The 72,089-nt window shown below is 41.4% G+C and overlaps 2 protein-coding genes across 3 annotated transcripts; both read right to left on the reverse strand.

Annotated features, from left to right (window-relative positions):
- Positions 1-19,449: 19,449 nt before the first annotated feature.
- On the reverse strand, positions 19,450-33,178 carry LOC120536282 (mast cell protease 1A-like). Its single transcript, XM_039764604.1, has 5 exons — positions 33,002-33,178; positions 32,250-32,409; positions 26,370-26,505; positions 22,962-23,216; positions 19,450-19,824 (listed from the first exon to the last, which is right to left on the reverse strand). Exons 1-5 carry the CDS (start codon positions 33,072-33,074, stop codon positions 19,639-19,641), a joined length of 810 nt encoding a protein of 269 aa, XP_039620538.1. The 5' UTR covers positions 33,075-33,178; the 3' UTR covers positions 19,450-19,638.
- Positions 33,179-41,156: 7,978 nt separating this feature from the next.
- LOC120536283 (granzyme B(G,H)-like) lies at positions 41,157-59,210 on the reverse strand. Of its 2 annotated transcripts, none has more exons than XM_039764607.1 (5): positions 59,129-59,210; positions 58,718-58,877; positions 48,527-48,659; positions 41,613-41,840; positions 41,157-41,463 (listed from the first exon to the last, which is right to left on the reverse strand). In XM_039764607.1, exons 1-5 carry the CDS (start codon positions 59,178-59,180, stop codon positions 41,290-41,292), a joined length of 747 nt encoding a protein of 248 aa, XP_039620541.1. In that variant the 5' UTR covers positions 59,181-59,210; the 3' UTR covers positions 41,157-41,289. The 2 variants fall into 2 exon arrangements, with proteins under 2 accessions (XP_039620541.1, XP_039620540.1); XM_039764606.1 differs by having other exon boundaries at positions 58,718-58,880.
- Positions 59,211-72,089: the final 12,879 nt, after the last annotated feature.

Here is a 72,089-nt window from a genome sequence, read left to right on the forward strand (position 1 = left end):
ATAGATGGGTCAAACAATTCGTTCATCCATTCCATGAAGAAACACCCGGTGACCCAAGCTTTACAATTAGCCCTCCACATCACATGTAACTTGCTCTTTACCACGTTATTTTTCTTGAAGAATTTTGGGATTTCCCTGTGGTAGACTAGCAGAGGCTTAACTTTTAAATCCCCACTTGCATTCCCCCACAACAAAAGCATTAGCCTGTCATTCATTGGCCTATGTGCTGGTAAAGCCTTCTCCTCTTGAGTGATGAAGGTCCAGAACAAGTCTGTCTTATCACAAATGAACACTTTCTGGGGAATAAAACCCTGAGCATCTGCAAAGTGCTCAAACTTGTGAACAAATTCATTGGTTGCTTTGTTGTTCTCACTGTCTGCCTCTCTATGTCTAACCACACTATGTATGCCACATCGCTTTTTAAAGTTATCAAACCACCCATGAGTGGCTTTAAGACAAGACTAGAAAGAGCCCTCACCAAATATACCATGCTTTTTTGAAACCAAATTCTCACTTTTCACTCCTAAATTGTATCTAATGCCTTCTTTTGGTCTGAAACTACTTCTGCTAAGGAATGTTAGGAGAAACATTTGTGACAAAGTTGAATTTTGACTGAAGCCTAAATGAGAACCTCTTTCAAGTCCCATGAGCCTTCAAAGATTAAACTTTCAGCAGTAAAATTTTTCCTATGGGATAATTTCTCAGTTGAAATCCTCCACCTGTGTCTTTGACCCACTACCACCAAGCTTTTTTAAAGTCTCCGATGTCCTTATTGATAATGTACTTCACATAGTGAATTCATCATTAGATGTGGGGGTCTTCCCTGACTATCTAAAGACTGCAGTTGTTAAAACCCACTCAAGAAAACTAATCTCTACTCCTCTATCTTTGATTATTTTAGACCAATTTCTAACCCTCCTTTCTTAAGTAAAATTCTACAAAAGTTAGTTATTAACACTAGAATTACCATAGCCTACGAAAAAACTCGTAAACCCGGCCCACCTTAAATCCGTTCGCACCTGTCCGTCAGCGTCTTTTGTTTTGTTAATGTGTCGCTATGTGCAAGCAGCCTACAATCCCATCCTCTCACTGCTGCAGAAATGGCAAAAAGCTCTCTCAGCTCAAGCCGTGATTGTCTGGAAGTGAGGTACCGGAAGCTGTATAGTGCGGATAATATATGGTTATTTGGAACACATGCATTTCATGTGTGTTACATGTCTACAAAGATCTATGTAAGTGTAGAATGACAGAAATGTTGAACACATACCTAAAAGACAAACTTTTTTCATGTTTTAGTACTAATGACAAAATTTTGACATGAAGTGTATAATGTGTGAAGAATGAAATCCAAATATCAAATAAGCACTTTCACAAAAGGTACAAATATAACAGAACAAGTGAACTTTTATCCAAGACTATAACCAAAGAAAAAGAAATCAGGTTAGGGTACTTCAGTATCACGACTGCTTTGGTAGTACAGCAGTAAGAACTGCTGACTCATAATCAACAGGTCACGGATTCGAGTCTTGCGGCATCACAAAATAAGCGTTTTGAGTGGTGAGCTGCTCTTATTGTTACTATTATATTAACCAGTATATTAGTGAAACACAACCTCCTGTGTCTGGGACCATGCTGACTATTGACCACTACGCCTGTACTTCGCATCCTACTCGCTCTATTCTTTAACACTTTCTTCAGCTACATCACTTGTGTAATTGAACAATGTTTGCTGGTATCACACACATGTGCTTGGAGAACAACCTAATTTTTTAGGTGAGTGTAATTTATTGCCAAAATATGAAGGAGCACTGTCTAATAATGTTCTCTCTTCTCCTTCCCCTTCTGCAGAAATAAAGACTGACACCTCTACTTCTCTAACGTCACATTCAGGGTCAGAACACCTCGACCCACCTCTTCTCCCCAGAATCCAACATAAGAGGAAACAATGCAATCTTGGGGCTGACTGAATCTGAATTTAGTGAAGTCTCCATCTTGCGCTTTAACACACATTTTATTTTACACCTTTTGCATAACCTCAAGATACGGGATTTGCCTTTGGGTGCCCCAGACCCTTTATCTTGTGCCTTTGTTTCTTTACAGTGGCACAGTTGTAGGAGTTCTAAAAAAATTTGAATCATGAGCGAGGCATGAGACATTGTATAATTCATGCAGAGGATGATGGCAGAGCTCTAAGCATTAAAAATCCAAGTGAGGCATCAAAAGACCCAAATCGCCAAAGCGGAGGTACGTGGACAAGCTCACACGGCTCTCCAACAGGATTTAGGTATGGCACCATCTAAAGTACTACTACCATTACACTCTGATGATAATTTTGAAATTTATTTTTTAGCTTTCAATTGCACAGCCACATGCTATCACTGGGACTTCGTAGACTGGGCACACATATTAGTACCTTTCCTGCGGGGACCGGAACAGTGCGCCTTTTATGATGTCAACAAAGAGGTGTCCAGTGGTTATGAGAAACTCAAGGCCAAGGTACTATTGAGATATTGTTATATCTCAACACCAACAGGCTAGGGCTTCTCATGAGTGAACTTTCAACCCCCACAAAAACCTGCATGCGCTCAGGTCTACGAAATCTGGAGTAGTGTGGGTCGATAGTTAAAACCCGAGACCAATTCCTCAATAGACGGAGCTGGTTGCCTGTGATTTTTACATACAAGCTTTCACAGAGCATCTCACCCATCCCGTCTGGAGACAAAAATATAAATTGATGTATGCCCTGATCTCAGCCCTCGAGCGAAACCATGCTGCTCCTCAAATTTTACAGAGCAGAAAGACGCACTGAACAACACAAGTCTCAGCAGGGATGAGTTACTACATCGGAGCCCTCCCTGTGAGATAATGATCCTATGATGCATACAAATGAGAAGCAGTCCACATCACCCTACTGTTATAAGTTCGGACAGCTTGGCCACACCATTCCCAACTGTCCCAACTTTCAGTGAGCCCATGGACTGAAGTTGGGCCAAAGGCGAGAGGTATTGTTGTTTTATGCACCCTCTGTCTTTTCCAAGAGATAAGGTGGTAGTTGTGAATGGGTTTAAGGTGTTTAAAGCTTATTGATTCTGGCAGCAACGTTCCTAGCGTAGCTCACCTATACATACTTCCATAACAATGGGATACTGGGTCAACCAGCCTGACTTGTATCCATTGGGAAACTCGGTGGTATCGGTCCACCCAATGTATGTATTATCACTTATAAGGGATTCACACAAAAGATCTGGGTGGCTGTTACGTGCAGCCCTCCTGTCCCTGTAATTCTTGGACAGGACTGGTAGGACAACGTTAGCGGAAGTATCTTTTCCACTTCAAAGAAAGCACTGGGCCTTGTCATTGATGGGAAAAAATGTTCACACTGGAGTTCAGTATTTAAAAGTAATTTTTGAAAATAAACATTAAGGTAGATAGGTGAGCAGCAGGGTGGCGCAGTGGGTAGCACTGCTGCCTCGCAGTTAGGGGACCAGGGTTCGCTTCCTGGGTCCTCCCTACGTGGAGTTTGCATGTTCTCCCCGTGTCTGCGTGGATTTCCTCCGGGTACCGGTTTCCTCCCACAGTCCAAAGACACGCAGGTTAGGTGCATTAGCGATTCTAAATTGTCCCTAGTGTGTGTGTGTGTGTGTGCCCTGCAGTGGGCTGGCACTCTGCCCGGGGTTTGTTTCCTGCCTTGTGCCCTGTGCTGGCTGGGATTGGCTCCAGTAGACCCCTGTGACCCTGTAGTTAGGATATCGTGGGTTGGATGATGGATGGATGGTAGATAGGCATGGAATTACAATTACAGCCCTCTGGTCAATTACCAAAAAAAGAATGCCAGCATTGATATGACCTGCTGATGCTGACCACTAAAGTTTTAGTTTTATTTAGTGGAGAGTTCCTAAAAAACACCTCTGTTTATTGAACTATTTCTCTCAAATTACCTCTTAATAGTGCTAATGATTTTAGACGTTTATCTAAATTTGTGTTATCAACATTGGTGAAGGTTGGATCAGTGAAGCTTATTTGTTTGCTTTATTTCTTTCTGTTTCTATTTGCAATGTGTTAAATCTCAAACCATGCTTTACATCTAATTAACACACAATTATTCATAACCAGTAATGGTGCACTGCATGATAACATGCACTGAATGCACTTGACTTATAGTTTTCATCCTCTTTCTCTGTATGTTTAGCACTCGTTTATTTAGAGGTTAATGCGCTTGCTGCTTTCTGAGCAGCTCTTCTTTCCTCCACTCTACCGGCCCGCTTCTTCTCTTCTTCCGTCAGCATCTTTTCACATTAAAACTGAACAAGTCAGTTTACTTACTACGTTTTCCTTAATTTTTCACTTAAGCTGCTACTTAAGTGTTCAATCTACCTCAAGAATGATTTAAGATATGAAGAGGTAGAGGAAGTGATGGCAAAAATGGTAGGGATGAGAAAGACATTATATAAGATGTGTCATACATTTTTAATGGGGAATATAACTTTTCTTGCCACTGTGTGCCATCCATGAAAGATAGTGAACAAGAAGGGCTTTTGAGACATCAGCTGGCAGCAGACAAGACACAGACATAATAGTTGTCATCCTGTGGTCCAACGCCAATTAAAAGATGTGATTAGAGGGTCAATGCTCTGAGAAACCACTAGAGGTCAGTGTAATACTTTTTTTTTTGCTTATATTTCTAAACTCCGCAGTACTAGAGTGTTGTACCGTGTTAGCCATTATGGAGGTAGTGAGAAGTCAAGCAAAATAAGACACTTTATATTGGCTAACTAAAAAGATTAAAATATGCTAAAGAATGAATTTCCACAGGTTCCACGTTAAAAATGGCCTGCTTGTATGAATTGTTGTTTGATTCTAATAAAATTAATAAAATGTTAAAAAAAAAAGAATGGCAATAGGGATGTTCCTGCAGGAGCTCACTTAAAGGCCATGGGCACTTTGAGGAGTTTAAAGTCACAGTGCTTATGGGCAACTTCAAAACACAGCAAGAGAGAAAAGAATGGGAAGTCAAAGTCATACTGAAATTTAACACATTACAGTCCATGATTTAAATAGAGACAAGAGTTTTATGGCCGGATATGAGGATTGTTTACATCTCTCGGACTGCCCCAGAAAACCTGACCAGAGAGCCACATCCTATGGAAAAACTCATCAGAAACTTCAAAAGACTTTGTTGGATGGTTATCTTATCCAAAGATCTTGATCATACATTGTGCTCCTCTCTTGCTAAATGAATCTTAGCCTGAAGAAGTTTATTAATATTTTACATTTAAGATGTCTCACTTAAAAGTTTTCCAATGTTGTTATTTGTCCTAGTGTGTATATAAACACAGGGAACTCCAGTTTCTGTATTACATCTTGCCTGAAGAAGGGGCCGGAGTTGTCTTGAAAGTCTGCATATTATAATCTCTTTAGTTAGCCAATAAAAGGAGTCATTTTGCTTGACTTTTCATTGCATCCATAATGGCTAACACGCTACAGCACCCTAGTACTACTTATATTTCCAAGTATTCATTGACCATTTAGCCTGGTTTAGAGAACTCAAGAGCCATTTAATTTCTTTCCCTCCATTTTTACAGTTGTCCACACTTTAAAGCCACATTAATGAAATCAAACCTTCCAATTGGAGATTAATCTATTACTTAAAAATTCCTGTAGAATAATGCTATGGTGTTTCCCAGGTGCCTCACATAAGGTGTCAAATGTTTGTTCTTGTTTATGCATGGGGACTCGTCCAGAATTAGTTAGGACTGACCTCAACTGCAGTTAAAACACTGCTTTTGTCTTAATGGACACTAATTTAGCCTCCAAATCCCAACCAGGATCACAAAGTTAGTATCTGCTCAGTTTATTTTAGTTCATAAATGATGCAGTTTTAGCAGCCCCACAATCTGAGCCCTGCTGATAACGTATTTGATCAAATGACATCGCTGGTGCAGTCAGCGTCGAGCTTCAAAAGCTCACGTAAATGAAACATAAATAAGAATCTCTTTTATTCAAAAAGATTAACCTTTGAGCAGTAAAATTTTCCTACTGGGCCAGAATGCTTCTACTTTGTTAACTGAGGTCAGCCCAGTTTTAAGAAGGCAGATGGAATGATGGTTTTTAAATGATTGTAGGTACATTTCATATAGTCTGTAAACTAGTACTAAAAAGCATTCACTCCTTTGCATTGATGTTGTATTTTCTGGAGAATCGTCCTTACTTCTATTCACTGATGGATCTTTACAATCCATATGATTCATTTGCTTGTAGGCTCTGCAACTGTTCAAGCTCAGATAACTGAGTTCATCAGAATTATTAAATGAATCAGGATGGACAGATTGATAAATATCTAAATGTCTGTTATGTCCAGCAGTAAACACTATTGCATCTCAGTAATAGTAGTTATAATAGTAGGAAAAGCAGTACAACAACAACAGTTATTTATATAGCACATTTTCATACAAAAAGTAGCTCAATGTGCTTTACATACTGAAGAAAAGAAAAATAAAAGACAAAATAAAAAATTAAAATAAGACAACATTAGTTGACATAGGGCGGCACGGTGGCGCAGTGGTGGCACTGCTGCCTCGCAGTTAGGAGACCCGGGTTCGCTTCCCAGGTCCTCCCTGCATGGAGTTTGCATGTTCTCCCCGTGTCTGCGTGGGTTTCCTCCCACAATCCAATGACATGCAAGTTAGGTGGATTGGAGATTCTAAATTGGCCATAGTGTGTGCTTGGTTTGTGTGTGTCCTGCGGTGGGTTGGCACCCTGCCCAGGATTGGTTCCTGCCTTGTGCCCTGTGTTGGCTGGGATTGGCTCCAGCAGACCCCCGTGACCCTGTATTCGGATTCAGCGGGTTAGAAAATGGATGGATGGATAGTTGACATAGAAAAGGAGTAAGGTCCGATGGCCAGGGTGGACAGAAAAAACAAAAAGAAACTCCAGACGGCTGGAGAAAAAAATAAAATCTGCAGGGGTTCCAGGCCACGAGACCTCCCAGTCCCCTCTGGGCATTCTACCTAACATAAATGAAACAGTCCTCTTTGTAGTTAGGGTTCTCACGGAGTCACTTGATGTTGATGGTCATACAGACTTCTGGCTTTTAATCCATCCATCATTGTTGGAACATCACGGTGCTTTCAGTAGATGGTGGTAGCGCAAGCCACCACCAAAAGGACACTGGAAAAGGAAACAGAAGAGAGAATAGAGGTTAGTACAGATTTTAGAGCCAGCATGAATAGTTATTATAATAAGTTGGAGATACAGAGTATCAGGATTTTGATTAAAGTGAAATTATGAGAAAGCCATGTTAAAATAATGTGTTTTCAGCAGTGTTTTAAAGTGCTCCACCGTATCATCCTGGCAAATTCCTACTGGCAGGCTATTCCAGATTTTAGGTGCATAACAGCAGAAGGCCGCCTCACCACTTCTTTTAAGTTTTGTTCTTGGAATTCTAAGGAGACACTCATTTGAGGATCTAAGGTTACGATTTGGAATATAAGGTGTCAGACATTCTGATATATAAGTTGGAGTGAGATTATTTAAGGCTTTATAAACCATAAGCAGAATTTTAAAGTCAATCCTGAATGACACAGGTAACCAGTGTAGCGACATCAAAACTGGAGAAATGTGTTCAGATTTTCTTTTCCTAGTTAGGATTCTAGCAGCTGCATTTTGCACTCGTTGCAAGTGATTTATGTCTTTTTGGGTAGTCCTGAGAGGAGTGCATTACAGTAATCTAGTCTACTGAAAACAAAAGCGTGAACTAATTTCTCAGCATCTTTCAGTGATATAAGAGGTCTAACTTTACTTATGTTTCTTAAGTGAAAAAATGCTGTCCTAGTGATCTGATTAATATGCGATTTAAAATTCAGATTAGAGTCAACAGTTACCCCTAAGCTTTTTACCTCCATCTTGACTTTTAATCCTAATGTATCCAGTTTATTTCTAATAGCCTCATTGTACCCATTATTGCCAATCACTAAGATTTCAGTTTTCTCTTTATTCAACTTGAGAAAGTTACTATTCATCCATTCTGAGATACAAGTCAGACATTGTGTTAGTGAATCAAGAGAATCGGGGTCATCAGGTGCTATTGATAAGTACAGCTGTGTGTCATCAGCATAGCTGTGGTAGCTCACGTTGTGCTCTGAGATAATCTGACCCAACGGAAGCATGTAGATTGAGAAGAGCAGCGGACCCAGGATAGAGCCTTGTGGAACACCATATTGGATATCATGTGTCTTCGAGTTGTAATTCCCACAACTAACAAAGAATTTTCTCCCTGCCAGGTAGGATTCAAACCAATTTAAGACACTGCCAGAGAGGCCCACCCATTGACTAAGGCGATTTCTAAGAATATTAACAACAACATTTATTTATATAGCACATTTTCATACACAAAAATGTAGCTCAAAGTGCTTTACAAAATGAAGCATAGAAAAATAGAAGACACAATAAAAAATAAACATAAGTCAAAATTAATTAACATAGAATAAGTAAGGTCCGATGGCCAGGGTAGACAGAAAAAACAAAAAAAAAAAAACTCCAGAGGATGGAGAAAAAGAAAAAAAAATCTGTAGGGATTCCAGACCAAGAGACCACCCAGTCCCCTCTGGGCAATCTACCTAACATAAATCAAAAAGTCCTCTTTGTATTTAGGGTTTTCATGGAAGGACTTGATAATGATCAATGGTGTCAAATGCAGCACTCAGATCTAAGAGGATGAGAACAGATAAATGGCCTCTGTCTGCATTTACCCGCAAGTCATTTACTACTTTAACGAGTGCCATTTCTGTGCTGTGATTTGTTCTAAAACCCGACTGAAATTTATCAAGAATAGCATGTTTATTGAGGTGGTCATTTAACTGCATAATGGCTGCCTTCTCCAGAACTTTACTAAAGAAAGGCAGGTTAGAGATGGGTCTAAAATTTTCAAGAGCCGAGGGGTCAAGATTATGTTTCTTAAGAAGGGGTTTAACTATAGCAGTCTTAAGACAGTCTGGGAAGACCCCCGTATCTAATGACGAATTTACTATGTTAAGAACATTATCAATTAGCACGCCTGATACTACTTTCTTAGTTGTAGTAATGTCACATGTACAAAGTGCATTAAAATTCGTATTTCTATGTTGGACCAGCATGCAACATGTCACTGCTCTCCATCTCTGAGGCCATGATCAACTTTGCTTCTTTGAATAGCAACAATAGGAACCTGAATAAGGCCAAATAGCCAACAACCACAATAAAGATATGTCCATTGAGCCTCAAATAAACCCATAGAATGAACAGAGACAAAGAGTAAATCAAAGAACAAATGAATAGAATAACCAAACAAATGGACATGTGTCCAACTAGGCCTAAGGATTACACTCTGCTCATACGCACTGACTCACTGACTCCTTTCTGCTTCCTCACCAACACCAGCCTGGATAAACTGTCAATCATTGACAGAAGCCAATATGGAATCACCAATAGACCTAAAACACATCGCAACCAGAGAACCAGAGAGGAAAACTGAGACAGAAATAGGAAGAACATGCAAACCTCAAGTACAAATGACAAGATGCGGAACTTAAATTGAGGATGCTAGATCTCTGAGGCAGCAACACTAAACATTGAACTATTGTGCCTCCCATTATCATGATTATTAGTCCTAAAAAAGTAAGAGTGTCTACATACTGCCACCATTTAAATAATAACTTCAGCTTTTTACAAAGAACAAGGGCAATTGCATCTCTGAGGGGAGTTAATTTTCAAAATCTGCACACAGTTCTATCCACAGTTTAGAAAGAAAGGAAACCAGTAGCCACTTCAAAAAGCAAGTATATCAGCTGATTTGAATCCATCCTCTTGATTTCTCTTGTGATGTTCTGTGGTTTGTACCAACAGTGACAAGAAGTGACTGAGAAACGTTAGGTAGTGAGAAATCAGTTAGATGTAATGGGACAGGCTGGCAAGGAAGTGGCAGGAACAGAGGGCCTATAAGGCAGAAACACAACAAGAGGATGGCCTGGTAAGATGTGAATGAAGTAACTGGGTGACACCTCCAAGTAGTAGTGTTGGTAGTGTGGACCACCAGGGATTGTACAGACAGGCAGAGACACAAGTGCAGCACACAACACATTTTTATTTACACATGTGGCGCGTACAGTTCACAGTCCGTTTCTTCTCTTCATTTCTCTCTCTCTCTCTCTTTCTCTTCCTTTCCATCTTCATTCCTCTTCTAGCAAGCTTCATTCACCTCTTCCCAACTCTGGCTCCTCTCTGGCAGCTGTCTCCTTTTATAGGACACCCAGATGTCCTCCAAGTGTCCAACAATCTTCTTCCAGGTATGGTGGAAGTGCTGTCCAACAGGGCCCCGGTAAGGTTGACCTTCCATGCTACAAAGCCATGGATGGCCCCGCTGCAAACCATGGGGACTTCCCTCTAGCGTTCCGGGGGAGATAATGTCCTGGACAAGCTCTCTCACCCATATTATTTAAGGCTAACCAGTGTCCTGGAAGTAATCACTCCAAAGATGATAAGGTTAGAGAGAGTTCATAGTAGATGTCAGTAGACCAGGGAACTCCCCCAGACTGTTGGGTTACAGCTGAGGCACTGGTCACATTGCATGTGTTGAAGGATAGGGTGTAACTGTGGCACCAAGGGTGTCTGGTGCCTTGCCCTATGGATTGGCACTCAAAAATCTAAATATACCCAATGCTGCCAGTTCCTTTGTAGGACAGTCTTGACCCCAACCTTGTAACTCAGAGCCATTTGAGGGATAAAAGGAGCTTAAGACCAGGGTTGAGACCACTTTGCTGATTTAATGTAATGTAGCTGAAAGGGTTCTTTTATTACGAACAAAATGGCAAAACAGGAAGTAACATCAGAACAGAGCTAAGGTCAGTGCAACAGAAATTGTAGAAATCAGCAAGTAAATTATCAAAAAAAGATGGCCTTGAACTCCAAACCACAAGTTTTCTCAAACTAACCACGCTGGTTAAGCTTCATGGGAAACAAAGTGCAGATAATTAAAGCCATTAAACAATACGAGTCATCAATCCAAGCCTGAGCCTAGAATTATTATCTTTGTTTTCTGTTTAACATTTTGAGATACTAGACTCATTATTATTGTATTGAACTGAATTTATTTTATTACTTTTCATTTTGTTTTTATTGGTGATGCCTGTCATGATATGCATTAAAAATAGCAAAAAGGGTTATGAAGCCTCCAAAAGGCCCCAAAGCACCAGTTCAGTGTCAATGAGTCTCATTCCTTGAAAGTAAGATTTCCTCTGCTGGGATCCAACCAGGCAAGGATAAGAATGAATCAAATCAGAGCACAGAAAGACAGAAGAACAAAAATGGATTCAAAGAACACCCCAGTGACAATTAAAGAGCAGAAGCCCACTTGTTAATTTGGATGGAAGGAGCTCTCCTTTAGCCAAACTGGATAAAATACTGTTTACAGGAATCAGTTAGCCTGTCCACATGAAGACATGAAACAGAGAGGAATGTGGGTAAGTTTCCCCAGATCAGTCAAGGAAAACAGCTCATCTCATAAAACTGAGTGACATTAAAGAAATGCAGAAGAAAAGTCTGTGCTTGACATCTAGTTTGAAAAGTTTCATACTAATATCTTTGGTATCATTAAAATTATCTTAGATAACGATCAGAAGCCACTCTTAGGAGCTGCAACAAAAAAAGAAACAAGTCATTGTGATATGTATGCAGTGTCTAAGGATGACAATTGAGAACCATAATTTTGAGCTGCCAGATGTGCCAGAAGCACATATGTTTATTGCAGATGCATTGTCCATGTCTGCCTCCAGAGACACATAAGCCAATTTTGACACAGAAGAAGATGTGGTTCTCAAAGTTTCTGTGGTTGTTGCAGTGCTACCTGGCTCTCAGGAACAGATGTCTACTACAACTGAAGGGACGGCTAGGGGCTCAGTTTGGAGCAAAGGTGGGCAAAATTTCTGAGAAGGCCGACAAAAAGGGCCATGTATCCACTATTATTACATGCAGGATGAAGAAGTATTTATTCATTTTGCCTTACTTGTATTTCAACATCCAAAAAAATTTGAGCTATCACAGCCTCTACTAGCTACCTGCTGTTCTGGTGGAATATTTGACCCACATAGAGCATAAAGTTAAACAACTGATTGTTGCAATAGGAAATGTCACAGCGACTGTGCTGTAGTCTGTGGCTAAATTAGCATCCAAACATTCACTTCACCACACCCTCCAGTAAAAGTAATGTGATCTGAAAATTTAAGTTGCAGAGAAACTGTGAAACAAAGCCATGCTAGCTGTGTATTGGACTGGCAGATATATTGGGACATGGTGGGGTGAGAGGGGGGTAATGTCCAGGGCCGGATTTAGACTTGATAAGGCCCTAAGCCATTTGAGACATGGGGCCTTTTATAAGTCCAGATATTCTATGTAAGTGCCAAATATGATTTGTTTTGGGGGGCCCTAAGCTATAGCTTGTGTAGCTTATACGTAAATCCTGCACTGGTAATGTCCCTACTAAGGATCAGGTTGGCATGAGTAAAAATTTTCAGTTACATTACCTGGCCTGTGATTGATAATTTATATTTTGCAATTTAACTGCCAATTCATACAGAATGTACTGATTTGTATGCACTGAAAATCATTTTATTAAGTGACAAGTGTATTAACGTGTATTAAAACATATAATGAGTACATATAAATCATCAATTTTAAAAATATGCTTTTAATACACTTTTCTATAACAGTCATGTTGTATGCTGCTCATGAACAGAAGCTTAAAAAATTGTGTGAGAAACTTTACCATTTACGTATCTTTCTTAAATTAAAAAATCTTTCAAAGTTGAATTGATCTGATGCAAAGCACAACCCTATATTGACATCAGAGTCTCTCCATCAACTTATGATCCAACCCACCTAAATTCAACTGTACCCAACAGAATCAGGAGACAGACAGAAATCAAATTCACACACAAACAGTTACTTCTCAGGATAGACAACAATAATATGGCAGATGACATTTAATGTACAGTAAGTGCTGTAAGCCGGCTGGATCTGGGATTCCTTAATACAAGACACGCAATGAATGCCGCAAGGGCAGAGGGGCAGGCAATGACAATGATGCCAGTATTTATGGGTGCCCCATGGTTACAGAAGTTTACTGGGTTTGGAAGTGAAATTAAGTTGGAGGATTGGCAGTTGCAGATGGAAGTTCTTTTTAGGTTACAGGAGTTAATAGAATTTCAGAAAGTTTATGTGATGTTTAGTGGTTTAGATGGCGATGCAAAGAGGGAGATTCCTATCCTTCCATCTGAGGAGAGGGCATGTAGCCTACAGTTTTTAAAGTTTAACAAAACTTGTGTGATGATAGGGAGCTGGCAGCTATGTTAAGGGCAAAATTATTCAATTGTAGTCAACAGCAGGGGGAAAAGGTGGGCTCTTTTCCTCTTAGGCTCTGAGAGCTGGCACTTAGGTTACATCGCTAGGATGAAGCAGCAACAAATACAGAGGATTTTGTTTTAAGAGATCAGTTCCTCTGTGGCCTACTAGAAGGCTATATACATTAATAACTCCATAGACAGGTATGTTGAATAACAGAAATGTCATTTAGAGTCTTGTTTGAAGAGAGGAGGCATTTAGAGGAAAAACCATCCACCATTATAGGTCAAGAAGGCCTTTGTTGGTCTATAAAATCTAACCCCCAGCATTCAGGGAGCAATACTCTAGAGAAATGGAAACAAGATTTCCGTGCTGAGATCCTTCAAGAAATATGAAATCAGACAGGTTTGCTTACTACGACTCTTGTGGAAGAAATATGGAATCAATTTAATCTCTCTGGCTTATTTCAGGTGCCTAGCCAAGTACCATCAAGACCACCTGGCCCAGTTGCTTCTAAGTGAAAGTGGGATGGCCTAGGAAGACCAATCTGTTATCATTGTCAAGGGGCTGGCCACATAGGTAGACATTGTCCTCAGAATAGTAATCAGAAGCAGTCTTTAAACTATTAAACCCAGACACTACAGGGCGAGGGAATGGGAACTCTACCCAAGTTGGGCAACGATTATAGCCCACAATAGACGGAAGTTGCCCAACCATAAATGTTGTCTTTAATGGGCATGAAATACAATGTACTTTAGGTATTGAGTCCAAGTGACATTATCTAGTGAGAATCTCTTTAAGAAAATTTTGAGAATTATCAGATGGAAATTTCTGAACTTCAATGGTTGACCCTACATGTGATGTTAGAACAGCTCAACTCAACCAATGTTTGATTGACATGGGCATGGTGACAAAGTACATGTGCAATGCCACTCCTTATTCAGGGAAAGATCCCAGTCATCCCATGGGAGAAAGACTTTCCAAGACCAAGGTAATAAAGCTTATAGAGCCGTTTCTGGACAAAGGCAGGATCATAACAACAGTTGCCTAAACTGTTGCCAACCGGTTGTGTCAGTGTTATACCCTAACCCTATTTCTTTTTCTTCAGTTATATTCTTGAATAAAAGCACACTTGTTTTATTATATGTGTTGTCAGAGGTGGCTGGGGTGGCGACCCCGCCGGGACGCTCAGGAGGACCGAAGGAGGGCTTTGCGCCTTCCCCAGACCATCTGGGGGTGACCGCCCTGGTTCCTTTGGGGGCCAAGGGCACAGAGCTTTGAAGCTTTACCCTGTAGGGGCCCATGGTTGCCACCAGGGGGCGCCCCAATGCCTTTGGAGCCCTGGACCTCAGCACTTCCGCCACACCAGGAAGTGGTGGGGGGAAGAGAAGTAGGGACACCCGGAGTGCTTCCGGGAGTACAGCCGGCACTTCCGCCACACAGGGGCGTGTCGGCGGGTGATTGCCGGGGAGCACCTGGAGCATATCCGGGTGAGGATAAAAGGGGCCGCCTTCCTTCATTCGAGGCTAGAGTTGGGTGGAAGAAGGACAAGGTCAGGAACGAGAGAGAGTAGGAGGTGGCCCGAAGAAGAAGGCATTGTGTGGCCAGGACTTTGGGGGGTTTTGTGGTGCACTTAAACTTGTATATATTTGTAAATAAACATGTGGTGGTGGAAAACAACATGTCTGCCTGTCTGTGCCCGGGTAACGCTCACAGTGTATTTTTTGTGAAAGTGTTTATTTGATATTTGGACTTCAGTCTTCACACATTATACACTTGTCAAAATTTTGTCATTAGTACCATAAAATGAAAAATGTTTCTGTTTTAGCTATGCGTTCAACATCTCTTGCCTTGCATTTCCTGTCATCCTACATTTACATAGATGGTTGTAGACACAGTACACACATGAAATGCATGTGCTCCAAATAACAATATATTATTTACCCTCTACAATTTCAAGCACCTCACACCACGATTAACAAGACTTGAGCTGGGAGAACGTTTTGCCGGAGTTGAGCTCCGTTGGTGGTGGGGATGGGATAGCAGGCTGCTTGCTCCTTGCGTTGATCGACACATTTGCAAAACAAAAGAGGCTAATGAGGAGGTGCGAAGGAATTGAAGGTGGCCGGGAAAACAGGCACAGTGGTGTTCTACTCTCAATTTTGCTAGTGCATACTGGCAAGTGAAGGTTGCTCCAGATGATCGTGAAGACTGCAACTCCAGTTGGTTTGTATGAATTTAATCATATGCCATTTGGTTTGTGTAATGGTCCACCAACCTTCCAGCATTTGATGCAACAATGTTTAGGAGATAAGGTTTGTGAATCCTTACATGTGTATTTTGATAATATCATCGTCTGTTCACCAGATTTTGAGACCCATTTGATGCATTTGGAGGCAGTGTTCGAATGACTAGCTAAATATGGGTTAAAACTCCAGCAAGCTCAGTGTTGTTTCTTCTGGAGGCAAGTGAAATAGCTGGGACATGTTGTGAGTCAAGCAGGGGTGCCCCCAGATCCTGAAAAATTTGTTGCAATGAGAAAGTGGCCAATACCCACTACAGTCTGGGAAGTCTGTTCTTTTTTGGGGTTTGTGGGATATTATATACAATTTATCCCCACTTTTACAAAGATGGCTGTCCCGCTGTATGCCTTGCTTGTTGGCACAGCAGGGAAGAAAAAGATTGCATCCATAGAATGGACTCCAGATAGTCAAGCTGCTTTCAAGGCTATAAAATGTGCTTTGATTTCTCCTCCACATTTGGACTGAATTTTTGTAAACTTTTTAAGTTACATACTGATGCCATTATGAGGGTGCTATGTGCTGTTCTCTCCCAAGAACAAGAAGGGAAAGAAGGTGTTATTGCCTATGCCAGTCACAATTTATTTCCCATGGAATGAAATGATGAGAACTACTGTATAGCTCTTTAAAGCTGGAACTATTGGCACTCAAATGGGCTGTGATGGAGATGATTGGGTGCTGAGTTCATCGCTTTCACAGATAATAACCCCTTGGTGTACTTTAATACTACCCATTTGGAACTTGTAGAGCAATAATGGGTAGCCTAAATAGCTAAATATAATTTTGAGAGAAAGTATCACCCAGGATTGGTGAATAAGAACACTGATGTTTTGTCTCAGGAATTGTAAGCCACCTACCCGTGCTAGGGGGCAGTCCTTACAGGATACTGCAGTGAGAGTTGAATGGAGACAACACAGTCGGAAAGAATGGAGGACGAGGAAATGTGGCGGATGAAAGTACAGGTACAGGTGATGCAGTGAAGTTTGCATTCAGGGCCTGAGAGGAAAGCCAAGTCTGTTGGCCAGCAAAGACTATTGCGAGATTGGAAGAGGTTGCGTGTGGTGCAGGACATGCTGGTAAGAGACTGGCATGACCCTTTCACTGGGGAACTGCGCAGAGTTGCTTAGAGCCTATGGGTATGTAATGAAGTTTGGGGGGCAAAATAAAGAAAAGGACCAGAAACGGTATAATCGACATGTAAAGAGAAGTCCTTTATTACCAGGCTTACAGATATTGGTTCGGAAGGATAAATTGGCTCCTTTTTTTGCATAAAGAGCCTTGGATTGTGATTGCTGCATTGTGACCCTTGCATCCAGTTTATAACATCTGACCATAAGGTAGGGCCTGAGAGAATAATGAATCTGAATAATTTGAGAGAATGTACGTACCTAAGGAGTGAAGTGGGAACATAAGAAGATGGGGTTCTGGGTAGCAAGGCCTTGGAACCACAAATAGTAGTGCCAGTTGTACCTTGGCCTATAGTTCCAGCAGCCTCTGTAGACCCTACATAGGAGAATAGTGACCAAATGCTGCCTAGGGAAGAATATGAGCTGAGGAGGCCACATACAGTACAGGCCAAAAGTTTAGACCCACCTCCTCATTCAATGTGTTTTCTTTATTTTCATGACTGAAGGCATCAAAACTATGAATGAACACATGTGGAGTTATGTACTTAACAAAAAAAGGTGAAATAACTGAAAACATGTTTTATATTCTAGTTTCTTCAAAATAGCCACCCTTTGCTCTGATTACTGCTTTGCACACTCTTGGCATTCTCTCGATGAGCTTCAACAGGTAGTCTCACCTGAAATGGTTTTCACTTCACAGGTGTGCCTTACCAGGGTTATTTAGTGGAATATCTTGCTTTATCAATGGGGTTGGGACCAGCAGTTGTGTTGTGCAGATGTCAGGTTAGTTGGACGATCATTTATTTTTCAACAGGACAATGACCCCAAACACACCTCCAGGCTGTGTAAGGGCTATTTGACCAAGAAGGAGAGTGATGGAGTGCTGTAAATGGTCATGAAAATAAAGAAAACACGTTGAATGAGGAGGTGTGTCCAAACTTTTGGCCTGTACTGTAGACTAAATAGAGGAAAACACCCTTTGAGACATTATGAGGAATTTGAATAGTCAGTGGGGTGGAAATATCACAGTATTTTAATGCGTGGAGGGTTTCTTTTTTATTTTTAAAGTATGTTTCATTGTTGAGTAGGTAGATTTCACTTTGTGGTACATTTCTTTTTTTATTGAGTACTTGTTAATTGTATTTAATTGATTGTGTATTTTTCACGTGTGCTGAAGCTGTATTTAGTTGGGTGGAAACTGGATTGAAGGGTGTTAACAAAGGAAAAAAGGGGGACTCTTGAAGGCAGAAGGGTTACAGAAGGTTGCTGGATTTATAATGACGACGGGCATGAAAGGACAAGAATAGAAGTGGAAAAAAAGACAGAAAACGGTTCCAGGACATTTTAGAAGTGGCAGTGGCTACAGTGTGCCAGCAACGTATATTCATTTTCTGGAGGGTCGTGATAAAGTAGGGTGGGAGCTAAAACTGTTGTGGTTTTCCTTGAGTAAGCAAGAAACTGACGGCTATGAGTTAAGTACTAAAATCCCAGGGGCCAAGTCATAGATAGTGGCAAATCGGCACTGCATTTGATCGGGTACTGGCGGCCTTTATTCTTGGGAGGAGGAGGATTTTAAAGTGGATGAAATATCAGAGTGGGTCTTCTGGAAGATCAGGCTAAAGACTGTGGGGAGATTGGTCTCTGTGACTACTTTATTACCCAAAAGAGAAGGAAGAAAAGGTAGTTTTAATTAAGAGTTTTAATTATTTTAATCTCTTAAATAAATTTTGTAGAAGAGGGTTTGATTGTCCATTGAAGTGTTGTTGTGTGTGCCTGTCTTTGGATCCCAGCTTTCGAACTGAAAGAAGGGGAGATAAAAGGGTGGTCAAAACGTCCTTTGTTGCAGGGATGCTAGTGCCAGAAAACTACACTAGGTGGCATAGTTGGGATTTCCCTATTGGGTGATATAAGTAAATGTAAAGTATTACATGTAGGAAGTATAAATGTTAGGTATGAGTACACAATGGGAAGTCTGAAAATAAGTACACCTTACAAAAACGATTTAGGAGTCCTAGTGGACTTAGCACTATAAACTGCCAGACAGTGTTCAGAATCCATTAAGAAAGATAACAGAATGTTAGATTATATGGCACAATGTGTGGAGTACAAGTCACAGGAGGATATGCTGAAGCTTTATAACACACTGGTGAGGCCTCATCTGGAGTCCTGTGTGCAGTTTTGGTCTCCAGGCTACAAAAAGGACATAACAGCACTAGAAAAATACCAGAGAGGAGCAACTAGGCTGATTCCAGAGCTACAGGGGATGAATTATGAGGAAAGATTAAAAGAGCTGAGCCTATACAGTGGAGATTAATAGGAGATATGACTGAAGTGTTTAAAATTAAGAAGGGAATTAGTGCAGTGGATCGAAACAGTTATTTTAAAATGAGTTCAACAAGAGCGCGGGACACAGTTGGAAACTTGTTAAGGATAAATTTCACACAAACATGAGGAAGTTTTTCTTTACATAGAGAACCACAGACATATGGAGTAAGGTGTGGTAGACAGTAGGACTTTAGGGACTTTCACAACTAGACTTGATGTTATCTTAGAAGAATTAAGTCTAGAGGACTGGTGAGCTTTGTTGGCTGGATGGCCTGTTCTTGTCCAGAAACCGAGGCTGCATTCATAAATCAGAGGCTTGTCTGCTTAGACAAAAGCTTTATTCATATACGCAAGTGGTTACATTTGCAAGCAGGCAGACCTCAGTACGAGATCCTGACATTGTCATTCTGTGCCCTCCTTTTTGTTCTGCAGACTGGCTCATTTTTGATGTGAGTGACACGTTAGGACAAGTCTTCAGCTGTGGGACTCAGCAGGCTTAATGCAACAAAGTGGCTTCCTCAAGGCAGAGAGTTGGCCCTGATATTCTTTATAATCCAGCTCCAGTATGCAGACACTTTCACGTAGACATTATTGCGTTCAGGGTCTTCACACTGTTTATAGTTAGACAAGCGAAAAGAGACAATCCCCACAGCCTCTGGTCTTGCCCCATTGATGGGACAAACTAAAGGACCTCCAGAGTCACCCTGAAATAAAAATGGTGGACATCCTTTTAGAATATCAGACATAAATGACAGCCAAACCAAGCTGACCAAGCTTTTCTTTTCACCTTAGTTTTAAATCCTGGCTATTTGGCTCAGTCTGTCTCAGTTGTGGGCCATAGGGAAGTGTATCCCAGCAGGACTGGGCTCATTACATTGCAGGAACCAGTTCACTCCTGGCTCCACTTAAACACACTTTTGTAGTTTTACAATTCAGTTAACATTCAGGTGTTTGGAATGTGAGAGAAAAACCAAAGTACCCGGAGGAAAAAAAAACGATACAAGGAGGACATACATTGGCTGGGTCTACGATTTGGATTCAGTGCTATGTCACTATTCCACCCAGCGGCAGATGTGTGTTAAGGATTATGGTGATGTGTTGCATGCTGCTTAGTATGTGTGATCAAGAAATTCACTGTTCTCCTTGAAGGTGTAAATGAAGACCGGATAAATTATAAGTTTTTTGCTGGCTTTTACCTTGGTGGAAGTGGTGGTCTTTTCCAGAAATTTCTTTCACATAGATCTGTATTCTGATTGGTGGTCCCACCTTAGAACTATAGAGTTCAAATCGCAAAGCTGATTACTTGCTGTGTGCAGCTTATGTTGTATTATATTCTCTTTATATATGTATATATATAAACTGCTCAAAGAAATGAAAGAAATGCTTTGAAAACACATCAGATCTCAATGGGAAAAAAATCCTGCTGGATATCTCTACTGATATGGACTAACTAATGTGTTAGGAATGAAAGGATGCCAAATTGTTTGATGGAAATTAAAATGATCAGCCTACAGAGGGCTGAATTCAAAGACACTCCGAAAATCAAAGTGAAAAAATGATGCGGTAGACGAGTCTATTTTGCCAAAATTTCATTACAGCAACTCCAAATTGTACTCAATAGTTTGTATGCCTCAAAAAACCCCCATCACATGCTCCTAATGAGATGATGAATAGTGTCCTGGGGGATCACCTCCCAGATCTGGACCAGGGCATCACTGAGCACCTGGACAGTCTGAGGTGCAACCTGGTGGTGTCAGATGGACCGAAACATAATGTCCCAGAGGTGTTCGATTGGATTTAGGTCAGATGAGTGAACGTGGGGATCAGTCAATGGTATCTATTCCTTCATCCTCCAGGAACTGCTTGCATACTCTCGCCACATGAGGCTGGGCGTTATCGTGTACCAGGAGGAACCCAGGACCTACTGCACCAGCATAGGGTCTGACAATGGCTCCAAGGATTTCTTCCCGATACCTAATGGCAGTCAAGGTGCTGTTGTCTAGCCTATAGAGGTCTGTGCGTCCCTCCATGGATATGCCTCCCCAGACCATCACTGACCCACCACCAAACCGGTCAAGCTGAACGATGTTACAGGCAGCATAACATTCTCCATGGCTTCTCCAAACCCTTTCATGTCTGTCACATGTGCTCAGGGTGAACCTGCTCTCATCTGTGAAAAGCACAGGACGCCAGTGATGGACCTGCCAATTCTGGTATTCTATGGCAAATGCCAATCAACCTCCACGGTGCCGGGCAGTGAGCACAGGGCCCACTAGAGGACGTCGGGCCCCCAGGACACCCTCATGAAGTCAGGTTCTGATTGTTTGGTCAGAGACATTCACACCAGTGGCAGGCGGAGGTCATTTTGTAGGGCTTTGGCAGTGCTCATCCTGTTCCCCCTTGCCCATAGGAGTAGATACCAGTCCTGCTGATGGGTTAAGGACCTTCTATGGCCCTGTCCAGCTCTCCTAGAGTAACTGCCTGTCTTCTGGAATCTACTCCATGCCCATGAGACTGCGCTGGGAGACACAGCAAACCTTCTGGCAGTGGCACGTATTAATGTGCCATCCTGGAGATGTTGAACTACCTGTGCCAGCTCTGTAGGGTCCAGGTATCTATTCATGCTACTAGCAGTGACACTGACCGTAGCCAAATGCAAAACTAGTGAAAAAACAGACGAGGAGGGAAAAATCTCAGTGGCCTCCACCTGTTAAACCATTCCTGTTTTGGGGGTCATCTCATTGTTGCCCCTCTGTTGTTAATTTCATGAACACCAAAGCAGCTGAAATTGATTAACAACCCCCTCTGCTACTTAACTGATCAGATCAATAGCCCAGAAGTTTCATTGATTTGATGCTATAATCTGATTAAAAAGTGTTCCTTTAATTTCTTGAGCAGTATATATACTGTGTATATATATATATATATATATATATATATATATATATATATATATATATATATATATATATATATATATATATATATATATATATATATAGGTTACCAGTCTTTGAGGCACCTTAGGAAGTCACAGGTCTGTTTCTTTCTCTAAAGTCAGGGCATAGCCTATCAAAACTTTCCCAGGCTAATTAATTTTCCATTTCCCTTAAAAGACAGATGTCAGAGTTGGGAATGACGTCACCCCCCAAACTGACCGTGTTCCAATAATAAATTCAGAATACCAATATGGACACCTCTAGGAAAACCTTTGTTGCGCTTGCAACACCAGTTAATAACAACACCTCATGCAGTATTTTGTGCATCTAATTACAGATGGACGTTGGACATTACTGTGTGTACGACTGATTTAATGCGAGACAAATAGACAGAAGTTCTAATAAGCAGTATAATACTACAGCTTTCACTTTCTGCGTGGTGCAGCCATTTTGGATTTTTTAGGTCGGAGTTGGTGTGACTCTCCCGACTTTCCAAAACTGTCCCAGTTGAAAATTCCAACTACGTACTTGAAAATTCTCACTTCCCACTTGAAATAGAACACAGCATTAGTTCCACCCATCAGTCTTCCTCTTCCACTATCCATAGAGTATCGTTCTGCTATTTATTGACCAGATGAGCACATCTCATTGTACAATGTGCACTAAATGACTGCACAGGCTTGTTTTTCTTCTGTCTTCTGACTTTAATTGAGCATTAAGTAAGGTTTTTTTCATACCAGGCACACTGGTTTTTCTCCCACATTTAAAAGACTTTCATGTACAGAACTTCACCTAAGAATGTATTCACACAGGCACAGCTTTCTTTTTTTAATGACAAGTGAACTGTTTTCAGGCTAAAGGAATCAAAATGAGGTGTCCTCAATAGTAAGATGTATACTTACATTACAAGACCCTTTAATACCAGTGCCTCGTGCACAGATTGCAACGGCTGTTAAGTTCAAATTTCTTGCAGCCTCACAGTCGTAGACATCTTGAACCTTGACTTCTACTTCTCTCAGCACATGGCTACCCGTCCCATTGGTTTTTGTGCGGCCCCACCCTGCCACGGAGCACCTGGTGTTGGGGCAGACATCCACACCTTTCACAGGAATTCTGATTGGTTGTACCTCACTCGTCCACATGGCCTGGTGCTGCAGCTGAATCAGAACAATGAATTAAACATGCTGGGGTCAGTCAGGGTAACATGTTAAGTCACTGAAGCTCCCTGATTTCACAGTGTAAACAGACGGCCACGATTTCTCCAGAATTTAAGTGGAACACCAGACTGACAGAAAGTCAAGATCACCTGATTTTGTGGTATGTAGCGGACCTCAGCTGACAAGAGGTTAGCAGGAGCAAAAGAATAACCTATTTGAAATGGGTCAGCTAAAAACACTACTAAAAACCTTCAAGAAGACCATACATCCTAATAGTTTGGGATACATTAGAGGTGCACCATGCACTGCTCCTTAAAACTTTCATTAAGACTAAGCATTAAAACAGAGAGAGAGAGACTCAGCCTGGGTGGAAATGTTTGCTGGAGGGGCATGAAAAACTAGCAGATGTCAAAGAGGAAGAGAAAGGCAAGGGAGAGGTTGCAAGATCTTTTTGCATGGCCACTACCTCAGGTGGCTCATTTAAGAGCGAACGTGGAAGGGATAAGCAGGAGGCCTGTACTTTCTTATCCATCCAGTAGGGATGCCAAGAGTCACTAGATATGAGTTTCTACTTAGGGTTTGACTGGAAGTGACTGCTGGGCTGGATCTTAATACAAATAAATAATCAATGAGGTTGCATGATCAAAATGCTGCTAGTGTGCTTTGTGATAAATATGGGTTCACCGACAAAAACGCAATAGACATATGAGCGCCGACAAAACCGCAATGGACAAATGAGTGCCGACAAACTCGCTAACTGGTTTTCGACAAATGCGCGCAGACAAAATCGCAAGAGAGGCCAAGAGAGTGGGACGCGTACGTGCGAATTATGTACACATTATATGCTAGGTTATAAGTGTTATACTGTAACTGCTGATGGCATGCCGCGAACAAATAACTCAGTCGAGGGTTTGCATAACGCGTCGTATACAAAGCGGAATTACCAGCAGTCAGGCAGCCAGCAAGTCTAAATATGCTTAACTATCAAGACGTCTTGCTGCAATTCTTCCTACATATGCAGGGAGCGATCTTAAGGACTATCTGTGTGCTGTGTCTCATAATATTGACTTCTAAAATAAACATTATTATATATGCTTTAAACTAGTAATTCATATTTAATGAAAATTTTGCGATTTTGTCGGCGCGATTTTGTCTGCGAGATTTTGTCAGCGCGATTTTGACGGCGCTCATATGTCTATCGTGAAAATGTCGGGTCACAATAAATATGTACGTTATGTGAAATGCCTTTAAAGGAAGGTTCTACCCAAAAGCATCAGTTTTACAATCAATTACTTACCCCATGCTGTTTATAGTAATGGCTTAAAGACAATAATCTTATGTTTTTATGCAGAACAGAGACAAACAAAAAATCTCTCTTTCAGATCTGGTTTTCGAATGCATGGATTATGCAGCATGAGTAAATTGAGATTTAATTCATGGATATTTCGTTACATTGTTGGCCTCTGGTAAAAGACATCTAAGAAACTTTGCTGGCTGTAATTAAAATTCAACTGTTTGTACTTCTCTGGTGTCTGATAACCATTTCTGCTTGCCTTTGGAGTTCTTATCACATGGTGTATCAGTCGGGGCATTGAGTGTGCAACCACTGACCACAGTTCCCGACATGACCATTGAATGGGGCCAAATCAAACTCATGACCCATGGAGAGTTTAAAGTGAATGTTCTGCTGGCAGAGGAAGGAGAGAAGGAGTGTAAGATGAGATGGACAGGTAGGTGAGCCACCCCTCAAGGCAGGAAGGGACGCAAGTCCTCTTCTGGAAAATCCCAGTTAGTGTTTTCAAATCATTTTCTTTATGTGTTTCCTGAATGTTAATTCCTCCCTTGTCATTAAGACTTTTTTTATTTAATTTTTGGTCCACTTAGATGACAGAAAGCTCCCTCTCTTCTATTACAGAAGCATCAACTGAAATATAGAAACAGGTGATGCGGTGCTTACTGATGATGTTTCATAGCTTCCTGCACCCACGTCCACAGTCAACACATGGAGTTTTTATGGTATAAGACTCAAGGGTGACCCAGCATGGGCGAGTGTAGCTGTGTATTTCCAGGTTTCCTTGGGTTAGTTCCTTGAACGTCTCCAGTGCCAAAGCCTTGGCTTATACTTACCGAGCGAAGCTGGGTCACACAGACCATGCCACAAAGCACGCGTGCAGTGAGCAACAACACATTTATACATGTTGTGGCCCATTTGATCAGTGCATTGATATTCTCACTGTCAGTAGGTGACAGTGTTTGGTCAACGTCACATAGCTAACAAAGATTCACATCAGATGATGTGAGATTTGCCAATGGAAGAAGAGTTGTGCCTGCTATTACTGACTTTTAAGAGAAAGAAAAGGAGATGGTGGAGTGTCAGACCCATTGACCAAAAGTGATGAAGGAAGGGTGAATATAATATTCCTGTGAGAAGGGGACCTATATGATTAGCAGATGCATTTCAGGCATTTTTACATGTCATCCTTGCATTTTGATGACCTGTTGCATCATATTCATCCCATTCTTCATCACTCTGTCATTATGTAACCATCTTCATTATTTTGGATACACAGTTGTGGTGTCTGTGGCCGTGCATAGTCAGAAAAGTTCCTAGCAGGTGGTGTTTCCAAATCTGATATTACAGTATTTTCATCATTATACATGTCAGGTATAAACTAGGCTTCAGTTTTTCAAGAAGAACACAATAAATGAATCCCATATTACTGTCTTTCGTCTTTGCTCTTTTCCCTTTGTTACATAAATTATTAGCTTCCTTAACTATTACTGAAGCGCCTATCTAATTCAGTTCAGGCATCTTCTCTGTAGCCATCTAACTCTGGATTCACTTTCTAGCCATGGCACCTAAAATAATGAACAATGAAGCAAAGGCAGCAGATTAAGACCCACTCCTGAGAATGCTGTGGTTTTTAATTAACTCATGAACTTACCAATGCTACTTCTTTCAAAATTTTTATGTCCCTTTGCTGTGTCACCATTTAGACCACTAGCTCTATCTACAAAAGCAGCAAATATGCCTTTTAATCCCAACCTGAGTTAAGAGGCTGCTTCCTGCTACACAATATAAAGATGTCTGAAGAAGCACCTGGATGTTCGTGGAGTCTTTCCATCCATCAGTTGTGCTCATGTGACACTCACCTTCAGAAGCATGATGTCATTTTCATGTTTCATCCTATTATATTTCTCATGAATGATTATTTTCTGCGCTGGAATCTTTTGCCAGGATGGCTCCCTTTTTTGGATATTATGAGCCCCAAGAAGTACAGTGATATTCCTGTTGACCAAAGAATAGCAGGTAAGATAGATAGATAGATAGATAGATAGATAGATAGATAGATAGATAGATAGATAGATAGATAGATAGATATAGATAACTTGAGTTTCATATTCTCAAGCAAAGAAAACAATTGGCAAAACAATTATTATTTGTATCATAAAAGTATCACAAATTGTATTTTTCTCCCCTGGTAAAAACAAAATACTTATAAGTATCATCACACATCTACAAGTTCCTCTCTCCAGTTAGAGACCAGTTAAAAATAAATGTTGCCAGGGATGCCAGGTGCAATGACCTGGCCGGGACGCCGTGAGGGACCAGATGTGGGTCTACACCCACCCTGGATCACGTGGGGGCCGCCTTTCTGGTTGCTTTGGGGTCCACGGGTTGAAGGCATGGAAGCCCCACCCTGTAGGGCCCCGTGGTCTCCGCCAGGAGGCGCCCCAATGCCTTGGGGACCTGTTACCTCAGCACTTCCGCCACACCAGGAAGTGCTGGGGGGAAGAATTAAAAGGGCGACAGGAGAGCTGCCAGGAGAACAGTCGGCACTTCAGCCACGCTGGGGCGTGGCCAATGAAGGAGTGTCGGGAATCACCTGGAGCTCATCCGGGAGAATATTAAAGGGGCCGTCTCCCTTCATTCAGGGCTAGAGTCGGATGGAAGAAGGACAAGGCAAGAAAGGAGAGTGGAGGCGGCCCAAGAAGAAGGCATTTGTGGCCAGGACTGTGTTTGGGGTTTGTGCACTGATTTTGGACTGGGTCTGAGTCACCATTATTGTAAATATTGTTTATAATAAATACATGTGGTGGTGAAAAATAACATGTCCACCTGTCTGTGTCCGGGTCGGCTCCAAAATGTATAGATTCTAAATAAACACACCACCACCACTACTCCCCGTCACACATCCTGTTTTTTTCACATAGACTCATGACCTTCCAAGGCATATGCAGAAAAACAGCAATTTTCTAGTTAATAAATACCAACAAAAGATAATGAAGCCATCCCCACATTTCAACATCAGTTCACCAATTTACCATCAACTCGTCCCCCTCAGCAGAGCACAGCACTTGTCCAGCCCCAAGTCAGGTTGGGTAGCATGCACTGGTACAGTGCATTGCAGCACCCACTACACGATGAAACAACTCGAGATCCCAATTGGCAACCCCCCAGGCAGACACACGGTCCAGTCCCACACTGCAGAAGTGACCCTCTATCTGCCACAGCCACGTGTTACTTGGGCGACCCCTTGGCCTGGTCCAGCCACTTGGGTCCCCAGCAATGAGGATCTTACGAGCCAGATCACCCTCGGGGAAACACGTCACATGGCCGTAGTGCTGTAACTGACGCTCCCTCACAATGCAAATAATGTGCCTTATTCGGGACTCCATTAGCAATCACTCCTTCAACACAAAGTCAAACCAATGATACCCAAGGATTTTCCGGAGAGACACAGTACCAAAGGAGTCCAGTCTTCATCTCAGGTCACTGGATAGTGTCCATGTCTCACAACCATATAGCAAGACAGGAAGCACCAGGACTCTAAAGACTTGGACCTTCGTCCTTTTTCAGAGATATCGGGGGCGCCACACATCCCTTTCCAGTGACCTCATGACCCCGCCATGCTCTCCCACTCCGTCTACTGACTTCATAGGAAGTCTAACCCCCGTATAACTCAAAAAAACCTGTCATCATTCATCAGTTTAAAATATGCATATTCAAGTTTCGGTCTGCTCTTTACTAGAATTTTAAACGTCAGCAGTGCGTCAGTGGCTTGGAGTTTTTTCTCTTCATTTTATCTAGAGATAGATAGATAGATAGATAGATAGATAGATAGATAGATAGATAGATAGATAGATAGATAGATAGATAGATAGATAGATAGATAGATAGATGTGCAGAATTGCTCATAATGGTATTAATTTTTATTTTAATTCTCTCCTTTGCTACGACTCCTGGGTGTCCAGAGTGTGTCTCATAACTGAGCCTGCTCAGATTTATAAAACATGCACATGTACAAAAAGAGGTACAAAATGTGGGTACACAACCTTCCATGCAATTGTCGGGATTTATAAAATAAAAGTTGATGTGAGAAAGTGCGTATATTTACAGCATCTATGACCCATCTGTACCCAACATTTTCAGGGAATCTGGGAAATGATGTCAACCTTAATCAAGTGTCTAAATGCTGCTAGGCAAACAATAATTCATATAATTGAGCCATTGTTATAATGTGCAGTGACTTGACAAAAACTTTAAACCTTAAAAGTCATAAATACTGTATGTGTAAGAGAAAAATGTGCTTGAAGCAACTTTCATTTTAACTAAGACATCCTGACTTTTGTACCAGTACATGTAAATTAGAAAATGATATATATATATAACATTTAACTTCATATTTTGTTCTCTGATAACAGTTTACATATTGGAAGTCTAATTTCTTTTAACCAGATATCACCCATGACTCTTAATGATTGACTGCTATGGGATTTTACATAATACTTAACAGTAATGGTGGTTGTCTGGACCATACTATTTATCTGTATGCTGATTAAAATGTTACTAATGCTTTGTAGTCAATATATGTAAATGAATGTACCTATTTAATGGGAGCTTTCTGTTCGATTTTTTCTGTCTGCCATGCTGCATTTTAAGAGATCATGTGGGGCAGAGTGGTGGCTCTGAGGCTAGCAATCTGCACTGGTATTTGGAGGTTTGCCAGTTCAAATCCCATAAATGCCAGAAGTGACCCTACTCCATTGGGCCCTTGAGTAAGGCCCTTAACCTGCAATTTCTCTGTCCTGGGTATGATGTTAATCTCCATCCAGCCCGGCATGTAGGCCCTCCAACATTAGGGAAAAACCTAATGGTTTGGTGGCAGAATTTGCACTCCTGCCTCCATAAAAAAACCTCACACTGGTTCCATTCCATCTGAAGTAGTGTGGTGCTGATGTGTCACCCATCGCATGGCTGCACTCAGGTCCTAATCTGGGATCCTAAATTGGTTTGTCATGTCGTGGGTGTGGCAACTCGCTGTATCAGCTCATGCTCCTGACCCATCTCTTTCTCATGTGGGACTCCACCGATAGGTGTAATTAAAGGAGGTCCACGTTTTTGGAGTTGACATTTAATGGCTCAAGACTCTTCACTATTTGCTGAATATTTTCTACAATAATATGATGTACAGACTATATTTTAGTTCCCTTATAAGAAGGACAATTCTGTGTATTTGCACTAAAGGACTCTTTGACCTGTTGTCACATCTCAGGGATCTGGCCAACAGGTTAGGAATATTTTATCCAAACTTCACTTTGTCCTGCATGCTGTGTGGGAAGCCAGTAACAGACTGACATGGCACTGCATGCAGTTTTGGTATGGTGTGGGAGTTCATTCATAAAATGTAACATGTTTTTGTAATAAGGGTACCTAGGAAGAACAGCACTGCCTTTGTTAACTATAAGTACTTATAATCCATTAATGAACAAGTCATCTATGATGCCAATGTTGAAACTGACGAACGTCGTGTCCTGGGTCAACCCATGATTAATTTATTTTAAGGCAAAGCTGACGTGACATTTAGAAAGGTAAGGTAAGTAATAAAGATTTGCAAGGAGGACCCCATTACAGTTCAAGCTTTAGAGCACCTTAAATGTTGGTCTGCCACTGCTTGTGATCCTGTGCAGGACATTGGAGCAAGAGTGGGCAATATAAGGGCAATATTGTATTAACCAAATCACCATGAATGAACTGACAACAGATAACCTGTACACGCATGAAAAAGTGAGAAAAGTAGCTTCCATCTACTGTCTGTTTCAGAGTAGTATTCAGGGAGAGTAGACAATTAACGGCATCTCCTGAGAAACACATAAGAAAGCTGTCTCTTCCTCAGAAGATAAGCCAAAGTTCAAAAACTCTTGTGCTTTCTCAGGAACAATATCTGTTTCCTACACAACACACCTGCTTGGTGATTTCTAACATCAGGGTCATGTCTGTTTCATCAATTTGACATCTCTTGGAGTCGAGGGGTCTCACCCTATTCCATCTAACCACTATTGATCTGCAAAGGTTTATTTAATCAAATCACAGTCTTTGTTTCCAGTTGGTGTATCAGAACTGGTCCAGTAACTTGCTTTAGGCTATGCAACAGAATCTAAAAAGGCCTAGTGCCCAAAAACAATTTGGAAGAGTCCAGGGTAATCTCTCTCTTAATCACTTCTAATCATATACTGTATTTTTTGCAATTTTAGTATTTCAGTTAATGTATATATCTTCAGATATCTTGATCTTGAAGATAAGCTGGTGTGCCCACACTACCAGCAAACAGGTCCAGAGAAGGGCAAAGGCACATCCACTGAACTTGTTACGGAATGGCAAATGAGGCTGGTTGGCCATATTCTGTGTCTCCCCAAATACAACCATTCAAAGATGGCCATGAAATGGATTCCACCGGAAGGGATGCAGAAATGAGGAAGGCCAATGCTCAAGTGGTGCAGGACATTCCACGATGACTTTCCCTGGCAAGACACTGAAGGGGTAGCAGCTTATTGGAAAAGATGGCACCAACATGTAAAGTAGGTACTGTATATAATTTTGAGTTTGCTAGTTTATAAATTCTTAATTACTGCATAGTTCTGAGCATCTGGCTTTTATCTCTGCTACCAGGACTATTAACGCTGAAAAGGTATAACCTTGTGACAATCAACCTCTGAATATTCATAATTGGTGATTGTTCTGTTTATAGTTAGACTTTGAGTTAAATGTTGCACACGTTAAGTTAAGCTGCCTGACCTCTGAGGCTTTATTCTAAAAAACACGCTAATGAATCGTATTTAGCCTCTTTGGCTGTGTGTGAAATACTATTTATGCAATACGTGCTAATAGAAGCTACTTAAGCCCCTGAAGTTTCATGATTAGTCATTTGCTAGTTAAACGATACTTAACCTCTGAGGCTCCATGTAAGGATTTCTTTCTGATGCTATAAAGTGTTACAAATAATAAGCAATGCCATCTCAGACATTACAGCAACTTAGAATCAATTAAGAACATACAGGAAAAGCAGTCCTTACATATTCATACTAAATTGGCATCAGATTAAGAGGTCCACACCCTTATTTGGTCATTGTTTGAGTGGCGTAACAACTGCATCTTAAAGCTTGTTAAATAAAAAATATAAATAATAGATAGATAGATAGACTAAATCCACTGTAATTTAATGCTGAATAAAAATAAAATGTGAAACGTTTCAAGGTGGGTTGGTGGGCACCCTGCCTAGGATTGGTTCCTGCCTTGTGCCCTGTGTTGGCTGGGATTGGCTCCAGCAGACCCCCGTGACCCTGTGTTCGGATTCAGCGGGTTGGAAAATGGATGGATGGAAGTTTCAAGAGGTGAATGCTTTTTATAGGCACTGTAGATAGATAGATACTGTAGATAGATAGATAGATAGATAGATAGATAGATAGATAGATAGATAGATAGATAGATAGATAGATAGATAGATAGATAGATAGATAGATAGATAGATAGATACTTTATTAATCCCAGTTTTTCTTGTATAGTCCAAAATCACACAAGGAATGCCTTAAAGGGCTTTAACAATCCATATTTTTTTGACAGCCCCCACACCCATCCTTGACTCCCTAAGAAGAGTCGACTAAAAGGTTCTACGCCTGTATAAAAGTACAAACAGGATTAGAAATTCAATCAATTAATTTGATCTTCAGAATCTAAGCAAGGTGGTCACTTACTCTCCACTGCAATGGGCAGCTGTCAGGATGAAGCTTGGATGAATGATGAAACCTCCACAACTGGAAAAATCTTTTCCTCTTTTTATTCTCAAATAGGCCATGTAAGGTCGACTGTGTGGCTTGGCTACCACTCCATCGATGATTTTCTCACCTGAGACACCTACAAGAGAAAAGTTGTAAGACTGAGCAGGAATCTTAGGGTGGCAAACAGTGGAGTAGTATAAGTTATCCCCCCATGCTATTTTGTTCTTCACTCTCAAGGACTAATAAAGGAATAAATAAAAAGCAGAAGCATGGCTCATGATGGTAATCCTTTGAAGTTACAGTTCCCCTATCCCTGACTGTGTTCGAGAAACCAAAAAGGAACATACGGTCACATCTGCTCTGTTGGTGAAACGTTTAAGGTGGAAGATGTCAGAAAGCTATAATATGTGTGCATTTCCTAGATGATAAACTCCACTTTACCTCAAAACACGACAGAAGGAGTAGTCATCTAGTATCACAGATGAAGTGTGTCTTGTCTGAATGTTCTGCATTCAGGTATGTCAGCCCCCCAGTATTGGGAAAACAAAGTTAATCCAATTAGATAATGGGATACAAAAAATAACAGTAGTCTTCAATCTTGAGCAAATTGGAAATGAACATGTATTTTGACAGTTTGTACCACTTTCTTCTGGGGCCAGTAACTGTGCACCTGTTTACATGATCCAGAACAATACACATTCTCCCATCACCATCCCATCCCAATTTACCTGCCAGTCCAAGGTAAGTGGCAAAAACGATGGTGCTCCAGCACACTGCTAGCATGGCCATGTTCCTCTGCATCTGCTCTGCTCGACTTCGCAGATCACAATTTTTGTATTTGGAGTTGGTTGGGTGGAGGTGATGCTAGCTGCAGTGTGGAGGTGGGCAAATTTAAAGTGGTAACAGATTAATGCATAATTGCTGCAGGTGGTTGAGAGAAATGACATTTCCTGTCTGAGTGACTGTTCAATTTTAGACACTCAGTTAGTCCACGAATAGAGTGTGCAGCTAGTCGGGGGTGGGGGTTGGTATAGTCGGGTGGGGGTTAGTTGGGGGGAGGGGTTTAGCCCATACTGTGCTTCATACTATCACAATTCCTTTTAAAGAAAAGGTCAGTCTTGGTTTGCACATTGGTGATCTCAATATTGTTTCTGCCTATTCTTTGCTTGCGTAGTATGAAGTTGTATAGTGTGGAAAATGAAAGGACCACCAGAGATATAAATAAAACCAGTGTAATACAAACCTTATGTAATATTCTTTAACTGCTAAAAATAATTGACAGAAAAACAGAAATGTAATTGTATTGTCTATTGTTGGAACTAATGGAGCTACCATAGAGGAGTTCGGTGTCCTTACAGTATGAGTGCCAGTGGAGATAAAAATGCTCAGGGGTGAGATGGTAGCAGCTACCTCACTGACCATGGGGTTGGGATCTCCATCAGTTTTCTGTGGTGTTATGTGGTAAACTGGATTAACCAAAATGTCAGAGGGTATCATGACATTCCTTATATGTTGAAGGTTAGATGTGCATGTGCAAGAGAGAAGCGTGTGGGGCGAGTGATAATGAGACAAGTGTGTGAGAAAGACATATAAACGTTTCTTGGTGATTTTCAGATTTGTTAAATAAAGTTTTCCCGTTGCTCATTACTTTGTGTGACTTGTATTTAGAAGTAAAACTAAAGATAACAACATATGACATGCCAGTACATCAATTTCCTTCCACATGCTAATTGTGCACAAATTTTGGGAGTGTGTTTGGGTGAATGTGCCAAGCACATGTCCTAGCAGCTTCCTAGGGTTCTACAGTATAATAGAGTTGGCACACAGGTTTATATTTGCTATATGTCAGAAAATGCTGTATAATAACTCCCAAGACCTGGGTTCTATACCCGGCTACTGCTTGTGCCACAGACAGGGGCATGGTGGGTTTTCTTCTGCTATTTCTTTGAATGCTGCATTTATTGGTATCACAGATAACTGTGACTGGAAGTTTATAGTTTAACTTTAAACACATTCTACACTCCTCATTCTTGTCTCACTTTCCTAAATAATCAAGTCACCAAAACAACAGATGATTCAATCAAGAGATACTTTTCTTAAAGTGTCATAAAGATTTCACTATTTTGACAATTAAAAGTAACACCTTAAAACAATTTGCTATAAAATTAATTGAAAATACTGTGTACAGTTCTTATTATCTTAATAATAATTATGATAAAATTATTAAGAATGATAAGCTATGAACATTAAAGAGGATTCCAGCCACAATGGAGGTATTTTCATAGAAACAATTATCTGATCACATACACATACAAATATAAAGATAATATGAAACAATGACACATACAATATATTTGAGGGACTTCAAAAAGTTTCCACACTTTAATGGTTTCAATGGAAACGGTAAAGGTGGGAGGAGTTGTAATTGGTCGTGTCTAAGAGTGTCATGTGACTGGGAAAACTGCATCATAAACAAAGGTGACTATGTAGAAAAGTGATGTAATTTGTTTCTGAAATTCTTAATAAATAGGAGATGAAGTGGACTAGTAACGATTTTTAAGAATAAGGGAGATGTGCAAAGCTGAAGTAACTAAAAGGGGATAAAATTGATGAGCTACAGCATGAAGTTATGGGAAAGAGTAGTGGAATCTAGGTTAAGAAGGGAGGTGATGATTAGTGAGCAGCAGTATGGTTTCATGCCAAGAAAGAGCACCACAGATGTGATGTTTGCTCTAAGGGTGTTGAAGAAATATAGAGAAGGCCAGAAGGAGTTGCATTGTGTCTTTGTGGACCTGGAGAAAGCATATGACAGGGTGCCTCGAGAGGAGCTGTGGTATGGTATGAGGAAGTCGGGAGTGGCGGAGAAGTATGTAAGAGTTGTACAGGATATATACGAGGGAGGTGTGACCGTGGTGAGGTCTGCGGTAGGAGTGACAGATGCAATCAAGTCGGAGGTTGGATTACATCAGGGATCAGCTCTGAGCCCTTTCTTATTTGCAATGTCGATGGACAGGTTGACAGACGACATTAGATGGGAATCCCCGTGGACTATGATGTTTGCTGATGGCATCGTGATCTGTAGCAATAGTAGGCAGCAGGTTGAGGAGACCCTGGAGTGGTGGAGATATGTTCTATAGAGGAGAGGAGTGAAGGTCAGTAGGAACGTGTGTAAATGAGAGGGAGGTCAGTGGAATGGTGAGGATGCAAGGAGTAGAGTTGGCGAAGGTTGATGAGTTTAAATACTTGGGATCAACAGTACAGAGTAGCAGGGATTTTGAAAGAGAGGTGAAAAAGAGAGTGCTGGTAGGGTGGAGAAAAGTGTCAGGAGTAATTTGTGACAAGCGGATATCAGCAAGAGTGAAAGGGAAGGTCTACAGGACGGTAGAGAGACCAGCTATGTTATATGGGTTTGAGACGGTGGCACTGACCACAAAGCAGGAGACAGAGCTGGAGGTGGCAGAGTTAAAGATGCTAAGATTTGCATTGTGTGTGACGAGGATGGACAGGATTAGAAATGAGGACATTAGAGGGTTGGCTCAGGTTGAAGGGTTGGAAGACAAAGTCAGAGAGGCGAGATTACGTTGGTTTGGACATGTGCAGAGGAGAGAAGCAGGGTGTATTGGGAGAAGGATGCTAAGGATAGAGCTGACAGGGAAGAGGAGAAGAGGAAGGCCTAAGAGGAGGTTTATGGATGTGGTGAGAGAGGACATGCAGGTGATGGGTGTAACAGAGCAAGATGACGAGGACAGAAAGATATGGAAAAAGATGATCCGCTGTGGCAACCCCTAATGGAAGCAGCCGAAAGAAGAAGAAGGAGAGTTAAAAAAAAGTGCAGAAACTTTTTGAACATTCCTCGTGCAGTATTAAAATATAAAATATAATAACACAATTCAAAAATATTTTTGCACCTATTCAATCATATTTTGGAATTATTATGTTTGGAATGATAGGTGTGTGGGTGTGTGCGTGGCCTTCAATGTGCTGGCACCCTGCCCAGGGTTTGTTTCCTGCCTTGCACCCTGTGTTGGCTGGGATTGGCTCCAGCAGACCTCTGTGACCCTGTAGTTAGGATATAGCAGGTTGGATAATGCATGGATGGATGATATGTTCAATCCTTTCTGGAATGGTCAGAAAATTGTTGAAAATAATTTGAAAATATACCTGGATTGCTTAATTTTTTTTTTTTTTTAAACATGAAATTAATTGATAGATAATACAGTTCATATTTGCTACTCATATATTTCTTGAGATGTGTAGCTGCATCTTTTCCTGCTTCCCAAAATCGAGGTGCTGCTGAGCTGGTAAAGTTGGATCCAGCATGAGCCAAACGCATAATAAAAGAAATTTCTCACTCCAATAAAGTTCATTTTAAAAAGGTTTTGTGAAAATACAAAGCAAAACAATTCACACAAAAATACAGATAAAAGTTATCACACACGCAGGATAAAAGACAAAAAGAAAAAAAAAAGTGTTTCTTCCACAAAATTACTCTTTTACTTTCTTGTATATGAAGTATAGGGAAAGTATTGTAATTATCCAAAAGTTTGACCTTGAGATTTTGATGAATCTCGAAGTTTTAGACCTCCCTGAGTCCGAAAATACAATTTTTGGAATTATGTCTGTGTGTGTGTGTCTGTAAACATGATAACGTTAGTACGCTTTCACTTAGGTCAAACAAATTTTGCATACAAGTATTAGGTACAAAACATAACTTTTGAGCTATTTCCGCTAACTGGAACTTTTTTATTCATGCAGCTGCGGTGTCCTGTTTATTCTTTACTTTTATAATAATTGTTCAATTAATATTATTAATTTGATTTGATTTGATTTGTTGCTGATGGTTAGTAATATAAAAATATAATCATTGTCTTGCGATTTCCTCCTCAAATATTCATCCCCACATCTGAGTATATGAGAAAGTCGAGAGGAGACCACTCCTGATTTTTCTTGTTAACCTTCAGTTACTTTCTACTGTATACTTAAAGGTTCTGTTTTTTCTCTCTGGCAGACTTACATATGCTTTACTTAATATATTCAACACATAGTAGTCAGAAGACAATAAATAATTAGAATTTTCCATTTCAATTTAGCTTGTGGAGGTTATAACAGAATCTCCCATAGACTATCCATTAAATCAAAGGTAAACATTTTAACGTAAGTAAGAAAAAATAGAGGGGTACATTTATTATATAATACTACAAAAAAAAGTCTAACTGCATTCTCGTACCATTGCTTGCATACTAAAGTGTCAGCAGGCACTTTTCGTGGCATTACCCGTATTTTTTGAGCATGTTTGTGTCGATCAAACACAGGAAGCTCTGCAGTCTACTTGTGACTTTGCGCTGTAGGAAGTAAATAACTCAAGGTAAATAACATTCAATCTGGCTTTTATGTAAGTAATATATAAATGTTAATGTTTTGGGCACATGCACCGTCCAGATCTGAACATTAGCATGGAGAGTCGCTCGTGTACTGAAGAGTCTATAGCTGAAGGTTGAAGCTGCCGTCACCATACTTTGTATATAAGAGCCAGATCGAATGTTATTTACTTATTTAACTTTATTTATTTACTTACTTCCTACAGCGTAAAGTCACAAGTAGACTGCAGAGCTTCCTGTGCACATATACAAAGTATAGCGATGGCAAAAGTGCAATGTGCATTCTTGCTTCATCTGAGTTCACCTCTGTTATAGCGCGTCTTTTTGTGAAAACAGCAGTGTCAAATGCAAGGGTTTGGATCATGAAGGCGACTGAGAGAATAAAACTGAACTAAACAAAAACAAAGCTAACCTTTACAAGTATCATACATTTACATCAGCTTTTACAGACTGAAATGAAATGTATGTTTTTATTCTAAAATTGTAAGAATAAGAGCAGCTCATTTCTCAAAACCATTTAACAGTTGATACTGTTGGTCGTAGCAAATGCGTGTCAATGTCGTACCCTAATGCGGTTCTTTTTCTGCAATTATATTCTTGAATAGAAGCGCACTTGTTCTGTTATATTTGTACCTTTTGTGAAAGTGTTTCTTTGATATTTGGACTGAGAAAGCTGTGCGGTGTGGGGGGATGTGATAGTAGGCTGCTTGATGCTTATCGACACATTTAAAGGACAAAAGACGCTGACGGAGAGGTGTGAAGCGATTTAAAGTGGGACGGATCTACGAGTTTTTTTGTAGGCTCTGGTCATTCTGATGTTAAATAGCATATTAATTACTTAGGAACTACAATTATGTGTGGTCGGATTTTGTGACAGTTTTGCTGTGACGGTCACAATACAGAGGTCAAAAGTTCAAAATGCTGTGAATTAAACACAGTCGAAATGAAAAGGATTCTAGCGATCAAATTGGCTACAGCTACAAAGGACAAAGAATTGTGGGAAAGTGAAGTGCAAAGCCACACCCATTGACCCAAACTAATCAAAACATATTTGCACGCTGAGAACTTGAAACTGAAAATGCAAAGAAGAAAATGAAAATTCAATGAGCAGCAAGTGGCGCCAGTGTTTTTTTGCATGTTACTTTTCATATTTGCAGCTTCATTGCTGTTCAGGCCTAAAATAAAATTGCAAATGGTGTTATTTAATCATTAGTTTTTGCAGCATTCTTGTGCGTACACTATGAAACACATATGACAAAAGAAACATTCCATTTTCATTTTATAATTTTAATTTTCATTGCCTTTTTTGCAGAAAATACCTCCCATATCTTAGTGACTAGCAATGTGCTGTGTCTCCAGAAAACAAACCTGGCTGGAGTTCATGGCATTTATTTGTAACATATTTGCACTTGTTGCTGACACCAGCGCTTAGGCCACTATATAAAGGTTAATTGCATGCCCCTAATTTAAAGACAAGAGCTTCTGTCTCGCGCTACTGGACACGTCATGTGGCTGCAGTTACCAATATTTGATTTACATTGTATATAATGAGAAACCTCTACATTTTCAGAACCTCCTTTATTTTATTTAGCTGATTTATTTTTCAGATTCATTGATCCCATTTGGAAATGCAATATCAGTAGAAGGTGATTTGCCTGATTTCCCATTTAGTCTTCCTGGAACTCCTGATCTGTGAATGTGGGAGTTCTAAAACTGTAAAATTGTAAAGCTCAAACCTTTCCTCTGCATTACTGATATCCGTTTCAGATATGAAGATTGATCCAATTATTGAATTATTGTTTGAGGAGCTGCTATTTGGATGGATAAAGATATTGGCTCCTTTATTACACGCCGGTTCCTCATTCCTAATAAGAGCTGATTTGAAAGTGACAACTGCAGCCCAGTTGGCCAAGGACTCCGTGGCTCTGAGTGTGTCCGACATTATGTTTTGACTTTGTCTGTATGGAAAGCAAACCCCCGGACACAGACAGACCGACACCAGAATGTCCAAACCACACTTCTTTATTTACTCTTACAGCACCACAATGCCTTCATTCACCAGCTCTCTTCCTTTCTCTTACATTTTCTCTTCTTCTTTCTCTCTCTTGACCTTCTCTCCCCTCCTCACAAGCTTCAGCTCCTTCCTCCCAACTCTGGCTCATCTACTGGAGGGAGGCAGACCCTTTTTTGAGCCCCAGGTGCTTCCCCTGACGTCACTTCCTGGTATGGTGGAAGTGCTGCCATCCAGGATTCCCTAACTGTACGGCGTCCAGATCTGTTCCCGTGGCCCAGGGGAGGTATCTTCCAACTCGGGGACTGGTCCCCGTTCATCTTTGACATCTGTTACAATTGACCGTGGACCCCCAGACTTTATTTTCTACATGGATACGAGTGACAAAGCCATTAATAAACTTTAATTTTTTAGTTAGAAGATTTTGTGTGGAACAATCCTGATTTGCTTGTTAAGGTGTTATTTTGAAAAGCCTGCCTTGTATAATGTGAATGATGGATATTATTGTGTAGGAAAATGTTACAGGAAGGCATTCATCTTGTGGAGTGAGGAGTAGAAAAGAAGAGATTTTAACTGGAATTAAAAAACTTCAGGATGATTCACCTCATGGATGATGTTCACTCAATCCTTATAACAGGAAAAAGTAACTAAATGTCCCTTTAGATGGATGGGAGAGATCAAACTCATTTCATAAAGAAAAAATTGTGGAAATTTGTGGAAGAGATACAAATAAAAGACTTGTTTTCCATCCATTATCCAACCCGCTATATCCTAACTACAGGGTCACGGGAGTCTGCTGGAGCCAATCCCAGCCAACACAGGGTGCAAGGCAGGAAACAAAATAGACAAACAGAGCACACACACACGCACACCAAGCACAATTTAGAATCGCCAATTCACCTAACCTGCATGTCTTTGGACTGTGGGAGGAAACCCACGCAGACACGGGGAGAACATGCAAACTCCACGCAGGGAGGACCTGGGAAACGTCACCGTGCCGCCCAAGACTTGTTTTTCTTTAGTTTATTCCAGTATATTCTTTTGTTTGGATATTCCTGTGTATGAATCTGTTTGTGATTTGAATATAAATTCTCAATACATTTGCTGTTGTTACATGGTACTTAAGCTGTGTACAGTATAGCTATTTCTTTTCATTTTAGCATAACAGAAATCATCTTCGTTGTTTTGTAGCTCAACTTGTCAGAAGTTGAAATGGTTGATTATTACATGATACTGACTAAAGTTGTAATTTTCCTCTTCTCCTTTGTCAATTGGCCACAGTTCACGATGATGATACAAGATATTAGGATCCATTTATCTGAATCAGCTAGGAACTGCCTTATCTCCCTGTCTGCTTAAACACATCTTTATCTTTAAGTGTATTTATTAAATAATTCATAATTTGTAAACTTTGTAATTGTATTTACCTTCGAACTTGTTCCTACACTCAATGAAGAGTGCTATATAAAAGTAAACTGAACTGAAGTCAGACGATTATGTCATTCAAATGCAGGCTTTATTTAAGCAGGTAAGTGGGTACAAATGTGGGTATATTTATAAAGCGATGGCATCGCAGACTCTTCATGAGGGAAGTTACAGCAGGCACAGTGGACTCACTGCAGGGGCTTCAAGCTGTAGAACTGGTCCTGATGTTCCAGTCAATCCAGTCTCGATATGCAGACACTTTGGTATATACATTATTTCCAGGACTCTCACATTTCCTTGGGCCATAAGACACAATTCCCACAGCTTCTGGTATGCCACAGTTCACTGAACAGACCAACGGACCACCTGAGTCTCCCTGAAAAACAAATGATGGTTTATGGTTCAATAAGTTCTAGAGTTCACTCCATGCATTTTCACGTTTCTCTCTTCCTGTTATACAAACACCTTGTACAGAGAAGTCCACCGTATTTCACAGAGCACTTATGAAGCTCATCCCTTACTTACATTACAGGCTCCCTTGATGCCACTCCCTCTTGCACAGATTTTTGAAGGAGAATCGCACGATCGACGAACTGTCACCTCCACCTCTCTCAGAACGTTACTCAGTGAGCCATTGGTGGCGGTGAGTCCCCATCCTGCCACAAAGCACTGGGTTTTGGGATTGACCTCCACGCCTCTCCGTGGAATCTTGATTAGCTGCACCACGTTTGTTATTATGGCTCTGCGTTCCAGCTGTTTCAAAATAAGGAATAAGCAAGGTGCAGTTAGTGGAACCTCTAACCAGTAGTGTCTGACCACCTTCATGTATTTTACGTATAAACAAGTGTCCACTGTGCCTCAGTGTACAGAAGGGCCTGACTGAGCTGAGATCATTTATACGAGCGTGAGTCTAAAATTATCTGCACTCTGGCTATAAAATTTTTTTTAATCAACTTTCAGAAAAGACAAATACATCATTTGTTAATACACTTTGTCCATCTGTCAACAAGTTTTCGTATTCCTTCATTAAAAAATGTTTTAGGCTCAGGTGCAAGCCACCAATGCCCCGCTGTCTTCACCTCTTCATCAGATGTGAATCTTTGTACTCATAGGGCTTCTTTCGAAACCCAAGTCTGTTGTGGATTATTGCATAGGCATAGCCATGGCTGATTGGTAAAATGATTTGCCACATCATCAACTGTCACTCTCCTACTCAACAGAATCATTTCACGTGCACGCTCAATGTTGTCATCACTCGTGGACGTGGACCAGTCTCCAGCTCCTTCTTCATGGCTGACACTTGTGTGACCTTTCTTGAACTTCTCTATCCATTCATACACACTTCTTTGTGGAAAAACCCCTTCTCCATACTGTGAACATAGTCTTTGATAAATATCAGCACCAGGCACACCCTCAGACCACAAAACATGAATCGTTGCACGTTGCTCTTCTTTCGTGCAGATCACAAGTGGGGCAGCCATTATTTCTCACACCGCAGTTACAAATGATCTGATGTAACACATTCACACCTGCACAGCAGGACCTCGTATGGAGAGACGGTGCTGCCAACAGATGTTTTAATATAACTGATGTGAGGATAATGTTCGACTCACCCTTGTATGTTGAAGTCACAGCAGGTGGCAATCAGCTTGATGTCCTGCTTGAGGTATATTATTTTAAGGGGAATATGGGAAGTTTACCATCCTCTACTTCTCCTGACCAAAAGTGATTTAGGAACTAGGGGACCTGGATGTTCCTCGGAAACAGGTATGTAAGTGTGTACCATAATTGACATATTATATGGTTATTTTTTGCCCTCCTGTTATTATTTCTCCAGTGATTTCAGTCTCAAGTGGAGGAGTTCAAGTATCTCGGGGTCTTGTTCATGAGTGAGGGAAGAATGGAGCGTGAGATCGACAGGCGGATCGATGCGGCATCCGCAGTGATGCGGGCTCTGCATCTGTCTGTCGTGGTAATAAAGGAGCTGAGCCGTAAGGCAAAGCTCTCAATTTACCAGTCGATCTACGCTCCTACCCTCACCTATGGTCATGAGCTATGGGTAGTGACCGAAAGAACGAGATCGCGAATACAAGCGGCTGAAATGAGTTTCCTCCGCAGGGTGTCTGGGCTTTCCCTTAAAGATAGGGTGAGAAGCTCAGTCATCCGGGAGGGGCTCAGAGTAGAGCCGCTGCTCCTCCGCATCGAGAGGAGTCAGATGAGGTGGTTCGGGCATCTGATCAGGATGCCTCCTGGACGCCTCCCTGGTGAGGTGTTCCGGGCACGTTCAACCGGGAGGAGGCCCTGGGGAAGAACCAGGACACGCTGGAGGGACAATGTCTCCCGGCTGGCCTGGGAACGCCTTGGGATTCTCCCGGAAGAGCTGGAAGAAGTGGCCGGGGAGAGGGAAGTCTGAGCCTCTCTGCTTAAGCTGCTGCCCCCGCGACCCGACCTCGGATAAGCAGAAGAGGATGGATGGATGGATGAATGATTTCAGTACCATCCAACCATCCCTGTTATGGAGTAAGCTGAGAGATATGCAGGTGGATGAGCCTATGGAGTTCTGGATAATGAGCTATCAGTTTGTGAGACACAAGCACTATGTTTCTGATCTGATTTGAGCAACACTGGAGTATCACAAGGAACAGTCATGTCTGGCAGCATGGTGGTGCAGTGGTAGCATTGTTGCATTGCAGTAAGGAGACCTGGGTTCGCTTCCCGGGTCCTCCCTGTGTGAAGTTTGCATGTTCTTCTCGTGTTTGTGTGAGTTTCCCCCCACAGTCCAAGGACATGCAGGTTAGGTGCATTGGTGATCCTAAATTGTGCTGTGTGTGTGTGCCCTGTGGTGGGCTGGCATCCTGCCTGGGGTTTGTTCCTGTGCTGGCTGGGATTGGCTCCTGTAACCCTGTGTTAGGATATAGCATGTTGGACACTGACTGACTATTTAGCACCTTTCCCATCCTTTCTTTCTTTCTCAGAAAGAAGTGTAGGGTATGTAGTATGTAACATTGGATTCAAATATTTTCTGCATAGAACACTAAAGCAGATACACACAGGATATACAAAGCATTAAATAGAATAAAAGGCAATAAACCAGGGTAAAATACTAAATTCAATAGTAGAAAAAAAGCCTAAACAAATAACACACACACAAATTATCCTGAGCATTGGAGCTGATAGAGGTCAACTGAAAGAAAAGGCAGGATGTTACGTTAAGAGCTTTTTTGAATAGATTTGTTTTATGTTGTTTTTTAAAAGAATGAATGGAGTCGGCTGATCTCATTAATTTTGGGAGGTCATTCCAAAGTCTGGGTGCTGTGGAGCTGAAGGCCTTGTCACCCACAGAGTGCAGGTTAGTGTGGGGCACAACAAGATGGCCAGAATTAGAGGGCCTTAATGGGCGAACAGGAGCAGAGTGACAGAGAAGGTCACTGATGTAGTCCGGTGTAAGGCCATTTGAAGCTTTGTATGTTATTAATAGAATTTTATTTTCGATCTTGTAAGACACAGAGAGCCAGTGAAGGCAAAGCAGGATGGGTGTTACGTGTTCGCTGTTGCTGGTTCATGTACTGACTCTTATAGCAGAGATTTGAATCAACTGGAGCTGTTATATAAGATTAGAAGTGGATTAAAATTCAAATTCTCAGGTGATTCTGCACTTATGGGACATATTGATAAGGGGGATGAGACAGAAGATAAGAGTCAGGTGGAGAACTTCTGTTTCTTGGTGCAAAGAGAACTGTCTGCAACTTAACTTCAGCAAAACTAAGGAACTGCTTATTGACTTTCAACACACCAAAGAGCCTCTATGTCTGGTCACTGTTCAGGGTGTGGACGTAGAGGTGGTCCATTTCTACAAGTACTTGGTGTTGGACAGGTCTCAGGACACAGAGGAGCTATATAAGAAAGGGCAGAGCAGGCTTTTTTTGCTAAAGAGACTGTGTTCCTTTAATGTCTGAAGTGACATCATTCACATCTCCTATAACTCTTGTGATGGTTAGTGTGATTTTCTATGCTGTGGTGTGCTGGGCTGGTAACATCACTTCAAGAGAGGCCTTAATTAATTAACACTTCAGGCTCTGTTATGAGAGGTCATAGCAAAGGAGATGAATAAAACAAAAACTGAGTGCCATTATGAATGTCTCTCTGACACACTGAGGACAACAAATTATTCAGCAGAAGTGTGTCAAGAAATGCTAATGGGGGGTCCTTTATACCAACAGCAATATGCCTGCATAATGCCTCACTGGTACTGGAACTGCCAAGTCAGAAGTTTTCTTTCTTTTAATTTTCTTCCCTTTTAGTCATTCTGGTATTTATTCAGAGTGTATGTGCATATTTATTTATTTATCAATATATTTAATTTATTTAAAGAGTTTATTTTATAAAGCCAAATTTCCCCCTGGGGACAAATAAAGTTCTATCTGTTGGATAAAGCAATATGGTAATCCAACCATTAACATAGCAATTTTGTAAATCAGTTGTATTACATTACAGAATTACCGGGGAGCTGGAGAAAATTCAGAACAACATCAGGTGAATGGTAAGAAGGAGCTCTAGTAGACATTACAATAGATTGTAGGACACAGCAGCCACATGGACTCCTTCTGGACCAATTCAGACTGACAGATGAACTGAGCATGCAAGTCTTTAACATGTAGGAGCAGTGAAGAGCACACTGAGTTAGTCAACATGAACGTGACGTGGAGCGTGTGTGCCATTTGAAGGAGGAGAATGGGGGCTTAAAAGCAGTAGTGCATCACCACTCTTCTTTGTGGTAAGTAGCATCATATGCATTTTTTTTTTATCCTACCTATTGGGTATTGCTTGCTTTGCTTCAAACACCATATCAGAATTGTTAGGGAGATCATAATATTCTAATGAAACTGTCTGTGGCTCTGTTCTCCAGTCCCTAGCACTCATTCTTCCCTACCATTGAAGTTGAGCTCACCTTAAATGACAAATGACCAATCAACTGAACCCAAGACAGGATCAAGACAGGAGCCAAGCATATTTTAAAATGCAGCCCCTCAAACCAGGTTTGTGGGCAAGAACTTAAAATGAAGATGGAAATTATTACGAAGGATAAACTGACATCCAAAGAAAACAGCAATAGGAATGTAAGTTAGTGGCTCCAGCCCACTGGGGATCAAAACTGACATTGTACATAATTAAAGATGGACCAGATGGCAGGGCCGGATTAAGGTGGGTGCTATTGATGCTGCAGCATTAGGCCCATTCCTGAAATAGGCCCAGATGAAAACAGACGAGAATTTTCCGGAAGCTGAACAGTTTCCCTTTGCTATATTAACCTCAAAATAATTCTTAGAATGAAATTTGGAGTCCAACTTTCGGACGCCTAGACACAGCGTTACTTATTATAAAGTTACTATTGTTCTTTGCGCTGTGATGTAACTATAACGTCGTTGTGTTTATTGTTAACTGAAGATTTCAAGTTAATGCTTTCAATTTTACTTTAAACAGTTTACTTAGTAATTTAGCTGCGATTTTTGCAATATCTTGGGGATTCTTGCCACTTTATTATTGTTCGGTAAGTGCCATCTTGAAAGTTAGTTGTACAGTAAAAATCAATGGCTATTTAAACGGTTATCTGTAAAGGTAAAACTAAAAGCCGGCCCGCGGGCCCAGCATGGATGTTTACAATTTTTTAAATCCTCGACAAGATTCTGGTCTATTATGAAATTTAAATTGTGGACAAATTTTTACCCTCAAGAGCCTGAACTGAGTCACTTTGACCCAATGTCTCTGCAAATTCATGTTTTCTTACTCTGATTCGTAAGAGAATTGTGAAATTTTGTGTATTTCATTGTTAGGTTTTCTGCATTAAGTGCACTTTTCAGACAATTGCTATTGAATGTTGATGTTACATAGTTTGATGTTAATCTGGAGTTGTTACGATACTACGTCGTTATTATTATTCATGTTCAATAAAGGCTGGCTGGTTGAGTTACAAGCATTTAAGGCTCCATGGTCGGTCTGGGTGCGTATGTACGGTGAGTGTTGAATGCAGAAGCACCAATGCCGAGAACAAATAGGCCTTTTTTGTGCTGCAGCATCAGGCCCAATTTCATCTTGATCCGGCCCTGCCAGCAAGGCTCATCAGTGACCACCACTTTACTGTTGCTTGTGTCTAATCACTGCTAGAACATGGTGGATTACTGTTGATGTCAAGAAAACTGTTTCATCCATCATCTGCATAATGCTAAAACAGCTAATGAGCTTAATGTCTACAAACAAAACAAACTGAAATATGATCCATATCCCATCTGTCTTAGCACTATGCTTGTCCAAACACTGTCATTCATGAAGCATCTCTGTGAAAATGCAGAAAGGCTGAAGTATCGCAGTAACCTGCTCACAAAATTTGCAGGTGCCACATGGGGTGCAGACAAAGCAACCCTGCATACCTCGGCTTCGGCTCCAGGCTACTCAGTGGCTGAGCACTGCTGCCCCCTATGGGCTAGATCAGCACATGCAAAGCGGGTAGACACACAGCTGAATACCATGAGTCACATCATTTTAGGCGTGCTGCGATCAACCCAACTTCCCTGGCTCTCTGTGCTATCTAATATTTCTCCTCCCGCATTACATAGAAAGGCAGCAGCCTATCACTTGTTAAACAAAGTCAAAAAACATCTAAAATGATGGCTCTGTAATGATGCAGTATAACCTTCTTGACATCACTTTATATCTTGCCATCCACTATGGACAGATATAAGACCTACTGATGTATAAGAACACTGGATGGAGAACTGATGATTAACATTTGTGATCAACCACCATCTAGTGGATGACCCTTTACTCCATGTGCCAGCCTTTGCACTCCCACTTGGCCTTTGACCTCTACTTAGTTGTTTTCACAATAGACAAGGCCTGAGCTAACCAAATTCTTTCCAGTGGCACCCCAGTACTATTGATAAATGTTAGTGTGGGGAGACCAGACTATGAACCACATTGCTGATTCCTGCTCTATATCAAAGTCGACTGGTGGCATGCATACTCTACACAATGTTGCTAAAGAAGCATGGGAGTGTAAAAACAATGACGACAAAATAAAATAAACTGCTTGAGCAATCCAAATAACAATATGGAATGTTTTGAGGCATGGCTCTTCACTGGCTATAGGCATGCTACTCAGGTGACCTGGGTAACCTAAAAAATTGCCTCTTTCAAAATCCTATTTTTCCCATTGGCTGGTTTAGGGGCTCCAGTTGGCTGAAACATTTCCACACTTAGCCACTGTGTCCAAAGGTTTGGTCAGCAACATGTGATGAATGCTGATTTATATAGTGTTGTGAATTAGAAACCTCAAATATACAAATGGAAGGCACAAACTTGGGGCTAAGGACTACATGCTGCTTTAGGAGAACACAACTGAAAGACCAAGAGGTCCTTGAGTAAATGGGAACCAGGACACTCACCTTCAGAAGCATAATGTCATTTTCATGAGTGTTAGGATTGTAGCATCCTCTAATCATTGTCTTCACCGGTATGACCTGCCAGGTATTCTCCATTTTTTTGAGATTATGAACCCCCAGGTAGGCAACAATTCTCCTGTTGATGAGAAAGAATCAGGTGAGGCATATATATATATACCAGTAACAGCGCACTGCAAGATAATGTGCAGTGAATACACTTGACTTGAGCATTCCTAGTTTTCATTCTCTTTCTCTGTCTCTGTTTAGCATTCATTCGCTCAGAGGTTGATGCACTTGCTGCTTCCTGAGCAGCTCTTCAGTTCTCCATCCTAGCGGCCCGCTGCTTCTCTTCTTTCGTTGTCATCTTTTCGCGTTAAAACTGATTAAGTCAGTGTTACTTAGTACTTTGGTACGTTTTCCTTAATTTTTACCTTAAGCTGGCACTTCAGTCTTCAATCTGCCTCAAGAATGATTTAAGATATGAAGAGGTAGGGGAAGTGATGACAAAGGTAGTAGGGAATGAGAATGACGCCCGTACGTATTCACCACCCTGCTGCCCGCTGCAGAGAGTTGATTCTACAGTAATATAAAATAAAAATAAAATGAGGAATAACCTTGGAGGTCAATCATCACCCTGACAGCAAATAGTAGACGTCACATAGTATATGTTGTGGTACCCGGATGGGGGTGGTACCCAGCCAGGACACCCAAGAAGACCGGAGGAGGGCTTGTGACTCCTCCAGACCTTGAGGGGGCGACCGCCCTGGGGGCCGTGGGTAAAGAGCTGGGAAGCTCGACCCTGTAGGGGCCAGTGGTCACTGCCGGGGGACCTCAATACTGGAGGACCCTGGACCTCAGCACTTCCGTCACACCAGGAAGTGCTGGAGGGAAGAGGAACAGGGACACCCGGAGTGCTTCCGGGGAGACAGCTGGCACTTCCGCCACACTGGGGCGTGTCGGTGGAAGATTGCCGGGAACACACCTGGAGCACATCTGGGTGTTTATTTAAAGGGGCCGCCTTCCTTCAGAGTTGGACTTGAGTCGGGTGGAAGAGTGGACAAGGTCTCTGGAGGAGAGAAGGAGGTGGTCTGAAGGAAAGAGAGAGAAGGCATTGTGTTGGCCTGGACTGAGGGGTATTGGGAGCTTGTGAGTACTTGTTGTGAAGGATGGAAGACCACAATAAACGTGTGTGGGGTAATACTAACATGTCTGCCTGTCTGTGTCCGGGTCATGTTCTACAATGTGCACCAAATTTCAGGCCAATAGGTGAAATGATTTGCGAGTTACAGGTGATTTAAAATCCTGGACAGACAAACAGACAACAATGGTAATGTATTATATAAGAAGATATATCTGACCTGGGAATGAATGTGTCTTGGGACGTTTGCAGCGCCGTGGTCAGGCGCCGTCTGGCTGTAGTCCTTCAGAGTTGTGATTGGAAAGATGAGGGGTGTGAGCGACAGTATCCCCAATTGTCCCAGGGTTGTATTGCTTACCTTCTCAGAGCCTGGAAGGACCCCGCTTTGTGCACATAAATATCTAAGGTAAACAGCTTGAGTTTTGTTGAGTTAACTGGCCTGTTCAAATCACAATTGTACTAAGGTTCCAAATAATATGCAATAAGCTCAATGGTTCTGTGTAAGAATTGTACAATAAATTGGACTACTACGGAGTCAGTTGTTTTGATTGATCACCATTTCACACAGGACACAATGGGGTGCAGTATTCCATTCAGCTCAGTTTATTCTTATGTAGTGCTCTTCACTGAAGACACACTCAAAGCACTGGCAGAGATTCCAAAAGGGTAACTGCAAGATACAAACTAACATACCAGCAGCCATACCACAGGCACTTCAGAACATGTAATCCACCTGAAGCTTAGCATGTTGGGGTCCAGCCAGTACTTAGATGGAAGATCATCCAAGAAAAGCTTGGGATGCTGCTGGAAGAGGTGTTGGTGATGCCAGCAGGTGTGTGTGTGGATCCCAATGCCCCAATACAGTGACGGGGACACTGCACTGTAAAAATGGCGCCATCCATTAGATGAGACAGGTGAGTCCTTTGATCATAAAAGATCCCTGGGCATCCTTCAAAAAAGAGTAGAATGTCCTGGCTAAATTGTCCACTATGGCCTGGTCATTCTGACCCCCTAGTCATCCCCTGTCTCTAATTGCCTATCTCTGTTACCCCTTCATCACCTCATAGCTATTGTGTGGTGAGTGTACTGGTACATAAATGGCTGCCATGTGGATGCTGCACATTGGTGTTGGTTGAAGTGGCTCCCCACTCACTACGTTAAGCACTTTGAGTAGTGAGATAAGCACTATATAAATGTAAATAATTATTATTATAATACAAAGGCACACACTTCTGTTTAAGTGGATAAAATATAATAAAAATTCTTGATAGCAGAGCATTGCTCCATTTAGTAACGGAGGTGAGAAGTTGCTTAATGAAAGTCACTCATTCACACTTTAAAGACTAGAATTACCAAAGCCAACAAAAAACTTGTAATCCTGGCCCACCTTAAATCCCTTTACACCTCTCTATCAGCATCTTTTGTGTTGTAAATGTGTTAATCAGCACAAGCAACAAGCGGCCTGCTGTCGCAACCACCCCACACCACCAGAGCACAAATCTCCAAGCTCAAGCCTTATCAAGCTCCTTATCAGCATGTGAGGTTCCTGGAGTTGTATTGGGTAAATAATACAGTATATCGTTATTTGGAATACATACATTTCATGTGTGTTCCGTGTCTACAAAGATCTGGGTAAATTAAGGAGGAAAGGAAATGTGAGGCAAGAAATGCTAAACACATACCTAAAGTAGAAATGTTTTCCATGTTATACTAATAACGATGTGAAATGTATAATGTCCAAATATCAAATAAACACGTGTGCTTTTATTCAAGAATATAACCATTAATTGCATTTACACGTGGCACGTCTGGAGTGAGAAAAGTTCAGGAGGGTCCTGGAAGTTACTTAACACATTTCTGACTTCCCTATTTAAAGTTTGATAAGAGAGGTGAGAAAGAGAGTGCAGGCAGAGTGGAGTGGGTGGAGAAGCGTGTCAGGACGGTAGTGAGACCAGCTATGTTATATGGGCTGGAGACGGTGGCACTGACCAGAAAGCAGGAGACAGAGCTGGAGGTGACAGAGTTAAAGATGCTAAGATTTGCATTAAGTGTGAGAGGATTAGAAATGAGGACATTAGAGGGTCAGCTCAAGTTGGACGGTTAAGAGACAAAGTCAGAGAGGCGAGATTGTATTGGTTTGGACATGTGCAGAGGAGAGATGCTGGGTATATTGGGAGAAGGATGTTAAAGATAGAGCTGCCAGGGAAGAGGAAAAGAGGAAGGCCTAAACGAAGGTTTATGGATGTGGTGAAAGAGGACATGCAGGTGATGGGTGTGACAGAGCAAGATGCAGAGGATAGAAAGATATGGAAAAAGATGATCCACTGTGGCAACTCCTAATTGTAGCAGCCGAAAGAAGAAGAAGATGGTCTCCAGGCCTTTATTCCTTTTTAATTATATACATGCTATATACTGAAATGTAAACACTGTATAGCAGGGGCGTCAAACTGAGATCTTGAGGGATCAATTAAAATGACAGCAAAACATGTCTGTTCCATTAGACGGGATAACTGGCTACTCATTAAGACAGTGGCTGGAATAAAAACCTGCCTTCCCATCAGCCCTTCAGGATCGGAGTATGGCATCCCAGCTGTATAATGAGCCACTTCTACTCTAAACTGAGCCATGTCTGCCATATAGTGAACCATATGCAGTATATTATACACTGAAGTGCATGCTTTGTATACCAATATTATTATGTCTTATGTACTCTACACTAAGGCACATACACAATATACTGAAATGCGTATAATACATACTGACACCTTGTCTCATACACTCTGTATTTAGGGCTTCACGGTAGCACAGTGGGTAGTGCTGCTGCCTTGCAGTTAGGAGACCTGGGTTTGCTTCCCGGGTCCTCCCTGCGTGGAGTTTGCATGTTTGACCCGTGTCTGAGTGGGTTTCCTCCGGGTGCTCTGGTTTCCTCCCACAGTCCAAAGACATGCAGGTTAGGTGCATTGGCAATTCTAAATTGTCCCTAATGTGGGTGTATGTGTGTTCAGCAGGGAGCTGGTGCCCTGCCGGGGGTTTGTTTCCTGCTTGCGCCCTGTGTTGGCTGGGATTGGCTCCAGCAGACCCCTGTGACCTTATGTTAGGATATAGTGGGTTGGATAATGGATGGGTGGACTCTGTATCCATCCATCCATTTTTCTGGAGCCTATCTCAGCAAGCATTGGATGCAAGGCCAGAAGAACACCTGGGCAGGGCACCAGTCTGTCACAGCTGTCTGCATACATTCAGTAGTGAACATTTGTTCACTTGCTTGTAAAAGACTTGTGATTTTTCTTAAATGTAATTAATTTGCCAGATATTATCTTTTAAATAACAGCTGAAAAATGATGTAGGCTATACAGTGCCCTCTATAATGTTTGAAAACAAGACATACAGTATTTATCCTTGACTTAGTCCTCTACTCCATGGTGTAAATTTACAAATCAAACAATTCAGATGTGATTAAAGTGCACATTGCAGACTTTCATTTAAAGGGATTTGCGTACATTTTAGTCACACCAACTAGAAATCATGGCTGTGATACAACTATTCAGCCATCTTTGAGGGAAGAAAGAAAAACATTGCAATGTGGTATTGGGGTATGCAATATGGCATTTTAATGGCAAAACAATGCACTTTAATTAGAGCAATGGAGAAAGTAATCAATTTATAGAGTTTTTTTTTTGTATCATTTTCATTATTGTTCGGTCCCACCTGCGGGTCCAAAAGAAAGGGGCTGAGTTTAAAGGGTTAAAAATTAATTAAAACTTAGACACTTTGTAGAACGAAAGATATATCAAGAGGTGCAGGTGTACAGGACTGAAGGTCGGAGGGGGGCAGTTTTTCAGAAAAGCTCAGTATTTTTCTGATGAAAAAATAAAATGCATGTACTGTATGTTAAAGTGAATGTCTCTACTCGGTTGGTTGATTCTGGGACAATTAACTCAAAAACTTGAAAATGGCTAAAGAAATTTGGAAGCCTGCAAATTAATGAAGAATAAAAGACATCCTGTTGCTCTAAATCAGCTGAAGAAAAAACAAACAGAGAGGCTAGATGTTACTGTGGTCACCAGTTTCTTCTAAGAGGTTATCTCATGTCCTTCCTGAAACCCATACACTTTCTGCATTAAAACTAGCACCTTTAACACCCTTTTCTTTCACAGAATTTTAGTTTCTTTATGACTAAATGCTCCAAACATAGCTGGGCATTTCCTGTTGTATTTTTCTCTTGACTGCTGTTTTTAACAACTAATTTCAATAGAAGTTAATGCTCTCTTCCAGAGAGATCACAAAAATAATTTGTCTACTTCCATGGAATTTTAAGTCAGTCTTTTGTTCACATGTGACCACAATTGGGGAATTTATGAGTATATTTTAGGTGTAACTGATACATACTGGGGGCGGCACGGTGGCGCAGTGGGTAGCGCTGCTGCCTCGCAGTTAGGAGACCCGGTTTCGCTTCCTGGGTACTCCCTGTGTGGAGTTTGCATGTTCTCCCCGTGGCCCGTTTCCTCCGGGCACTCCGGTTTCCTCCCACAGTCCATACACATGCAGGTTAGGTGCATTGACGATTCTAAATTGTCCCTAGTGTGTGCTTGGTGTGTGTGTGTGTGCCCTGTGTTGGGCTGGCACCCTGCCCGGGGTTTATTTCCTGCCTTGCACCCTGTGTTGGCTGGGGTTGGCTCCAGTAGACCCCCGTGACCCTGTAGTTAGGATATAGTGGGATGGATAATGGATGGATGGATGATACATACTGAAAGGTGGTAAATGTGTCTGCCTCACAGCTTCTGGGTTTGACATCTGCCTTGGCCTTAAATGTGTGAATTTTGCAAGTTTCCAACGTAATGTATTTATTTGTTCATTTTATATTTTCCACAAATGCATGAAGGTGTCCTGCAATGGACTGTTCAGTCTCCCACATATAGATTACACTAGCTAGATAATGAATATATTTGATTATACATACTGCTCTCCATGCGATTCAGTAAATTGTAATGGATGGGGTGCATTGGTAGGCTTACCAGCCAGGATATGGCAAGTTTTCTCACAAGGAAAGAAGGTTAGCCTATTGGAGGCACACAAAGAAAGGCCAGTATAATGGAGAAACAGGAGCTGGCAATCGTCTCAGACAGTTTGTTTCCCCAATACGGTAAATTGCTTGGAGAAGCTCAGTTGGCTTCCACAGGTACCACTAGTGGGGATTCATGGTCCCCACTCTTGCAGACTTCCACTTGACCCAGAAGAGCTTCCAACAGACTATACACTGACACAAGAAGTACTCCTGGGTTCAGTTTAAAAGGAGCCGCTCTGCTTTACCCGGGGAGTCAGAGTCAGGAGGCAGAGGACAAAACTCTTTGGAGGAGTGGAAGGAGAGAGGAGGATTTGTACTTCTGTGTGTGTCATACTTTGATCTTCTGATTGTCAAGGCAATGTTATAAATAAAAGGGACAATATTTGAACCTGTTACTATGTTGGGTGTCTCAGGGGGCTTGGTGGCACCCCCTACCGATTACAAAGGAGATTTAAATTTTGGAAAGTCTCTGGCCTGCATGTGAAGGACCCTCCAGCACATGGCTATCTGAAGCTCTAAACAGCCCATATATCAAACTTAGGACAGCTGAAAGGAAATGGAGGAAGTCAAAGACCCAGACTGACGTAGGTAAGTATCAAAGTGTTGCTCTCTTCTATCTTTCTTCTTCTCTGCTACCACCAACGCTAAAGTAAGGTTCTTTCAGAACAGGATTAGCAACACTACTGAACCTTGTAGCTTGTTGCGTGCCTTCACCACTCTCCTCAACCCTCCAAAACCTTCACTTTCAACCTCCTTCATTGTTAAGGACTTTGTTACCCTTTTTCCTGGTTGTATTCATTGGTCAATTCTTCTCACCCTGCTCGTCAGTTTGCTCACTCCCAAACACAGCACAATATTCTCCACTTTCTCACCCCTCTCCAGCACTGATACTTGCAATCTCTTCTCTAGTCACCCCACTACCTGTCTACTTGGCCCCATCCCCTCACAACCCCTTGCTCATTTCTGGTTACACGTGATATCAACACCCTACTCAGCATGGACACCTTTTCTGCTGTGTTCAAAGGCCCTTATAACCACTTCTGAAAAAGCTGACAAACAACTCATCTCAATTAGGCAATTATAGACCAGTCTACCTGTCCTTTCTCTCCAAAATGCACAAATATACTGTCTCTAGCCTAGTCTTTTCTTTCCTACTACAGAACACATGGCTCAATCCAAACCAGTGAGTCTTCAAGACAGGCCATTCCACTAAAAATGCTCTTCTGACTGTTGTTGAGGCATTATGGCTAGCTAGAGCTATTATCATGTCATCCATCCTCATCATCCTTGTTCTCACCTCTACCTTTGACAACTATCAACCATCAGATACTCCCAAAATGAGTTCAATGGAGGTCACCTGTCTTAGGTTTCAGTGGATTGTGGTATAAATGCACCTAAAAGTGGAACTACTTGTGACCAGTCTGTATGGTGGCCTACCCTATACAATGAAGTCAACTCGATTGAAAGGCACAAGTCAGGAGATGGAGACAGGAAAAGGTCCAAGTCACTAAATATCCCTTGGAGTTCAGGTAAATCAAACATTTAGAAATAGAAGGAGTCAGGGCATCCACAAAACTGAGGGATTGCAAGGAAGAACACGAGTGATGGAGACCACCAAGTGACTTATGAAAAATCCTATTGAGAATTTGTGACTGGATTTTAAAAAGGCTCTTCACTCACAATTATCATGCCATACAGTCACCATTCTGACAGAGCTTGAGTTGGTTTGAAAAGAAGAAGGGCAAAAATGGCAGAGTGCAGATGTACAAAGCTGAGAGAGACCTTTGCACACAGACTTAAGGCTATCATGACTGCCCTCTTCTAAATACTGACTTGAAGGCAGTGAAAACTTATGTGACCAACTATTTTGTGTTTTAAGTTTGTAGTTAATTTAGTCTGTTTTCAGAAATCCGTTTTCATTTTGATTTTAAATACTCCTTTTTCTGTTGATCAGTGTCAAAAAAGCCAAACTAAATCCACTGTAATTTAATGCTGAATAAAAATAAAATGTAAAAAGTTTCAAGAGGCTGCGGTGGGTTGGTGGGCACCCTGCCTAGGATTGGTTCCTGCCTTGTGCCCTGTGTTGGCTGGGATTGGCTCCAGCAGACCCCCGTGACCCTGTGTTCGGATTCAGCGGGTTGGAAAATGGATGGATGGAAGTTTCAAGAGGTGAATGCTTTTTATAGGCACTGTAGATAGATAGATAGATAGATAGATAGATAGATAGATAGATAGATAGATAGATAGATAGATAGATAGATAGATAGCAGTAACTTCTTCTTCTTTCTGCTGCTCCCATTAGGAGTTACCACAGCAGATCATCTTCTTCCATATCTTTCTGTCCTCTGCATCTTGTTCCGTCACATCCATCACCTGCATGTCCTCTCTCACCACATCCATAAACCTTCTTTCAGGCCTTTCTATTTTCCTCTTCCCTGGCAGCTCTATCCTTACCATCCTTCTCCCAATATACTCAGCATCTCTCCTCTGCACATGTCCAAACCAACGCAATCTCGCCTCTCTGACTTTGTCTCCCAACCGTCCAACTTGAGCTGACCCTCTTATGTCTTCATTTCTAATCCTATCCATCCTCGTCACACCCAATGCAAATCTTAGCGTCTTTAACTCTGTCACCTGCAGCTCTGTCTCCTACTTTCTGATCAGTACCACCGTCTCCAACCCATATAACACAGCTGGTCTCACTACCATCCTGTAGACCTTCCTTTCACTCTTGCGGATACCCGTCTGTCACAAATTACTCCTGACACTCTTCTCCCCCCATTCCACCCTGCTTGCACTCTCTTTTTCACTTCTCTTCCACAATCCCCATTACTCTGTACTGTTGATCCCAAGTAATTAAACTCATCCACCTTCGCCAACTCCACTCCCTTTATCCTCACCATTCCACTGACCTCCCTCTCATTTACACACACGTATTCTGTCTTGTTCCTACTGACTTGCATTCCTCTCCTCTCTAGAGCATATATAACATATATATATATATATATATATATGGGCGGCACGGTGGCGCAGTGGTAGCGCTGCTGCCTCACAGTTAGGAGACCCAGGTTCGCTTCCCGAGTCCTCCCTGCATGGAGTTTGCATTTTTCTCCCCGTGTCTGCGTGGGTTTCCTCCGGGCGCTCCGGTTTCTGTCCAAAGACATGCCGGTTAGGTGGATTGGCGATTCTAAATTGGCCCATGTGGGTGGGTATGTGTGTGCTGCGGTGGGTTGGCACCCTGCCCAGGATTGGTTCCTCCCTTGTTCGCTGGGATTAGCTCCAGCAGACCCCTGTGACCCTGTGTTCGGATTCAGCGGGTTGGAAAATGGATGGATATATATATATATATATATATATATATATATTGTCACGCATAAGTGCTTAGGGAACAGCGGATCAACCCGGTTTGCTTCGGAAAATGTCCCGCGAGGGGTCAACGACAGTGTACTAACTTGTCTTTCTTTCCTTCTTCAGAAAGTCCGAAGTCTCACAGCCGTAAACAATGCCCGGACGGCTATAGGAAGCACACACTTCCGGGTCTATTTAACCCCTCTGTTGACCCTTGATGACATCACAATCCCAGAATCCATCACAACTACCCAGCATCCTTCACATCAATCTCCAGTCTGCCTCCATAAAATGTCCGTCCTTTCTCCCCTCAGTGTCTTTTGCTTTCTTGTATTTGAAACGACTGACTAATTTTCTGTTACAGTATACGGGGCTAAAAACCCCAAAACTTGCAACGATTCTTGTCTTTTTATTACAATATATATACTCTGATCTCTTTCACACACACACACACTAACACACAGTCACGAGTCTGCCTGTTTCATTTGTATATTTCTTCTCTGGTTTTGGCACCAAGGATTTGTTTTAAGTAATAATAACACCACCTTGAACTGAACCATCTGCTCATTTTTAGTTAATTAATTAAGTGTGGATTGGGAGTTACTCAGATTGGAAGTTACCGACATCAGTGAGGGAAACTTACTGTCCTTTGCAGTGGGCGGCTGTCAGGATAAAACTTGGGTGAATGAGGAACCCTCCACAACTGAATGCTTTTGCCTCTCTTGTTATACGCAGGTGTACCATGTAGGGTCGACTGTGGGGTTTCGCTTCATTCCCATTGATGATCGTGTCTTCAAAAGCACCTGCTAGAAATGAACAAAGGCAGAGAGTTAAAACTTGACCATCTGAAGAAAATTAGGCCAATTTTAAACAGGACCTATATTGAATACAATGGTTTTGAAAATTGATGGATTGATAACATTGACATGACCTACTCATAAACAAAGCAGTTGTATGTACATATTATTAAGCTGATTTTAAAATAAAATCCAGTCATGTCAGAACAGGATAGGACACCTTTTTTGACATCTTTCTAATTTTCCAGTCAGCTTACCTGCCACTGCGAGGCAGATGATGCATACAGCACCCCAGGATGCACTTTCCATGTCTTTGCTTCTCAGTGTCTCTGCGTCGTACATTGGGTGACTTTATAAAGTCAAATGCATTTGAGGCGTTACTTATTAAGTTGCATGGTAGATCTAACCACAAACCACAGTGCAATTAATGAATGCAAAAACAAGAAGTTCTGTTATTGCACAAAAACCATTTGATGCATTACTATTCTTAGATTTATGTGGAAATTTCTGTAACGTGAGTAAGGAAGGTACACTGCTATGGCTGCCAGTGTTCTACCTGGTAGAGCCATCTATCTATTTTATATCCATGTGCCTTAATCACAATCAGCAAGTTGATTCTGAAGTGTCATCTAAGGGTTGTGCTCTCACCAACTGCCCCGTAACAATCTCAATGAGACACGTTCAAGTCAATGAGGTATTGATCAGATACTGAGATGCTGGAGCTTGTAATCGTTAGGTGTCGGAAATGCTTCACTATATGGTCATTCTTCCATATTTAAGTTTTTCACAGAAAATGCCTTGTGATCTTCAAAGAGGAGGAAGATATGGTGGCAACAACGGGAACGTTTTTGCCTCCTGCAACTAGTGTTTTGGGCCAATGTCTGTGGACTTTTCTCCAGCTTCCTTGTTCATTCCCAGGGACTTACAACTTAGATTATTTGGTGAAGCTAAATCAGTCAATTCATTTGTGTTGGTGAGTCCTGCAAAGACCCAGAGCTACCCAAGACCTCAACAGCCATGAATTGAAACAAGTTGATTTGACAATTTTATGTCATTCTTCAGATGTACCTCCATACAAAAATATGGCCCTGGGAAATTCTTTTTCACAAGATATGAACCAATATGGTTGTAACACATAACTATGAAAGGCAGGTGCTGTTTCTTGTGCATAATGGTGATGTTGTGGTCTTCAACCTCAAGCCCACCCACAGACCTTACAGTCCACAAGTTTTAGTCCAGAGTGTCAATGCCACTGCCCCACTCAGTGCAATGTAACCACTCTATAACTCTCTTAGACTCTTCATCTGCTTAAAGTTGAGTAGGATGGTCAGTTTTTAATATCAAGGTGGTGGTCTGCCATTAGATGTCAGCCACTTTAACAAATTCAGTTACATCAGCTGAGCCCCAGAATGGAGATACATACTGTATGTACAAGCCTGCTGAGCTAAAGAACGTTTCTACAGTCCACCTTTATGAGAGGATGATGTTGATGGGTCATTTGAAAAGCTTCACTCCTTAACTCTGCTGAAGTCTGCCCCCATGACGTGGTATAGATAGCTTCTTATATGATTATAACATTCTTCCATTTTTGAAACTTCACCTTGCTTTCTTATAAACCTTCTTTTTCTTTGTTTCACCTGTATGCTAATCTTCAGTTCCTCTACAGGCAGACAGCTGCTGCTACTAGGCAATCATCAAGATGGCATCTTACAACTCATGCACTACTGTGAGAACTGCCTTTTTAGACGATTGTGGAATTCATGTGAATGTTAGTCAATGGGTATGTTGTGGTGTGAAACTTTTGCATACAAGTTGATAAATATTTTGTATGTCTTTATTTGTAACTTAGGCAAAGCAATGTAATATTAGTGTTTCATTAGTAGTAAGCATTCATGTTTACTCCCTAGGACTAAGTCAGGATAGTGAATTTTACGACAGGGTTGGGAGAAGTGCCTCAAACAAGTTTGGCCAGTGATTCTCTGCAGGGCTCTCTAAATCAACCCCCACAGGAAAGCCAGACTGCCTAAATGGCAAGCTTCACCTTAACAAATGGTTTTGGGGGCTGGTGTGAAGATATTCTGTGCCCCATTGGTCTGAAGTGTGGCTGTTTGGAATTGTCTTGTATCAGAAGCCTTTAAGTACCATGATAACCTATTGGATGTAGGGGTTGGACAGAAAATCTATAAATTTGCTTGCTTTACCTCACTCTCTCTCTGACCAACTGATGAAAGACCATCTCACACACCATGAACTCAAAAGGACAACACAATGAAGAGCGCAGCTTGGCAGCCATATGGAGACAGGTATGCGGCCTGTTCTGAAGAAGGCTGAACAAAAATGATGCCTTAACTACAGATATTTTAAGTAACTAACAAGTCTGAGTGCCGCCTGAAACTACCCATCAGCATTTATCAGGTTGCATGGCTGCCAATATTCAAATTGTTATTATTTATGAATATTATTAATAATACATTATTTAAATTGCTTGTCTTTTACTACACCTAATTGCCTCAGGTTATACATGTAGAAGGGAAAGTGGGGAGAAGTTATATGGTACAATACCTGATTAACAGTGCTAAGTTGATGTGAGTGATCTGAGGCATTCTGACAAAGCCTACATATTAATAATACAAAAGGGGAAAGTAGAGCAATATAATACTCTACCAAGACAAAACAGGGTGACACAACGCTAATCAAAGCTGTAGAAGACTGGGTTCAAGTCTCTGTGTTTTGCCCATTCTCTTTATGCCTTTTTTGTTTTATTCCACTTTTTCTATCAAACCCAAAAGCATGTAGGGTGAGTTCATGCGCAACCCCAATCCAGAACAGTGTGTAAAAATTGCATTGTGTGGACATTTTTATTGGGGGGTTGTACATCCATCCATCCATCCATTTTCTAACCCGCTGAATCCGAATACAGGGTCACGGGGGTCTGCTGGAGCCAATCCCAGCCAACACAGGGCACAAGGCAGGAACCAATCCAGGAGGGTGCCAACCCACCGCAGGGGTTGTACATTCTCCATTATTGAAGAAGGACATAAACTGAACTGGTATGAGGAATCTCGGTATTACCTGACATGGAGCACCTGACTCGGATGACCAATAGAATCTGTCAGGGGAGCAACTGACCATACAAAAAGGGTGAAGGGCAGTGATGGAGAGGGATGAAAAAAGTCAAGAAACATCACCAGAGGAAAAGTATGACCACTACAGGAAAAATCAGGTTAACCCGGTGAACCAAATAAGCCTAAAGGGTTTCTTCCACTTCATGTGTTACATGGGAGAGGGCCTGACAAGCCTGTATAAGGAAGTTCCCCGTAAGAAGCTATGGCTCAGTGTATCCCTCAGAAAATTGAACATTAAAGAAAAGCAAGAAGTGTAATTAACTTTCCATTCCATTCAGTTACAATAATTGTTGTTTGTGTTTTTCTGTTTTTCAGTGATGTGTCTTGTTTTGTGATCCGTAAGTGTGTGGGGGGATGCCCTGCAGCACAAGTTTTGTATAAGAAACAACTTATTTGCAATAATAATTTTATTATAGTTATCACCTTGATTCCATTAGTGTGATCTGTACTTGTGGGGTTAGTAGGAAAGTAATGTTGGTCACTTGCACTCTGGATTTTTTAGTTATTTTTTCTCTTTAGTTGCCACTCTAGGGATTGGCATTTTTTAATCGTGCTGTCTCAGGGCAAGGAAAGTGTATGAGATCATATATTACTCTGTGATGGATTGGGTTCCATTCTGCATGTCTTGTTCTCCATTTTGGTAGGGGAGAACCTGGAAGAACCATTCCACAGGAATAGAGCTGAATGGATGAACTTCAGACAAGGCCGGATTTCTACTTCCAAGATGGCCTCTCCTATGACTAGAATGGAACAATTTTACTCATCTGCTGTTTCAAACCATGAATACTGAAAACACTGGTCAGCCTACAGGGCAAAGGCCATCAGGAGCAACACATGCACAGAGCTGTCATGTGGCTCCAACTAAATTGATTCTGGTACATTTTATTAATAATAAATAATAATAATAATACACTTTATTCATATAGCTCTTTTCCCATGCTCAAGGTGCTTAAGTCTATTCAGCCTCAATAGACTAGCTACACCATGAGTAACACAGTTGGCCCTTATTTCTGTTTCAGCATGGGCATTCTGCTGCTCCATGGGACTACAGTTCCCAGCATGCCTTGTAGGCACACCCGGGGATGTTGCCACATAATGTGTCAGGGAACTATGTAACCCTGACCAGTTCTCAGTCCTTCCTCCTGGCTGGGTATATGGTCCTTGGTTCAATCCTGCCAGGACACAAGTGTACCCACTTCCTGACTGGCATCTTCTGCCAAATTATAGGCTAAAGTAGGGAAGATCCTGACTTTCTTCTTGTGCTACCAGGCCCCTTGCTGACGTCCCATCCATGTAATGTACCTTGCCCCATTTCAGTCGGGACACCCACCCATGAGTGCCGTCCTTTAAAATATATACTATATAGTCTATATTGTAAAGGACGGCACTAATGAGTGGGTGTCCCAACTAAAATATATATATTTATATATTGTATATAGTGTGAAAAACTATTTGCCCCCTTCCTGATTTCTTAGTCTTTTGCATGTTTGTCACACAAAATGTTTCTGATCATCAAACACATTTAACCATTAGTCAAATATAACACAAGTAAACACAAAATGCAGTTTTTAAATGATGGTTTTTATTATTTAGGGAGAAAAAAAAATCCAAACCTACATGGCCCTGTGTGAAAAAGTAATTGCCTCCTGAACCTAATAACTGGTTGGGCCACCCTTAGCAGCAATAACTGCAATCAAGCGTTTGCGATAACTTGCATTGAGTCTTTTACAGCGCTCTGGAGGAATTTTGGCCAACTCATCTTTGCAGAATTGTTGTAATTCAGCTTTATTTGAGGGTTTTCTAGCATGAACCGCCTTTTTAAGGTCATGCCATAGCATCTCAATTGGATTCAGGTCAGAACTTTGACTAGGCCACTCCAAAGTCTTCATTTTGTTTTTCTTCAGCCATTCAGAGGTGGATTTGCTGCTGTGTTTTGGGTCATTGTCCTGTTGCAGCACCCAAGATCGCTTCAGCTTGAGTTGACGAACAGATGGCCGGACATTATCCTTCAGGATTTTTTGGTAGACAGTAGTATTCATGGTTCCATCTATCACAGCAAGCCTTCCAGGTCCTGAAACAGCAAAACAACCCAAGACCATCACACTACCACCACCATATTTTACTGTTGGTATGATGTTCTTTTTCTGAAATGCTGTGTTACTTTTACGCAAGATGTAACGGGACATTTGCCTTCCAAAAAGTTCAACTTTTGTCTCATCAGTCCACTAGGTATTTTCCCAAAAGTCTTGGCAATCATTGAGATGTTTCTTAGCAAAACTGAAACGAGCCCTAATGTTCTTTTTGCTTAACAATGGTTTGCGTCTTGGAAATCTGCCATGCAGGCCGTTTTTGCCTAGTCTCTTTCTTATGGTGGAGTTGTGAACACTGACCTTAATTGAGGCAAGTGAGGCCTGCAGTTCTTTAGATGTTGTCCTGGGTCTTTGTGACCTCTCGGATGAGTCGTCTCTGCGCTCTTGGGGTAATTTTGGTCGGCCGGCCACTCCTGGGAAGGTTCACCACTGTTCCATGTTTTTGCCATTTGTGGATAATGGCTCTCACTGTGGTTCGCTGGAGTCCCAAAGCTTTAGAAATGGCTTTATAACCTTTACCAGACTGATAGATCTCAATTACTTCTGTTCTCATTTGTTCCTGAATTTCTTTGGATCTTGGCATGATGTCTAGCGTTTGAGGTGCTTTTGGTCTACTTCTCTGTGTCAGGCAGCTCCTATTTAAGTGATTTCTTGATTGAAACAGGTGTGGCAGTAATCAGGCCTGGGGTGGCTACGGAAATTGAACTCAGGTGTGATACACCACAGTTAGGTTATTTTTAACAAGGGGGCAATTACTTTTTCACACAGGGCCATATAGGTTTGGATTTTTTTTCTCCCTAAATGATAAAAACCATCATTTAAAAACTGCATTTTGTGTTTACTTGTGTTATATTTGACTAATGGTTAAATGTGTTTGATGATCAGAAACATTTTGTGTGACAAACATGCAAAAGAATAAGAAATCAGGAAGGGGGCAAATAGTTTTTTACACCACTGTATATATTTACTTTTTGCTAGATTGTTGCCATTTATTGTATCTTTATTGTGGTTATGATTCCCTCTGTTTTTTTGTTGTTTGAAGCATGTTGGTACAGTGGTTAGCACAGTTGGCAGATGTTTCCCAAACCCTCAGAGACACTAAGAAAATTATGCACTGTCATAATCTACTCAATACTACTTCATCTCCTCCTTCCCCGTTGACTTCAGTGCATTTTGCTAAGTTTGGCAAAGTTCCTAAACATTTCCTTGAGTTTGCCAAGCTCATAGCAACGCAAACTCCATCGGGTTTGCTCATCTCCAATCAAAGTCATTTTTCCAATGAGAATCAAAAGCTGCACTTTCTACCTAAACATAATACTCTGAATTCTGTTCTGTATTCCCAGAACACACTGCACTGCTGTTTAAATTGACAAGACTTTCATGGTGATGCCTATGGTCTGAAATATGTCAACTGAATAGGTTAAAGGATCTCCCATGCAGAAGCTCCTCCACATCAGCCAGGAGAGTCAGTCAGCAGTTGAGGAAGAAAAGAACTGGAAAGTAGTGGAGGAGGAAAAGAGGCTCACTGGTCTAATTGTGTTGAGCAAATACCTTTTGGAATATTTGTTCTCTGGTGAAGGTACAATGAACAGTAAAAGAGACCTTTGTTGGACTGAAGTTGGTGTTTCCTGGTCAGTTGTGTCTTGAGTTTGAGGAGCAAGATGTCCATGGAGTCCATAACATGAATTACTATTGGTTAAAATACATGATTAGACTAAAAATCAACATTCCCAATGGTCAGGTTATTATCTTTCCTGTAGCTTCATTTCTTGACATCTCTCTTTTATATCTTCTGTATCTTCATCTGTTCATTCCCAGGTTGGTTTAGTGAACTCCCACTCTGTCAGGTCCATCAGATAAGCAAGTATTGCTTAAATCACCCCTTGGTCCTTGCAGTCTTATTAGGTGATTTTGCATCCCATATTTCCTATATCACTTCAAGCTTTATATGAAGCAATAAGGCAAAACAGCTTTGTTTGGCCTCACCACACTCCACTGCTGCAGAAAAGTTAAGTACAATGAGTAGTTTAGGTATGGATGGATGGATGGATAGCTAGTTATTCCATCCCAACATCCTAGTTACCGTTCCATTAAAATTTCTTGCAAAGTTCACAGGGCACAAGATTTTGCTGCTTCACCACCTGAGGCCACAGGTCTGCCACACCCTCGATCCTCTGCAGTTCGCATACCAGGAGAAGGTAGGCGCGGAGAATGCCATCACCTATATGCTACACCGATCCCTCTCCCACTTGGATAGAGGCAGTGGTTCTGTAAGAATTATGTTTCTGGACTTCTCTAGCGCCTTCAACACCATCCAATCTCGGGTCCTTAGTGACAGGTTGACAGAGATGGGAGTAGATTCATACTTGGTGACAGGGATCGTGGACTATATTACAGACAGGCCTCAGTATGTGCATCTCGGGAACTGCAGGTCTGACATTGTGGTCAGCAGCACAGGAGCACCACAGGGGACTGTACTTTCTCTGGTCCTGTTCAGCTCACATACATCAGACTTCCAATACGACTTTAGTCCTGCCACGTGCAAAAGTTTGCTGATGACAATGCTTTCATGGACTGCATCAGGAGTGGGCAGGAGGAGGAGTATAGGAATCTAATCAAGGACTTTGTTAAATGTTGTGACTCAAACCACCTACACCTGAACACCAGCAAAACCAAGGAGCTGGTGGTGGATTTTAGGAGGACCAAGCCCCTCCAGGACTTTGTGATTATCAGAGGTAACTGTTTGCAGAGGGTAGAGACCTATATATACACCTGGGAGTGCAGCTGGATGATAAATTGGACTGGACTGCCAATACTGATGCACTGTGCAAGAGAGGACAGAGCCAACTATACTTCCTTAGAAGGCTGGCATCCTTCAACATCTGCAATAAGATGCTGCAGATGTTCTATCAGACGGTTATGGCGAATGCTCTCTTCTACGAGGTGGCGTGCTGGGGAGGCAGCATAAAGAAGAAGGACACCTCACGCCTGGACAAACTGGTGAGGAAGGCAGGCTCTAATGTAGGCACGGAGCTGGACAGTTTGACATCTGTGGCAGAGCGACGGGCACTGAGCAGGATCCTGTAAATCATGGAGAATCCACTGCATCCACTAAACAGTATCACCTCCAGACAGAGGAGCAACTTCAGCGACAGACTGCTGTCACCGTCCTGCTCCACTGACAGACTGAGAAGATCGTTCCTCTCCCACACTATGCGACTCTTCAATTCCACTCCGGGGGTTAAACATTAACACTTTACAAGATTATAGACTGTTATACCTGCCTCGCACTCTCCACCTTGCATTTTTTAACTTGCACTGCTCTTTTACTGCTCTTTAATTAGTATTATTTTTATCAGTATGCTGCTGCTGGAGAATGTGAATTTCCCCTTGAGGATTAATAAAGTACAGTATCTATCTATCTATCTATCTATCTATCTATCTATCTATCTATCTATCTATCTATCTATCTATCTATCTATCTATCTATCTATCTATCTATCTATTTGCCAGTTAGGTTATTTGACTACTTGAAGTGGGTGGGTATGTTCAATGGGATCTTGTGCTGTATGGATGTCATATCCAGGATTAGTTCCTGCATTGAACTTGATGCTGCTGGGACAGACTCCAGCCTCTTGGAGAAAGCACTTATGTTTTGTTGCTGTATGTATGCTAAATAAAACAACAATAAATACCCTTTCTCAGCAAATGCATCATATTAGGAAACTTCTAATATCACCCACTAATTCTAATCAGTGATCTTATAACTGAACTAAAATAGCTATTTAAGATGAGGCAGCCTGATAAAATGCTGACTGACTTCATATTGCCAAGTTACAAATAAATTTGCAGGTGTTGCAACCAAGAATAACATCATAAGTTCTGAGCAATAATTTAATAAAAATGTAAAATTAGCCTTTGTGGTTACGGAGTGGCAACGTTGTGCAGTTGTCAGCATTGCTGCCTCAGAGATCCAACACCCCAGCTTTGAATCTTACTTCCTGATGGCTTTCATTTGAAAGAAAATTAAATTTTCAGTTTTTGTAAAACCATTACACAAAAAGAGTGATCGGATAGATCCATATAACTTCAGGCTACTAAGCTTAATGTGCACCACAGGTAAATTTATGGAAGGAATTATCAAGGAAAAGATGAAGTAACACATTGCATGAACAGGAGTGTTAGTTAACAAACAGCATGGGTTCAGACGAGGGAGGTTATGCTATACCAACATACTGATTAGAGTGGATTAGAGTGAAGCATATGGTATTATTTATCTGGACTTTCAGAAAGCATTTGATAAGGTGCCACATGAGAGGCTGGGCATCAAATTAAAAGAAATGGGAGTTCAGGGTGTTGTGTGTAGATGGGTACAAAATTGGCTCATACACAGGAAGTGGAGGTTGATGGCTTAAGGAACCTCATCAGAATTAAATGATGTTTAAAGTGGTGTACACAGGGGACAGTGCTGAGGGTGCTGCCATTGTTACTATTGTGATAGATGGCTAGGGACTGTGCCCTACCGGGAGGCCTGGAGAAGCAGGTGATCAGGAGAGGGGCAACCCTGCTGGGGCCCATGGCCACCAAAAGGGGTGCCTGAAGAGCCTTGGCATGCAGCCCTTCTGCCACACCCGGAAGTGTTGTTGGAAAGTGATCAGAGAGCACCTGAAGCACTTCCGTGTGTAGTATAAAAAAGACCACCTTACTCCATTCAAGGAGCCAGAGTCGGGTAGAAGAAGCTTGCGAGAGAAGAGTGGAGGCGGCTGAAAAGAAGAAGAAAGATAGAGAAAAGAAGTAAAGTACTGAGTTTATTGTGAATTTGGGCATTGTGTGGTGCTGTACAAGGCGAAAGAGTGTGTGATTTTGGACTTGGCTGTTTCATTGTCTATTTGTGTCTGGGCTTTTTTGACAATATACATAAACAATCTGGACAAGACCATAGTTGATAAGCTTCTAAAGTTTGCAGATGGTACCAAGATGGGTGGATTAGCAGATAATCTAGAATCAGCAGAATCATTACAGATGAACTTGGACAGCATACAGGCTCGGGCATATCTGTGGCAGATAAAACTTAATGAAAATAAATGTAAAGTACTGCATATATGAAATAAGAAATGAACAGACAATGGGAGGTCTGAAACTTGAAAGTACCCTTATAAAAAGGACTCTGAGTCATAGTGGATTTGTTACTAGTAATCAGGAAGGTTAACAGGATGTCATCCTGGCATGATGTGTGGAGAACAAGTTAAAGGAGTTATGCTGAAGTTATATAACTCACTGGTGGGGCCTCACCTGGAGTACTGTGTGCAGATGTGGCCTCCATATTATAAAACAAGACAGAGCAATGCTGGGGAACACAGCGACTAGACTGATTAAGACTAATATGTAGTTATGACCAATGAAGAGAAATTGAAGGAGCTGCACCTTCTCAGTTTAAGCAAATGGAGATTAAGAGGTGAGCTGATTAAAGTTTTTTTTGGTTAACTTGTTAACTAGACAAAACTTGTTAAAGGTAAATTTCACACAAACGTTAGAAAGTTTATTCTTCAATCGAAGAACCACATGGAATAAATTTCCAAGTAGTGTGGTGGAGAGTGGGACTTTAGGGACCTTCGAAGTTCAATTTGATGTTATTTTGTAGTAATTAGATGAATAGAATTGGAGAGGTTATTGGTCAGTTCTCGTCAACATGTTTCTAATGGGAAATTTCAAGTTAGCTCTGTGGTCACAAGAGTGTGACTTAACCTCCTTAGCATTAGACCTGAGAATCACTCGGGCTGTAAAAACAGTACGAAATGCGCCAGTCCTGAGTATCGCTCAAGCAAAAGTACAGACACCTCTCGCATAAGTGATAGACTCGACGATTACTCGGCCTATAAAAGTGGCGACAGCGTAAGTGCCGAGCATTGCTCTGGAAACGATATAGGCGCGTGTTGTGTAGGTGACAGGCCTGAGTGTTATCCAGGCAACGGTGCAGACACGTCTTCTGCTAGCCTCAAAATGGCGTCTTGTAAAGAAGTGTTTTCCAGCATCCCAGGTGTTGCACGCTCTTGACAGTGATATGAGCAGTGATGACAAAGTGAATCTGTCTTCAGGCAGTGGAATGGAAACACAGTGAAATCGAAAATGATGCTTGTATCAATTGCACTTGTGCAGTGTGCTGTTCAAAAGCTGGTCAGTCTGAAAACAAAATCTGCAAGGAAACACAGTACTATTGTCCCAACTGTGACGTTGGATTGTGTATTTCACCATGTTTCAAGATATATTACACAATCAACACATTTTGACAGTATATATGGTATTAGCATTATTTTATTAACATTATTATACATTATTATTATGCTTTGTATCATTATTATACTTTCTACACTTCCGACTTTGTACTTTTGGTATTTTGCACGTTTTACAGTAGAAAGATTAAATTTAATAAATGCGAGTATGAATTTTTTCAAGTCAAAAAAATGCAACGCTTTTTATAAGTTATTTCACAAGAAAATGTAATGCTAAGGAGGTTAGCGGGCTGGCCAAGGTCACCAGAGCTGTGACTTTGTTTAAAACTGACTGTGGACTGCCTGGACTTTTCTTTGCTCTGGGAATGATACTGTCTAGAGTTTTTCATTTTTCTCTCCTAACTCTGTCATCTCACCACATCTGAGATACAATGGATATATGATATTATCATTAGTCTAATAATCTGATTCTAATTTGCTCTTATTTACCCTGTGTTTAATTTAATATGTATGTTAGAACATTTGAACATTAGAACAATCTGGATTAGAACAGGCCATTCAGCCTAAAAAAGCTTGCCAGTCCTTTTCACTTAATTCTTCCAAAATAACATCAAGTCAAGTTTTGAAGGTCCATAAAGTCCTACTGTCTACCACACTACTTGGTAGCTTTTTCCATGCGTATGTGGTCCTCTGTGTAAAGAAAAACTTCTTAATGTTTCTGCAAAACTCTTAACAAGTTTCCAACTGTGTCCACAAGTTTTTGATTAATTCATTTTAAAATAACAGTCTCGATCCACTTGACTAATTATCTTCATAATTTTAAACACTTTAATCAGGTCACCTCTTAATCTTCTTTTGCTTAAACTGTAAAGGCTCAGCTCTTTTAATCTTTCCTCATAACTCAACCCCTGTAGCCCTGGAATCCACCCTGTTGCTCTTCTCTGGACCTTTTCTAGCTCTGCTATGTCCTTTTTGTAGCCTGGAGACCAAAACTGCACACAGTACTCCAGATGAGGCCTCACCAGTGTGTTATTAAGCTTGATCAGAACCTCCTTGGACTTGTACTCCATACATCACTCTATATAACTTGACATTCTGTTAGTCTTTTTAATGGTTTCTGAACACTACCACTATGACTCTCGATTTTCAGAACGGCCATTACGTATACAGATCTAACATTTTCACTTCCTAAATGTAATATTTTACATTTACTGACATTAAATTTCATCTGCCACAAATCTGCCTAAGCTTGTATGCCATCCAAGTACCTCTGTAATGATGTTAATGAATGTACAAGATTTATGATTTATTGCATTACAGCTAACAACTTGAGCAAGTGCTCAGTGTGTACTCAGTGAAGACATTGATACAAAAGTAAATTGAAATTGACTGGCACCCCATGCATGGCTCTTATCTGCCCTGTGTCTACAACTTTGGTGATGGCTCTGTACTCTGGCACCCCCACAGCCCTGTAGTGGGCAGCAAGTTCGAGACTGCTTATCTTAAACTCATAAATTTATCTTAAAGCCTCTGCAAGAATCTTATAAGGGACCAAGTTTTGAGATAGAGAGCTGAAGCCCTGGGATTCAAATCATGCCATAGAGCAGGGGTGGGAAAAGTCATTCCTGGAGGGCTCGCGAGTTTTTGTTCCAACCCAGTTCCTTAATTAGAAAACAATCCTTGCCAATCTTTTTTGGAAGGTTAACAGGATGTCATCCTGGCATGATGTGTGGAGAACAAGTTAAAGGAGTTATGCTGAAGTTATATAACTCA

The sequence above is a fragment of the Polypterus senegalus genome, chromosome 10, assembly GCF_016835505.1.
Source record: "Polypterus senegalus isolate Bchr_013 chromosome 10, ASM1683550v1, whole genome shotgun sequence".
Classification (NCBI taxonomy): Eukaryota; Metazoa; Chordata; class Cladistia; order Polypteriformes; family Polypteridae; genus Polypterus; species Polypterus senegalus.

Coding starts and splice junctions, on each gene's coding strand:
- LOC120536282 (XM_039764604.1), bottom strand. CDS start 33,074: ATGCAGAGGAACATGGCCATGCTAGCAGTGTGCTGGAGCACCATCGTT. Junction 32,410..33,001: donor CACTTACCTTGGACTGGCAG/GTAAATTGGGAT, acceptor TTTCTCTTGTAG/GTGTCTCAGGTGAGAAAATC. Junction 26,506..32,249: donor GCTGCCCATTGCAGTGGAGA/GTAAGTGACCAC, acceptor TTTGGTCAACAG/GAATATCACTGTACTTCTTG.
- LOC120536283 (XM_039764606.1), bottom strand. CDS start 59,180: ATGGAAAGTGCATCCTGGGGTGCTGTATGCATCATCTGCCTCGCAGTG. Junction 58,881..59,128: donor CATCTGCCTCGCAGTGGCAG/GTAAGCTGACTG, acceptor GTTCATTTCTAG/CAGGTGCTTTTGAAGACACG. Junction 41,841..48,526: donor ATGACATTATGCTTCTGAAG/GTGAGTGTCCTG, acceptor ATTTTGAAACAG/CTGGAACGCAGAGCCATAAT.